Source organism: Lissotriton helveticus, chromosome 7, assembly GCF_964261635.1.
Source record: "Lissotriton helveticus chromosome 7, aLisHel1.1, whole genome shotgun sequence".
Taxonomy (NCBI): Eukaryota; Metazoa; Chordata; class Amphibia; order Caudata; family Salamandridae; genus Lissotriton; species Lissotriton helveticus.
The window spans coordinates 1,922,428,920-1,922,501,008 of NC_136068.1; the positions used below are offsets into that span (position 1 = coordinate 1,922,428,920).

The window sequence follows — 72,089 nt, forward strand, 5'->3', positions numbered from 1 at the left end:
GGTTGTATGTTTGGGACCATCTCCCTTGTCTCCTGTCCCGATGGAGTGGGTTGCTTTCTTTTGGAGGTGCTGGGTGAAGATTGGGGAGGGTTACTGCCCAGTTCTCTCACCTCTGCCGCAGCATAGTTGTTGGGATGCTTGCGCTGCATGTGCCGAATCATGGTGTTATTGCCAAATGAATATTTCTTATTAGGGTTCCCCCTTGGAAGTTCAGAGCCACAGATTTGGCAAGTCACCTTTGGCGCATTCACTTTCTTCTTGCCCTCTGGGATGGAAAAAAACTCCCATACAATGTGCTGCTTTGGTCTATATGGGGTATTGTCTTCTGGCAGGAATGTCCTACTCCCCTCCTCCTCCTCCTCCTTCACCTCCTCCTCTTCTTCTTCTTGACCACCAATGTGATGTTGTGGTGGTCCTCTTGGTGGTGGTGGTGGTGGTGGTGGTGGTGGTGGTGGTGGTGCAGATGCTCCATCTGCTGCTGCTACTGTAGCCATTTTAAAGTACAAAATATTAGTCACAGATCTCCAAACAGGTCTTCCTCAGTCAAAGGACAAAGTCTGAATAAGGAAAAAAGGTGGGGGCTTTCATGATTTGGAAAAAAATATGTCCTGGACCAATGAAAAGTGTTATTTTCAGGTCACATGACCCGGGCTTTCATCATTTGGAAACCAAAACTGTTCTGCACCAATAAAAAGTGTTATTTTCAGGTCACATGACCCGACGTGCTTACGCTACGCGCCCCCGGGGCACGTCGCGTAAGTGTGTCGGATGCTTACGTTGCGCGATCGTATGCGCTCGAGTGCTTCCGGGTGCGCTTACGCCGTGCGTATCAAGCGGACGCGGCTACGCGATACGTCACGATGATGTTTGGGCGTGCCCCGGGGCGCGTCCCGGGGCGCTTACGTAGCGCGTTCGTATGCGCGTGGGTGCTTCCGGGCGCGCTTACACCGTACGTATCACGCGGCTACGCGATACGTCACGAGGATGTTTTCGTTCGCGGCAATAGCGGTAACGGGACGCTCCCCGGTATGCTCCCCGGGGCGTGCCAGAAAATTGCGCTGACCGGAGCGCTCCACGGCAAAAACATTTTTTTTTAAATTTTATGTGAAGAGTGAGTATATGTATGAGTGACTATATAGAACTGTTGGTGAATGAGTGCATGAGTATATAGATGGTGGAATAATTGAATTGGTTGTTGTAACTGGTATGGCTATCTCCATTTTTTTGAAAATGTTAGTTTTTATTTTTGAATATGTGTCTCAAGGGTTACATTTCAGTGAAAGGAGGTCTGTCACTCTGTCACAAGGATGGTGTCATCAGTGATGTCATGAGTGATGTCACTGACCATGTCATGAGTGATGTAATATGTGACGTCATCAGCAGTGCATTGCACGCGCAAGTTATAGTGAGTCCAACTAACTATAACGTGGGAATTTCAATGGTTTTATGGGAGTAAAATTTCCATCTGACTATAACTGGTGTGAAACCTATAGTTTTTTCAGTGAATATATATACATATAGAGTGAAAACAAATGCTTGTATACAGAGGAATATGCTGTAAATTTCTGTTTGCGTATGGTGCTTATGTGGGGAACAGCCAAATCTTGAGTAGTTTTCTGAAGATAAGGTGGTTGTCGGTGGATCTTATGTTGGGGGGTAAAGAGTTCCATAGCTTGGCTGCTTGAACCGAGAAGGATGCGCCACCCATGGTTTTTTTCTTGTATGGCGGGATTTTTAGACCAGATGCTCCTTTAGAGCGGAGGTTCCTTTGTTGAATGTGTTTGGTGATTTTATTCCTGATGAAGAGTTGTCCCATTCCATGTATTGCTTTGTGGGTGATATAAAGCAGCTTGAACGTGGATCTTCTGGCAAGCGGTAACCAATGCAGGGCTTCCAAGGCAGGGGAGATGTGGTCTCGTGGTTTGATATGCAAGAGTAGTCTAGCAGCCGAGTTCTGAATCCGTCGTAGTCTTTTCATGGTCGTTAAAGGTGATCCTTGGTAGAGGCTATTGGCGTAAACGAGTTTGGACAGAACAAGGGAGATGGTAGCTTGGACCATGTGTGGAAATCGAAAAAGGAGGGAAAATTCGTAGTAGCAAAGCTTGATCTTGCTAGTTTATCTACTTGGGCATTTATCGACAGCTTGGAGTCCATGGTCAATCCAAGGTTTTTTACTTCCTTTGATACTTTAGGCAGTGATCCCAGTTCATTAGGCCATGCGGCAAGTGGGTTGTAATGTTTCCAATCGCCACACATGAGTATTTTAGTTTTTGAAGCATTGAATTTGAGATGGCTCCAGGTCATCCACTAATCCACGGATCTGAGACAACTGAAAATTGGTGATTTTCCAATGTCTTTGGCGCATTCCAGTTGAAGGAGTATTTGCGTGTCATCTGCATAGTTGTAGCACGTGAGGTGAAATTTATTGATCAGGACTGGTAAAGACTTCATGTAGATGTTGAGAAGCATGGGCGAGATGATAGCACCTTGAGGGACCCCTGCTGTTGTGTAGTACGGTTTGGACGAGAAAGGTGGGGTATGGATGACATTAGTTCTGTTTCGAAGGTAGGACGCGATCCAGTGTAGAGCAGTTCCCTCTATGCCGGCTTCATAGAGTCTTTGTTTCAGAGTGTCATGGTCACCCGTGTCAAAGGCAGCTGAGAGGTTCAAGAGGAGTGGCACAGCAACCCCGTTGCCACAAGCATTCACATAACATTTATGCGAACACTGATATTGACATGGCAGACATGCAGATAAATAGTCAAGGACTCATTTATGAGGCCCCTTGCGTCATCGGAACTTCACTTTTTGTGACGTTCTGTGGCGCAGAAGCCTACGTGATATTTATCAGGCAGCACTAAGCCACTATTTTTGGCTTAATGCAGCCTGATAAATACCTGTCCCTGTAACGCAGTGTTCTGCGTTAAAGGGACATGCAATGGGTGTTGCTGGCAGAGTTCCCAGCCAAATAAATGGCCTTTTGACACTGCCCCAGAGTTACAAGAAATAGTAAATCTGAGGCAGTGCCAAAAGTTCACGCCTCCCCAGGGGAGGCGTAAGGGAGATGCAACGGGGAGAAATATCTTTATTTCTCCTCGTTTTTCCTTTTTCTATGTGTGCCGCATTCTGCAGCACACATAGAAAGAGGAAAAACCTCTTGTGATTATTTTTGTGCAGAAAGGTTTTCCTTCCTGTACAAAAATAATCCTCCCGGCAACGCAGGCGCCCTTGCACCATTGTGCAACCATTGTGCAAAGGTGCCTGCGTTGGCACAGGCAGCCCATTGTGCGCGGGCGCAGGGGAAAAAGACAGGAGTGCGGCGTATCTTATAGATACGGCGCATTCCTGCCCTTTTCTTTTGCCGTGGGGAAGTGCAGATGGAAGGCCTGCTGCGCTGCCCTACGGCAAAACCTCATAAATGAGGCCCTAAATACATATAGCAAAGACACACCCACATCCATTCACACAGGAAACAATATAGATGGAGCCATTCATGTGCACAGATCAGCAAGCAAACCGACCCTCAGCCCTACCTGCACCCACCCACCCACAGACCCCCTCACGCGACCCTCACAGACCAAGAGACCTGTGTTACCTTCCAAGACCATCACATAGCGCCCAATGTGAGAGAAGAGGGACCAAGAGAGAGGGATTGATGATTGAAACCTGTCAATTGAATGATCCTTCCCACAATGCAGCAGCAGTGATGAGGCATCCTTACATGTGTGTTGGCAAAGATAAAGCATGAGGAATGATCCAGGTAGGGCGTTGCCTGAGGCGCTGCTATGCAGTGTGTGGGTGTGTCTTTTTTTAAAAATACCTTCTTGTGTTGGGTTTGCATTTTTGTGCTCAGTGGGGGATCAGATGCCTTTTCATTTCTTTAAAAATATCCCTTTGGAACATTCCAGACGGATCCTGGAGGAGGAAGGTACAGCTGAACAGATTTTATTAGACCTCAGTGCGGCTTTCGACACTGTGTCCCATTCCATCCTCCTGCAAAGGCTAACGTCACTGGATCCCCAGGGTACCGCTCTAGCCAGGATGTCTTCGTTCCTTGGAGACCGCTCATTTCAGGTCCTCTCAGGCAGTTGCCAGATCAGAATCGGGGGCGCTCGCTTGTGGCGTTCCCCAGGGTTCGGCGTTAAGCCTGATGCTCCGTAACATTTATGTACGCCCCCTCACGAAGACAAAATTAAAAATTAGATTTATGAAGCTCCGTAAGACCACCTTGTGTGTCCCTGCATGGCCTCATAAATCTCAAGTAATGTAACGCGGAGCAAATCACTCCGTTGCATTATCCTGCGCCCGGGAGGCGTTTCAATAGGGGTTGCGTCGGTGTTCCCATGCAATATCCATGGATTTTGACACATTCCCAGATTTACGAGAACAGGTAAACCCGGGAATGTTCCATCTGTTACGCAACCGATGCTCCTGTAAAGCGCTCTGATACCTTCGGGTCAAGTTTGCGCTATATAAAACTCTGAAAGAAAAAAAACGCAGGCACCCAGGCACCGCGGTGCAAGGGTGCCTCGGTTGGAGCTAGGAAGCCCATGGTGCACCAGTGCAGTGGAAAGGACAGGAATGCTCCGAATTGCATTAAATACAGCACATTCCTGCCCTTTTTCAGTGACGCAACGCAGAAAGGTGACCCGCTGCGTTGTGCCTCTTTTACTTAAATTTGGCCCACAGGGTCCAACAGTGCACAGGTCGGCCTACGTAGAGGTAGATGAACAGAGGCACGGGTGTGTGGATTCAGGCCTCTCTTCTCTCAAACCTTTACACCCTTCGATAACAACATCACATTTCAGGGACGAGAATACGGGAGGTCAAAGTCCAATCAGCCCTTGGCTTCTCCTTAGAGAAAAATCCATTCGGAGTGTGAAGCAATACTTTACTCTCCAAGACCATTGACTCCTTTCCCTCAGTGGAGTGATCCCTGGGAGTAAAGATGCAGTGTGCCCATTCGAACATTGGCATCTTTACTAAAATCAAAGTTATTTTTAATACTGAGCTACATGCAGATTAATTTTTGCCAGATTCTACTATCTACACCAGACACTTTGCCCCCAGACTTGGCTGTCCCTTTACAAATTATTACTGTCAAGAGCAGTGTTTGTTTGAAATACATGATGACAACAACTGCGTAAACTGTGTATTGATTTCTTAGATTAAAACCTGGGACAAAAAATACAGGGGCAGATTTACAAGCCGTTTTCGACACATTTACGCAGCCTTTGCGTCACTTCTGCGATGAAGCAGCGGCATAAACCGTGCGCCATGTTGCGCTGTATTTACAATGTGAAGCATCTAGGGAGATGCGTCACGTTGTAAACCCCTGCGCCACATGAAACCTGCGTCAGGTTTCATGTGGGTGTTCCAGAGCAGGGTGGTCGTTCCGGCGCTGGAACGCCTCCTAAAAGTGGCTCTACAAGATTTCACTCAGTCACTTTTACGGCCATGCTGCGTCAAAACCCTGCGCCTGCCTGAAGCAGGTGTAAGGATTGACGCAGCATGTTAGGCATATGGCGCCCATGGCATTGCTGGAGCCGCTTCGCGCTTGCGACGCGACTCCAGCAAAGCGTCGCATTTCTGCCGGGGGATGCGACACACATTTGTCCATCCGTGCGCCACGTCGCGCCGCATTGTAAATGGGCAGGTGGGCAGATGCATCGCAACTCCTCTGGCGCATCCCTGCTGATTGGCAGAGATGCGCCAGACCTTGTAAATCTGCTCCACAGTACTTTACCTCGCTAGGCGTTTAAAAACTACCCCCCCCCCCCCCCATTGTCTCTACCCCCAGCCAGGAGGAGAGACAGGCCTCTCCATTTATGCAGCCAGGACATTGGATGCGTCCAATGTAGGAAAGAGCTGAAGACAGGTCTTTGAGGAACACTCCATCAGGGTGGAGTGACAGTGAAGGTCTGCTCAAAGATCCCGGCTACACTTCCAATCACTTGTTGTGATCCTCTACATTGGTCCTCTGTCCTTGGGTCAGGATGGACATGTCTGAGGGAGTATTTCCGTCAGAAGTAGATCACTGTCAGAAACACATCACTACTGTGGCGGTCGATTGAAAAAAGGGCAGAGGTCTGCTGCAGGGCGGGCGGATCTGAGAAGCCCCCCTTCCAATGTCTCTAGGGTTTAGAGGACAGCCTAAGTTGTTTCATGATAAGGTAGAGCATTAACTGTGCACTGGAGTGCAGTAGAACTCAAAGAATGCAAACTGAAGTAATATAAGCAGGCTGGTGTGAAAGAGTGAGACCCCCTCCCCTGTTGTGGCACACAGCATCATAGCGCTGCATGCATCTCACATAGAAGAGGGAGTGCAGCGCTTTAGGACCGGTGTCTGCCTGCTACACAAGAGGCAGGTAAGGTGTCTATTTATAAAACCGCTTTTAAGGCCACCACAAGTTTGGTTTACCATTCTGTAGAAAATGTAACACTTCTGTCCATTTCCCAGTCTCTGGGATTGTAGTAGCTCTAAAATCATTTAAAATAGTGGTTTCCACGGCAGGTTTTCTATTTCATAACAGTGCAAATTACATGTTGCACCTACGAAGCCTAGACTATGATTTAGGGTTCAGCAGTACTGGGAAATCCTGTGTTTTCTGGACCAAATATGAATGACCACAATCGATGCACTGAATTCCCTTCACAATAATATCTATGGAGGAGGAAATGGCCCCAGCTGCAGCCCCCCACCCCCAGTGCAGCACCCCCTGCAGACATTGGATAATTTCCATTTCCACCTGAAGCTCTGATATCAGCCTCAGACGGATGAAGGGCTGAATCAGTCACGCACACCCCTGGCATGCCAGCACACACACAGCTGTCTGACCTACTTTGGAAAGGTATTTTGGTGCCAGAAACAGCAAACACTTGTCCCCTGGTGTGGGTGGTGCCTGGAAATAACAGCTGTATCCGGTGTCCCCCCCAGAGGCTGGTCACCGCCCTCCTTCACTGTCCCAGGAAGGGATAAATGACTCTACAGGGGACGTGAACAGTTCAGCAGTGGCCCCAGGACATGGCCCGACAGACACAATGTCCTGGACAGACAGACTTCCTAGGAGACTGAGATCAGAGCCAGCCCGCCACCCCTCCCCCAGCTCCAGGTAAAAGGGAAAGTTTACACAGCATTGTCTGCTGCTGTGATGATAATATTACAACATGTCTGTAATGATAATATTACAACGTGCTTCTTTCAGGGAGGTGTCTGATATTACACCTTTGCATAAGGACGAGCCCTTCTCTCAGAAGAAACCCGCCTCCCCCTTCCTTTCTGTATTCAGAGACTGCTGTGAGTTCCAGGCTCTTTCTCTTGAACCCTGTCTCCTCGTTATCGATCGGGCAGATATGTTTCGGCTCACACGATCCATATCTGCACGTTCCCCTGGGGAGGCGTAGCATTCACATGCATTACCAGATTTTACGATTCCTCATAAATATGGAGATGTGTCTTGTTCCATGGGTGTTGCGTGGGAACACCCATGGAACGCCCCTTTCACGCAAAGTGCTGGGTGTAAAGGGCCCGTATTTACAAGGACAGGAAAAGCCACGCAGGGTGGCTTTTCCTGTCCTTGTAAATAGGTTGCAGTAAAATACGCCACCAGTATGTCACAAAAAGTGGGATGTATGACATTACAACGCATGCTTTTACCACGCATGCCTTTACATCACAGTTTTGCTGTTACAACGCATAGCGTTTAGGGGTGCTGGATAGTGAATAGTTTAATTTACTATTCCAACTCCAGTCCCCGTGGATAGTAGGGAAGGTGTTGGATAGTAAATTAAATCTATTCCCTATCCTAGAGCGCCCCCCAGCGCTATGCGTTGTAATGACATGCGTTGTAATAGTTGCGTCGTAAAGGTACTGCGTGGTAAAAGTTGCGTTGTAAAGGAGGTTTCCCCAAAAAGTGACGTACTGATGGCGCAAGAGGCTTGTAAATCTGCCCCTTGGTACATTACTTCACAAGGTGTCAAAAACTCCCCCTCCCCCTGCACCCTCCATTGTCTGACAAGCTCATTAACTACTTCTCCCTGCCCCACAGCCAGGCCACAAAGAAACTGGAGAGGAAGAAGTGCAGGAAGAAACACAGGAAGAGAGACAGGCCTCTCCCTTTCTGTAGACAGGACATTGGATGGCGTCCACTATAGGAAAGATCTGAAGACATGTCTTTAAGGAACACTACATCACAGTGGAGTAACAGTGAAGGTCTGCTCAAAGATCCCGGCTACCCTTCCAATCAGGTCTCGAGTCGGGGTACCACGAGGGTGGACGGCGTCTCCCCCACTTATTTTACTGGTAGCTTGATAACTGGAGCAAATGGAGACACACATTCACTCTTTCAAGTCAAGTCAAGTCAAGTTAGAATTTGTGTAGCGCACTACTCACCCAGAGGGTCTCAAGGCGCTTGAGGGAGGGGGGGGAGCGTTACTTATCGAATATCCAAGTTTTGAGTTGTTTTCTGAAGGAGAGGTGGTTCTGTGTAAGGCGGAGGTGGGTGGGGAGAGAGTTCCAGGTCTTGGCCGCTAAGTAGGAGAAGGATCTTCCTCCCATGGTGGATCTTTGGATGCGTGGAATCGCGGCGAGGGCTTGATTGGACGATCGTAGTTGGCGGGTGGGGGTGTAGAAGGTCAGGCGTGTGTTGAGGTATTTGGGTCCTAGGTCGTAGAGGGCTTTGTGTGAGTGGGTGAGTAGACGGAACGTTATTCTCTTGTTGACGGGGAGCCAGTGGAGGTCTCTCAGGTGACCGGATATGTGAGCTTGGCGGGGGATGTCTAGGATAAGTCTGGCTGAGGCGTTCTGAATGCGTTGGAGTTTTTTCTGTAATTTGGCTGTTGTTCCGGCGTAAAGGGTGTTTCCGTAGTCCAGTCGGCTTGTGACAAGTGCTTGGGTGACCGTCTTTCTTGTTTCGGTGGGGATCCAGCGGAAGATTTTTTTGAGCATACGTAGGATGTTAAAGCATGATGATGAGATGGCGTTGACTTGTCTGGTCATCGAGAGGGAGGAGTCCAGGATGAAGCCCCGGTTACGTGCGTGGTCCGTTGGTTTGGGTGCGATGCCCAGGGCCGGTGGCCACCATGAGTCGTCCCAAGCGGAGGGGGATGATCCTAAGATGAGGACTTCCGTTTTGTCTGAATTCAGTTTTAAACGGCTGTTCTTCATCCACTCGGCTACTTCTTGCATCCCTTCGTGTAGGTTGGTTTTGGCGGTGTTTGGGTCTTTGGTGAGGGAGAGGATCAGCTGGGTGTCATCTGCGTAGGAGATGATGTTGAGGTTGTGTTGGCGCGCGATGGATGCGAGGGGGCTCATGTATACGTTGAAGAGGGTGGGACTGAGTGAAGATCCTTCTGGTACGCCGCAGATGACTTCAGTGGCCTCTGATCTGAAAGAGGGGAGGCGGACTTTCTGGGTTCTTCCGGCGAGGAACGAGATGATCCAGTCCAGTGCTTTTCCTTGTATCCCGACGTTGCTGAGGCGTTGTATCAGGGTGCTATGGCAGACTGTGTCGAAGGCTGCGGAGAGGTCCAGTAGGATGAGGGCAGCTGTTTCTCCGTTGTCAAGTAGTGTTCGAATGTCGTCTGTGGCTGCGATGAGGGCGGTCTCGTGCTGTGTTTGGCTCGGAAGCCGGACTGTGATGGGTCGAGGGAGCCGTTAGATTCAAGGAAGGCCGCGAGCTGATTGTTGACGGTTTTCTCAATGGCTTTGGCAGGGAATGGGAGGAGCGAAATGGGGCGGTAGTTCTTAAGTTTGGTGGGGTTTGCTGTGGGTTTCTTCAGGAGAGCGCTGAGTTCGGCATGTTTCCAGCTTTCCGGGAAGGTAGCAGTGTTGAGGGAGCAGTTGATGACATCCCAGGGATGGGGTGCGATGATGGCGTCTGCTTTGTTGAAGATGTGGTGGGGACATGGGTCGGTTGGCGATCCGGAGTGGATGGAGTTCATCAAGCGGATGGTGTCTTCAGTGCTGATTGGGTTCCAGGCGCAAAGGATGTCGGAGGGGGGCTTTGGTTTGGAGGTGAGGGGGGTGGACTGGTCACCAAAGCTGTTATGTATGTCAGCGATAAGCATGGGCAGATTTTGCCAATTGGCAATCCACGAAATTGCGTATTTACGGATTCGCAATCCGCAAAATCCGCGAACTCTCGCGAATTTTGCGGATTCCTTTTTTTTGTGTTGGCAAGTGTTTCTGCCATTTCGCAAGGGTTTTTTACCAGTTCGCAAACGAGAACTTACTTGTCGGGTAGCAACGGTCGCGACCATGTTGTTTCTACGTCCGGTTCATCACAGCACCCTCTGTTTCCCCACTGCCACCCTCTGTTTCCCCACTGCCACCCTCTGGCTCACCCATGCCACCCTCTAGTTCATCACTGTAGATTATGGGGGGAAAAGCACACCTGCCCTGCCTCAACTGACATGAATGAATTAGGGGCTGATTAATGTGTCACTGAATTTGAACTTCCAGGCTGGCACCTGCTTCCTTATCTGTAATTGCTTTCTGTTGCAGTGTAATTTTTTTAACAGGACCTTTGTTGTATACTTGTAGCTATTCTCTGAGCCTGCTGTGAGGGTCAGAGCAGGGTCATAGAATAGTTGCAAGTAGGCAACTGAACTCTGAAGGGGCCCCTCAGGAAGCACTACAGGGAATGGTTACTAATGATAAGATTGAACTTTTGCACCTGCTGAGTGCTTTCAGTTTTGCAAAAATCCAAATATCCAGCAGCATCCACAAAAAGTAATCCTTCCAGGCACTACAGGGAATGGTGACTAATGATAAGATTGAACTTTTGCACCTGCTGAGTGCTTTCAGTTTTGAAAAAATCCAAATATCCAGCAGCATCAACAAAAGTAATCCTTCCAGGTCAAGATCCAAATCAAAGTGACCAGCACATGAAGAAAGCACTGGGAGGAGCCTGCTGGACACGAACAGGAAGTTGGAGACTGTGGGGCACTTCCTTCCTCCCCCCCCCCCCCCCCCCAAAATGGACTCCTTGCAAAAAAAAAGTGCAGGCAAATGTCAACCTGAGGAGTTATTCTGATAAAAATCATAATTTTCAAGGTTTATGCTGCCTGCTGGTGGATTTCTTGTGCGAAATTGCAAATTTTGCAATCTCGCAATTGCTACCTTGCTTGGTTAGATGGTTTTTCAAGGGTGCTAATTCATCTGCGCAGTGAGTGATCCATTGTGTGAGATTGATGGCTGCTTGATTTGGGTTCAATGATTTGGCGGGAGGGTTTTGGTAAAGCGATGTGAAGAGCTGGTCGGTGGTAATTTTGTTCCAGTTTCTGCGGGGGATTGGTTGTGGGTGGTGGTCGTGTTTTTTTTGGTAGTTGAAGTGAACGCAGCTGTGGTCCGTCCAATGGAGTCCTTTGGCGTGATTGAAGGAGATGTACTTGCTGGATGAGAAGATTGGGTCGAGCGTGTGTGCGGCGTAGTGGGTGGGGGTGTTTACCAGTTGTTTGAGTCCGAGATTGGCAAGGTTGTCCAGAAGGGTGGTGGTGTTGCAGTCGTTGTTCTTTTCCAGGTGGAAGTTGAGGTCTCCTAGTAGAATGTAGTCCTCGGAGGGGAGGGCGTGTGAGCTGATGAAGTCTGCGATGTCTTCGCTGAATTGTGTGCGGGGTCCTGGGGGTCTGTAGATGAGGGTGCCTCTGAGTGTGGTCTTAGGGTCGGTGTGAATCTGGAAGTGAAGGTGTTTGGCCGTTTCGAGGTTGTCGTCAGAACTGGTCGTGATGCAGATGGTGTTTTTATGGACGATGGCGATGCCTCCTCCTGTTTGGTTGGTGCGGTCCTTTCGAATGATCTTGTAGCCGTCCGGTATGGCTATGGCGATGTCGGGCGCTGATGAGGCGTTCATCCAGGTTTCTATGAGAAAGGCGATGTCCGGCGATGTGGTGTCTAGTAAGTTCCATAGTTCAGTGGCGTGTTTGTGGACCGAGCGGGTGTTGAGCAGGATGCACTTCAGGAGGTTAGTGTCGGAGTTCTGTTTGGCGTTTGTGGATTTGATGTGGGTCCTGGTGCAGTCTAGCTTGCAGGAGTGGTAGGTGAAGGGTCCATGGGTGTGTCCTGGGGCGGCTTGGTAGCAGACTGGGAGACGTCCTGTGTTAATTGCAGAGAGGGTTGCGGCGTCGTACGTTATGCGGGTGGAGTGGATTGTATGGGGACCAGGGGGTCTGTTGCTGGGTGCGGTCCGGGCGCGGATGGGCGTAGACGGGCTTACCTTTGGCGCGCCTTCGGCGTGCATAGGGCGCGTCCGCTGCGCGTGGACGCTGCGCGCAAATGCATCTGTCATAAGTGGAGAGTGGAGGGGGGTGGAGCGAGGATGGAGCAGCTTGGAGGCGGGAGTGGGGTGGAGAGACGGGCTAGGAGGCACAACAACAAGATGGCAGCAAAAACAAAAGTGAAACAGGACGAGATTGGGGCACAGTCTGGGATGTCGCTAAGATATGGGCAGAGGCACCGGCACAATCAGGCACAAATGATTATAAAAGCAGTGCGAGCAATGCAATATAGCGCTACGATATCAGTCAGCCACAAACAATAATACAAGCAATGAGGGCAATGCATTATAGCGCTACGATACCAGTCAGCCACAAATGATTATACAGGCAATGAGGGCAATGCGCAAATTGGTTAATGGCAGCAATGAGCACAATAGCGCTACGAAACCAAGAGACCAGGGAGCGTGTGGGGAGCGACCGCTTCTGAACGAGTCAGGACGGTCACAGCGCTGAGACAAACGGGACGATCCTTAGCTATCTGTGGGAGGGAGGAGCAGCTGGGAGGCGGGAGCGGGGTGGAGAGACGGGCTAGGACGAGATCTCGCCCCAGAGAGGCCAAAGAGTGAATGTGTGGCTCCATTTGTTAAGGGGTGAACAAGGAGAGGCAACGAATCTGATGGTGCAAGCTACCTTTCGTGACGTCAACTCCTGTTGTGATGTCAGCTTCCCCCCACTTCTGTTTTCAGGACTTGTGCCCTGCTTCCAATCACTTGTTGTGATCCTCAACATTGGTCCTCTGCCCTTGGGTCAGGATGGCCATGTCTGAGGGAGTATTTCCATCAGAAGTAGATCACTATCAGAAACTGGCAGTACTGTGGCGGTCGACTGAAAATAGGGCAGAGGTCTGCTGCAGGGCGGGCGGATCTGAGAAGTCCGCCCTCTCAAAGTCTCTTTGATTTGACATGCCGTTCTGTACAAAATGTAAGATTTCTGTCCATTTCCCAGTCTCTGGAATGTAGTAACTCTGAAATCTGTTTAAAGAGTGCTTACCACGGCAGGTTTACTATTTCATAACACTGTAAATTGCATGTTGTACCTACCAAGCCTAGAGTATGATTTAGGGTTCGGTAGTAATGGGAAATCCTCGGTTTTCTGGACCAAATTTGAATGACCTTAATCGATACACTGAATTTCCTACACAATAATATCAATGGAGGAGGAAATGGCCCCCAGCTGCAGGCCCCCCACCCCCGATGCAGCACCCCTGCAGAAATTGGATGAATTTCCATTTCCACCTGAAGCTCTGGATATCAGCCTCAGACGGATGAAGGGCTGAATCAGTCACACACACCCCTGGCATTCCAGCACACATACAGCTGTCTGACCTGCTCTGAAAAGGTATTATGGTGCCAGAAACAGCAAACACTTGTCTCCTAGTGTGGGTGGTGCCTGGAAATAACAGCTGTATCCGGTGTCCCCCCCAGAGGCTGGCCACCGCCTTCCATCACTGTCCCAGGAAGGGACAAAGGGCTCTGCAGGGGACGTGTACAGTTCAGCAGTGGACCCAGGACATGGCCCACAGGCACAATGTCCTGGACAGACAGGCTTCCTAGGAGGCTGAAATCAGAGCCAGGCCCCCACCCCCCACCCCCTCCAGGCATTCCTCTGCCTGGAGGGCTAATGTGATCCTTAAAGCGATTAATAAAGGGAACGTTTACACAGCATTGTCTGCTGCTGTAATGGTAATATTACAACAGGTTTGTAATGGTAATATTACAGGGAGGTGTCTGATATAACACCTTTTCATAAGGACGAGCACTTCTCTCAGAAGAAACATGCCTTCCCCTTCCTTTCTGTATTCAGAGACTGCTGGAAGTTCCAGGCTCTTTCACTTGAAACCCTCTCTCCTCGTTATCGATCAGGCAGATATGTTTCGGCTCCCATGATTCATATCTGCACGTCCCCAGGCCCTTCTTCTGCGGTCACTGTGACGCGGCAAGGGAACCATGGACTCAAATGGAAGCCAATATGTTGGGCCTCCACCCCTGGAAGGGTTGTGAAAAAACAGTCAGTAATGAGAGTAAAGCAGGCCCTTCACAGCCCCAGGTGTTGGTGCCACTGCACCTGCTGCACTATTGACATCCATGTGCCTGTGATGGAGCGAGGTGGCAAACACAAAATTGTGTGTACCCCTCTTGAAGTCAATCCCCTAGATGCATCATTGTTGCCGTTTGCGATTCCTAAATTGCGAAAATTAAGGAATCGCAATTTAGAAATCGCAAACGGCAATGCATGAACAATTCGCATTTTTTTTTGCGAATCGGTATTTTTCCTTAATTGCGATTCACAATTTGCGAATCGCAATTAAGGAAAAACCTTCCCATTGATTCCTATGGGCCAAAAGGCCCATAGGAATGAATGGGAAGGCAATCACATTTTGCGAATTTCAAATTGCGATTCCCAAAATGTGAATGCAATTTCAAGGGTTCAGGGGGGGTCCAAAGAACCCCTCCCTGCACCCCTGAAATGTAACTTTAAATGGAATTTACACACACACATGCCCAAAGGGCATGTGTGTGTGTAAATTTAAACTTCCAAAAATGCAATTTGTGCATATTTGATAGTTTTAGGTAAATTAGCATGAAGTTCAATTTCATGCTATTTTACCCCTTCCAAACTGCAAATTCGCAATTTAAAAATAATCATGCATTGCATTTAAGAAATCTCTAATTGCGATTTCTTAAATGCAATCGCAATTTTAGAAATCGATACGTGGTTGCGATTCCTAAAATTGCGAAATGCATGATGCATTCCAAATTAGTCAATTGCATTCGCAAACGGCCGAAAAATGCGATTCGCACCGTTTGCGAATGCAATTCTGTTTGATGCATCTAGGCAAATGTCCCATAACGATAACATTTACTAAAGGTTTTTTGTGAAATTAATCAACCATAGAATAAGATGCACACATTTTATTATACACGGGAGTACTAATTTTGCTTGCAAGTTACCATATAATTAATTAATATGTGTTGTTATTGTGTTGTGAACTAATGCGCAGCTTAAATATAAACAAACGCAGACTGACTTTTTTGTATACGTTTTTGTGCTAAGAAGTGGTCGATTATGTAAGTATAAACGCATTTGTGCGGATTATTTGCTAGGTAACAACTAATGGGGAAACATTAGTATGGTGGGAGGTAAACAAAATGGTTTTAATTCAATAATTAATATGAATTTCTGTTTGTTTATTATGATAGTTCCAAAAGTGGCCCTTGAGGCCTAAATAAAAATGGACGCTCGGGTAAACAGTGAACAAGAGCTGGACAGCGCAGGCGTGCCAAAACCTGCAAGTCAGAGTGAATTGCCTGTGCTCGAGGAGGTTCAAGGCTGCCTTGGCCCGGAACCTAGGATGGGTGCCAGACATGGACGCTTGAATGTTGAGATCGTGAGAATCGGAGGCTATGTTTCAACTAAAAGAAATAGCTAAGCTATGGACTGTCCTAAAACAAAGACCCTTTATTTTTCTGCTGAACCATCTAGAAAATGATGTTGTAATGGTGAGATGATGCTCACCCACCCCGAATTTGTCCAATCAGAGTTTGAATAAGTAGTGATAGTTACTTTTTAGATAGATTAAGTTAGAAAATTAAGGTATAAAAACCCCTGGTTTTGTGTAGAAGGGGTCGCTTTTCTGATTTCTACTGGAAGTGCTGCCCAACTGATGACCGATTCCTGGATGTAAGACTCTAATGATTTTTACTTGTTTGCTTTGCAGGATTAAAGGATAAGATGAGGGTTTTAGTTAGGGATGTTAGGAGAGAATAAATTTGAACTATCTGTTCTTTGCTAAACTTTAACTGTTTTCTAAAATAAACGATTTTTCCTGAGCTCTAAATAAAATGATCATTTTGAAATAAAGTATAAGATTTTTACTGAATAAAGAATTAACTAATGCATAAATGTCAGACATAATAAAGTTTTGCTGTTAATAAAATTGGGAAAATGGAATTTTCAAAGCTGGTCTTGTGATTTTCCTAAGCCTAATTTTCTTTTTAGCAGATCCATTGCCATTATGGTGGCGTGTCTGAATAATTAAATGATTAAATAGAACCATGGTAAAATGTAATAATTTGTAGGTGTAAATAATAAATAGTTAAATAGGTTTAGACGCTCCACCAAATGTTACAGCATTTCTCCATTGCGATTCACCAAAGCCTTGAAACTAAGTGTTAGAGAATAGAGTAAATGCGCAGTGTTATGGGCCCCACTGATGCATGATTTGTGTGTTTTAAAGGTTTCAGGGAAAGTGTGAGTATTGATTAGGAATGATTTGTGAAGGCACGCTGTAGCACCTGCGGCAGCGGCCTGTCCTCTCTCTCAGCTGGGCCAGGGTGCAAGGCTCTGACACGGGGCTGCGCCTTCTGCACAGCTGCAGACCTGTCCAGCTAACCCCCCCCACACACACACGCACAAAGCCTCTGGATTCCTGATTGCTGCCTGTTGTATATCATCCTTCCTTAGTGTTGATGACCAAATAGAATGTAGATTGATCTGTATATCGAATTATCTAGGTGTTCTATGTTCTAGCTTGTAGTCAGTAGTACCGTTGTAGCTGCTGGACAAGACAGACCTGTTTCCTGCCTCTAATAGAGACGTCTACATCACATATTGTATATTGTGGTATTTATACTACACTGCCCTTCACCCCTTAGATCTGGGGGTTCAGTACCGGCCTGGAGCCTGTTTCAGTGGCAGTGATCGTAGCCAATCCAAACCAAAGTTTCTTTATTTCGGTCGTTTAGACCATAAAAGATTCATACAAACAATTACTTATAATGCAAATTAAAAACACCATTTAAAAATTGCATTGCATTTCTATAATACAGTGATAATAAGTGCAATATATCAACACCATTTAAAAAATGCATTACATCTTCTAAAATACAGTGGTAAGAAACTTCAATCATATAGCAAGAAGTAAAAATGAATTGGAAATCAATTGCATGCCCTAAAAAGTAAGGTATAGGGTTAAAAAGGGATGATTCTGTTGGGGAGAGAAACATTCACAAATACACCAATTATGCAGACAATAATTTCTTCCTTAACTGCCATGTAGCCATAATAAATTTGGCCACTGCAAATACAATATGAGGCAAGGTGCTTGTTTTTAGAATTCTATATACAGTTAAATAGGATCTAGATCCCAGATTCCTGCATATAGGCATCAGCCAGTATTTCCTAGGTTTAGTATATGCTGGGCAGAAGAAAAAAAGATGAGTTTCCTCCTCATCATGCATATTACATCCAGGACAAACTCTGTCCCCCCCCTTAAGCCATTTACATGTGAAGGTTTTTAGGGGCAAAGTGCCTAACCTCCACTGTATGAACAATTTCCTCGCCAGGATGGGGAATATGATGTCCATAAAATCCTCAAATTCATACGAATTCTTAAATTCCAAAAAACGAGCAGTCAGGGTGCCGTTGGTGGTAGCAGACGTGAGAAAGGCTAGACTAGATTCCTTGTGAATTCGCACCAGATTTTTACGAGAGATGGTATGACATCCATTCTCCGGGTCCTCCCATAGGTCCTGCAATTTCAACCTATACAGTTCCTTTTTAACAAAAGCCAACCATGGGATTCTATCACGTTTATTAAGACTCAACAGATGAGTGAGATCCTGCCTGTAGTGGGCGAGTTCGCTGGTAGTCCATAGCCTGTGCCAGAATCTTAATGGCCTGGACTCCAGTTCTATGGCTATAGAAGGTAGACCCACATCCAGTCTTAGGGGAAGCAGGGGTGTACCACGAGGGAGTACGAGAAGACGTCTTAGAAAATTATTCTCCACATTAGCCAGTTCACGCCCCGCTCTGTACCCCCAAAGCTCGCTGCCATAAGATGCAGCTGCCTTGGCTTGAGTTTTATAAAGCTCTAATGCCGGGCTTATGGGTTTAAAAGTCGAAGTGTTCACAACCTGATCGTAGCCCCCACCTTGCATCGGAGACAGGCCCCGGGAGGGCAGGCAGGGGTAGAAGCTTCTGAGCTGGGGCGGGGGCAGTTGTAAGTGGGAAACCAACTCCAACAAGAAGACACCGAAAACACAGGAGGAGCGCGAAGGTCTTAACCAGATTCAGTCCAAAAGGTAAAAATAGAATGATAAAAGGACACAGAAATAAGAATGCAGGAATCAACATTCAAGAAAAAAAACAAAATCATTCGATAGTTGAATCAACCTCGGTGCACTGTACGCCAGCTGCAAGTGCGAGCCGCCCAGTGAACACTGGCCAGCAGTGGACACGGTCGGGATGGACGTGCCAGTTTAGCTCTGTCTAGGTTTTCACTTTGACACTTTGGAGTGTTTCTGGTTGAAACATATTTCCAGCCGGGAAAACTTGAAAGCTGTCTAAAGTCAGGACTGCAGGATGTCCAGTTTGTTGTTAAAAATGGCGCCTCTAACAAGCATAAAGTTACATTATGCATGTTAGGGACCCCACAAAGACCCTCCTACCATGGAAAAACACTGGTAGCTGTCGTAATACAATGGGAGTACAGAACAAAAGTTTTGATTCCGCAGCCTGGCACACGCTATCTACTGCCCAAGGTCATCTGGCTTATCCTCCCTATTAGGCAGGTGGGAGAAGGCCTCTGTGTAACAAAAAAGGCATGGGTTAATGAGCAAGATTCAGCATTGGAGAAACAAAACTTACCAAGGACCATTTCTCGTAAATGATCAAGCAACGGTTTCAAAAAGAATACAAAATGGCGTTTCTTAGAGGTAAAATGGTGGCACAGATGTCAACCTAACTAACATAACATCTGCACTTATCAGTTGTGTATGCATACAGCAAGAATATATAATGAGTTAGCTACATAAATGCTAACATAATATCAACGTAAAATACGAGTAATATGGCAATAATACATTTCAATTCTAACAGATCCTCCTTTTAGCATTTATAAGCTAATACAGACACCTTTAGTCTTTACAATTCTAAAAATAGAGAAAATGTACAAATACAGGTAATAACATGTCAGAAACTAATGTATAAATGTATATATGGATGGCAAAACTTATGGAAGAAAATGACACTAAACATTAGCAGTACACGTAACATCAGGAACAGAACCCGCAATAGAAGTAGTTGAACTAAAAAAACCCTCATCGATTTGCATAATCATATCAAACTCCTTTTGAAGCATTATTGTTGCATTAGTATCATGAACTGAGATCCTTTTGGGAGAGAGATAAGTAGCACAGTACGATCAGCATAAGGGAAGACATTGAATCAAAACACATCTGCAAATTAAAAGAACAATGAAATATATTGCCTTTTCTAGAATCAAACCCCAACCACCAAATAAAGACCAGCTCCAGTTACCGCTCTCTATTCCTCGAACATTTTCCAAAATGTTTAAAATAAGTTGAGTGATATTTCTTACCATATTCATGATACCAACCACACACTGCTCTCCTAATATTGTGCATTCACCACCACTCCTAGCTAAAATAAAATTGACTGCATCTCTCGTTTGCTCAGAGTATATGCGCATACTTTCTAACTGGGTGATGATGTCAAGCTGCCATTGTAGAATTAGGCAGAATCTGCAGTTTGCACCCAAAGTACCCTCTAGCTCGTTCACCCCAGGTGCCACCAAATGGGATAGCCACATTCCTCTAGTTCACAATGTTTGGTCACCTCATAGACATCCAAAATATCATGGACCCAATGTAAAGCTCTCATATGAAGCTCCCTACAAGCCTCCTATGGAAAGGTTTATGCTATACCACATACCACCGCAAGAATAATCACTAGCAGATCCAATACATCTGACTTTGCACAGGTATTGGCTTTTTCCAATGCTTGCTTCCATTTGCTATAGCTTAGTATTAGTTTACCGTTTCATAGAAAACAGCAGGATGGCATCTTGGACTCATAAACTATTGATAAAGTGTAACAGAAAGCATTCTAAAATGCTTCTCTGTGTACCTGCATGCATGCTTATTCACGGGCGGCCATTTTGGAATGCTTTTTCAAGAACTTTATTCTGTTCACCTGTGAGCTGTCATGATTGAACATGCGCATGCAGGGTGGCCATCTTGGATTGCCTTTATAGCCCATTTTAAAAAGTGCGGCGCTAGCAGGCCTGCCCAGAATGTAGCACACTGAAGCGGGAGTGTGCAGTATTGCTGCAGTGATCTTATCAACAATGTCACAGAAGATGTCATCAATTATGTAATAGGCGGGGTAATTAGCTATGCATGGCAAGGGTGCGAGTTATAGTTACCTTCGGTCACGAGCTGAACTGACTGTCATATGAGTTTTGAAAATTTCAAGAAGAGCTGTCAAACGATGCCAAAGTTATCGGCAAAACAAAAAACGTTTTTCCTATGGAAACTACATCCTAACTATAAATACCTACTGGCGACCACCAGTACGTAATATATACGTATATATATATTTCCCCGTTATAAATGTTTATTTCAGTGCCTGGAAATCTATATGTTTTTGAGAATTTTTGGAAACCGCCATATCTAAAACTGGAGAACCTTATTTTGTGCTGAAGCGCTAGACTACATACAGGAAGGATGCTGTCGCTTAACAGAGGTGCAACGTGCAGGGGTGGGCAGAGAAATATTCCAAAGAGGGTAGGTTGTTCTAGTGTAAAAAGGGATGGAATAGTCAATAGTGGGTTTTAGTGGGTTAAATGTGGACAGCAAGTGAAGCAGGAGGTGCCAATATGGGTGAGATCAGGTCTGTCACATTAATGCAGTCTTTTCCACATTAGAGTGGTGTGTGGTTTTATATGTTCTGCCCACTAGTAGGGTGCCTGTGTGGAACGGGGGACACACAGACCACACATTAGAGTGGTGTGTGGTTTTATATGTTCTGCCCACCAATAGGGTGCCGGTGTGGAACGGGGGACACACAGACCTCCCCAATGGTGTTCTTAGCAGATGAGAGGACACTTCAGCTAGACTCGTGCTCAGCAGTGACGCAACTATCTACCAGCGTCTTTCTAGGGCTGGGTAAGGGGTGGAGCCAAGTAGAGGGCGGATGCACCGCACAGATACACGTGCAGGTACCGCGCATGGAGGTGCCGCGCATGGTTATTGATCTTGCAGTGGTCAATACGGAACGTAAACCATTGCATTGACCTATCTCAGTTAAGACTGGACTTATTTTACCTACAATGAAGAGAGCAAAACATAATAAGCATTGGCAAATGCAACAGGTCTGGGTTTAGTGTGCTAGGGCATGCAACATTAGCACATTGGAGTGAGACACAGGGGAAAGAGGCAGGAGAAGCAGACGGAGACGGCTATCATTGGAAAGTAGCCCCTAATGCAGTTCAATGCAATCACAGGAGAGGAGGTTAAAGGTTACACCCAGCAGCCAATAACATTAGAAGAGAGATGAATCCTCGAATGGTCTGAGCCAAGACTTCTTCACAGCATTTGATAAAGTAAATCGCTCTTTGCTGTGGAGTAAGCTTTTAAATTTGGGTATGCCGGTTACCCTTTTAGAGTTAGTTTGCACCCTTCATACTGATACTTGGTGTAGAGTGCTATTGGGTGTGGATAGGGGTTTATCGCAAGCTATCCCTTCCCCAGATGGGCTAAAACAAGGGTGCCTGCGTGCCCTCCTTCTTTTCTCCCTATATATGTCAGACCTCCCTGATTATTCAGCGCAAAGTGAGGGTATTGCCCCGATAGTTGGGGGAAAGCCTATTGTGTGCCAACTTTATGAAGACTACATAATAATGTTTGATCTAACCCCCAAGGGTCTAAATAGCCACCTGCAGGAACTCCAAAAATTTGCTGAGACACATTACTTAAAGATCACCATATCTAAAAATAAAATTATGTGTATACATGGGTGGAAGAAGCTGAAATATGGAAATGTTGTATGGTCTTTGGATGGTCACAAATTGTAAATTGTAAAATCGTATCCTCTTTTGGGGAAGGTATTGTACAGAAAGTTAAGTGACAAAGCTCATATAGATAATAATATGTCTGAAACCACTTCCCAGGCTACATGTCTGAGCTCCCTCTATAGGGACACTGGGAGGAGAGATGTTTCACCTCAATTGGAAATTAATTGGAAGATACGGCACTGAATTGATTCATGAACCAAAATGGGGGTTTTAAACACAACGGAAGGTCAAACTCATAAAACATGGCCTCAGTTAACTCTTGTTGTGGCCACTTTAAGGCAAGAATTTGGGTAGAGAAGCACTTCAGTGCAAGGTCTCTCTCGCTGGGGTAGTGCGTTGGGCCATGGGCCTAGCAAAGAGCAACTATGGTGCACTTAGGGTCTGACTACGAAAAAAAAAATGTAGATGGTCTAAAAGAAAATTCACTAATTTATAAAAACTTCATGATTGCGACGGATCTGCTGCAACCTGGCTTGTCTTTGATTTTCACTCTGACGCCACACCAATTAAAAGCATCTTTAAAATAGGCCACCTGGTCTTTGAGCTTTCGCATGGACAGGGAGGCCTGTATCTTAAAGAATGGATGCCATCCATCATTGAACCTTTTATAACTAATAGATGTCTGACCATGATGGGTTATTTGAATTTCCATTTGGAAGAGAACAAACACAAAGAATCTCTTACACCAATTGAAGCCCTATCGAGTGTGGGAATGACCAAGTTGGTATTTGCTCCTACACATAAGGCAGGTCACACCCAGACGGTATATTTTCTAATGATACTAGGCTGTCCTATCAACGAGTTACCCCACCTTAGCTGGTCTGACCATAGCTCAGACGCTTTTCCTTTTACATCCCCATCCTCAATTAGAAGTAGTCAGCCTCTTAAGACCAAGACCAGGTTAAGAAATTGTAGGGGGGTGTGGGCTGAAGGCTTGTCCAACACCCTGGAATACCCCGTGAAATCTCGGAGGATGTAAATAAAGGGTGGAGGCATTTGCAGACTGGTTGGAGTTGGTAACCAATAAGCTAGCACCACTGAGGTAAGTCATGCAAAAGAGATTCTCTCCCAGTAGCCCCCTTGTATCAACAGAACCAAAATGATGAAGTAAGCCTGTCGCCGACAATAGCATATCTGGAGGAAAAATCAGGTAGAACAAGAAAAGGTTATCTACAGGAACCGAATTCGGAACTTCAAACCATCTCTGATTGAGGAGAAATCCAAATATTGCTCTAAAAAAATTGAGAATGCCACCTCTGCCAAAGAATTCTTTAGGGTGGTCCAACAGATCTCCACCCTTTTGGCTGCTGGAGAGCCCGAAGGTTCACAACAGTTCTGCTAACTTATTTCAATCTAAAATTGTTAATATCGATAATGGCTTTGAAGAAACCCCTCTAACTCACATACTCAGCCGACCTAGGCTTCCGGCCTTCCCATCTCTTACCCCTAAGATGGTGGAACAATACCTCTTTAACACTAAATAGGGGTCACCCCTCGAATCCTGTCCACCAGCAATTCTTTAAACGGCATCCAGCACTCTAGCTCAACCTCTTTCCAATTTGATGAATAAAGCAATTCTCTGTAGGTCTTACCCCTGGAGATGGAAGGAGGCAGTGATTAGGCCCCTCTAAAGAAAACCAACTTAGATAGTAAGGACTGTAAAAACGATCCCCCTATCTCGCTGCTCCCTTGTCCAGCCAAAATTCGAGAGAAACATCTTAATATCCACCTGATGGAATTTGCAGAACAGCACGGCTGGCTGGAGAACTCTCACTTCGGATTCAGGAAACACCATGGAACTAAAACTGAGAAGATTTCAGACTGTATTAGGCACTTATGGTGAAGGACAGGGCGTGGCATTGATACTCCTTGATCTATCAGCAGCGTTTGATACCATCTCAACTTTGTGGTTGATTGAGCGTCTCCAAGACCTGGGTATCACACATCAAACTCTAGCCCTTCTGTCAAGCGAGCTAAAGAACGATGATGGATTCAACCCACATCTGTGACCCGTCCATCATCTCTTTGTGTTAGCTTTATTCACCCTAGGTGGCAGGGTATGCCCAGACGTGGGTCCCGTACTCACTGCACCACTGGATTCAAGCTAGCCTGGCTTATGAGGGGTGTTACCCCCAAACTCTTCCCAGGATGCTTGTTTCCGGTTGCAGGAAGGCCTGGCCTGGCAGTTCGGGCTGGACTGTTCCCATGAGACACAGGGTCAAGACTGATTTGCATATAGCTGTATCTGAACTTTGGTGTCAAAGTGAACTAAATAACGATGATGGATTCAACCCAGATCTGGGATACGGGGTGAGTGTCTGAAAGGTTTCAGCGCTCCTTCCATCATCTCCTTTTTGCTTTATTTTCTATGATTGTCATATCTCTTGTTGGGGTGAAATATTTTACTATGTGTATTTCATTGTAAATTAGAATGTTATCTCCTTTATGTATGCAATTTTATGTGGACCTCTTCGGAGTCCCGTAATCATAAATAAAATAAACTTGAAACATGACGACTGAACCCAGACATGGTTGTCAAACTCAAGCCAATGGCTAAAAGAGGCTGTTTTAAGACAGCGAATGGTTGACTGGGGCCTTTCCCAAAGCCCAATCCATGTTGATGGTCAGCGACTTGTCTTGTTACCAGCTGTGCTGTCAAAAATGACCCCTCATAATGGATGCACCTTTAAAATTGCTTTTCTCATTTACGTTTGGCAGCATTGGAGGTGGTTGGTGCACGAAGGCACTCTGCAATTCATCTCCTCAGCCAGCCCACGGTCATGGGGTTACTTCCAGTTCATCTTTTGAGGATGAAACATTTCTCCTAATAGGCACCATCAGCTGGCATTGTTGAACTGAAAAGATGTAATAGGATATCTGGACCTGCCCTGTACCAGCAAGGAGATGAGGTGATGGCTTTGGGGTGGGAGCTCAATTCTCAGTACCTGGCACAGGTGTGCCACGTGCCCGGCCCGCACATCTCGTTCTATAAACGATGTTCTGGCCCTAGCCACCCCTCCCTTCCTCATACCTTTTACATCCATTATCACATTGTTCTGTTCCTCAGACACAAAAGTCAGAGCCTGTGAAAGAAACACCTCAAGCCATTGTGTACTTGTAGAACTTGAAGTCCTGGTCACTTCACAAAGGTTCTCGGGTTCCCCCAGGCGTGTTTCTTTCTCTGACTCACACCACCTCTCCTCTCAGGTTGTCCTGGTGGGGCAGGTTTACATCACTTATCAGCCAAGAAGACAAGGCACAGAGTCCAGGGCGAGGACCGAGGCCTATTGTAAAGCCTGAAGGTTTGTTGTAAGAGACAGAAGATGTTCTGTAACCGGAGCACCCTTCCATGGAGCTGGGGCTTGGAGTTACCGTACCCCGTGGGGTGTAAGGGGAGAGGTAAAGGGGCAGGGGTGGTAGAGGGTGGCTGGCCATAAATAGGATCAGCCACTGGACACTGCAGGTATATGGATCTGAGCTCCTTCTTCACAGGCCAGAAGACCAGAGATCCCTCCACCATGCAGAAGATTCTAGTCCTATCCCTGGTGGTCCTGGTGGTCGGTCTGGCTCACGGCCACCCCTGGGAGCACGAGGAGGAGCAGAGTGAGCAACCCAGTGGAGGTGAGTGCATGAATTTACTCCAGCCCCAGTAAGGAACCCAGTGGAGGGGAGTGCATGAATTTACTACTCCAGCCCCAGTGAGGAACCCAATGGAGGGGAGTGCATGAATTTACTCCAGCCCCAGTAAGGAACCCAGTGGAGGTGAGTGCATGAATTTACTCCAGCCCCAGTAAGGAACCCAGTGGAGGGGAGTGCATGAATTTACTCCAGTGCTAGTGAAGAACCCAGTAGAAAAATTTACTCCAGCCCCAGTGAGGAACCCAGTGGGGATGAGTGCATCAATTTACTCCAGCCTCCGTGAGGAACCCAGTGGAAGTGAGTGCATGAATTTACTACAGCGCTAGTGAAGAACCCAATGGAGGTGAGTAAATGAATTTACTCCAGCGCTAGTGAGGAACCCAGTGGAGAAATTTACTTTTGACCCAGTGAGGAACCCAGTAGGAGTGAGTACATGCATTTGCCCCAGCATTTGATGCTGGGAAGGTGGCCCCAGAGCACAGGCCCAGCCGAGCTCTTCATAGAGTTCATGGTGCAGGGCTCGACAGCGGTCACAGAAATGGCCACGATGAATGATGTGATAGTGAGGGACCACAACACGCAAATCATGACACAAAACTTAAAAGAAGTTATAAGACAAGTAGTGACAAAATGGTGACTGTAAAGGAGGCAGCCACTGGGATGCATGATTTGACCGGAGGAACAATAATGGTGACGACAATGAGTGACACAATGGTAGCTGTAAAGGATGCCGCCATTATGGTTCATGGTTTGACTGGAGGAACAATATTGTTGATGACAATCAAAATGATGACTGTTAAGGAGGAAGCCAATGGGATGCATGGTTTGACAGCAGTCACAAGAGTGCTCTTGAAAATGAGTGACACAATTATGACTTTAGAGGAGTCAGCCATTGTGATGCATGGTTTGACAGCAGTCACAAGAATGGTCACAACTAGGGGTGGGCGGAAATTGCTTGTTTCGCCCGTTCGCGATTCTTTTTTCGTGAACGCTGTTTGCATGCTCGGGGAGAAATATCTGAAAGCGCGAACAAGCAAAAAATTCAGAGAAGCTGCGAATCGCGGAATGTTTGGGCAATTTTGCGTTCTCCGTGGAAGGCAAAATTGCCCAAATTCCGCGAGCAGAACGAAATTTACCGCCTAGGCCTGTCACAACAATGAGTGACACAATGGTGCCTGTAAACGAGGCAGCCATTGTGATGCATGGCATGATAAAAGCCACAAATGTAGTCACAACTAATGGTAACTGTAAAGGAAGCAGACATTGTAATGCATGGCATGACAAAAGCCACAATTGTAGTAACAATAAATGGTGACTGTAAAGGAGGCAGACATTGTGATGCAGGTTTTCACAGATGCCATGTGAGTTGCCACAACAATAAATGACACAATGATAACTGTAAAGGAGCCAGAAATTGTGATGCACAGATGGCCAGCAGTCACAACAGGGGTGATGATAATGAGTGATAAAATGGTGACTGTAAAGGAGACTGACATTGTGATGCACAGTTTGCCAGCAGTCACAAGAATATTCACAACAAAAAATGACACTATGGTGATTGTAAAGGAGGCACCCATTGTGGTGCATGGCATGACAAAAGTCACAAGAATGGTCACGACAAAGAGTGAGTTAATGGTAACTGAGACGAAGGCGGACATTGGAATAAAAGATTTGACAGAAGCCACGAGAGTGGTCACAACAATGAATGACACAATGATGACTGTAAAGGAGACTGACATTGTGATGCACAGTTTGCCAGCAGTCACAAGATTGTGACGATTTTGATGCAGGGTTTGTCAGCAGTCGCAAGCGTGGTCACAACTATGAGTGACACAATTGCGACTGTAAATGAGTCAGATATTGTGATGCAGGGTTTGCCAGCAGTCGCAAGAATGGTCATGACAAAGAGTGAGACGATAGTGATTGTGAAGGAGGCATTGTGTTGCTGGGTGTGACAACAGTCACAATAGCGGTGATCACAATGAGTGATAGAATGGTTACTGTGAAGAAGGCACACCTGATGCGGGGCTTGATGTGGCATTGGCAGAAGTGGCAGGCACACTCAATGTGGCATTGGCAGTGGTGGCAGGCACACTCAATGTGGAATTGGCAGTGGTGGCAGGCACACTCAATGTGGAATTGGCAGTGGTGGCAGGCCCACTCATTGTAGCATTGGCAGTGGTGGCAGGCACACTCAATGTGGCATTGGCAGTGGTGGCAGGCACACTCATTGTGGCATTGGCAGTGGTGGCAGGCACACTCAATGTGGCATTGGCAGTGGTGGCAGGCACACTCAATGTGGCATTGGCAGTGGTGGCAGGCACACTCATTGTGGCATTGGCAGTGGTGGCTGGCGCACTCAATGTGGCATTGGCAGTGGTGGCAGGCACACTCATTGTGGCATTGGCAGTGGTGGCAGGCACACTCAATGTGGAATTGGCAGTGGTGGCAGGCACACTCAATGTGGATTTGGCAGTGGTGCCAGGCACACTCAATGTGGAATTTTTAGTGGTGGCAGGCACACTCAATGTGGAATTGGCAGTGGTGGCAGGCACACTCATTGTGGAATAGGCCTTGGTGGCAGGCACACTCAATGTATTATGGCCAGAGTTGTAGAAACACTCTATGTGGAATGGAGGTGTGTAGCACATTGTGATGCACTAACTTTGATCAATGTTAAGTCCACACTTAGGAAGTGATTGAGGCCATGGAGGTTGGCCTGCCAGGGTGGTGGAAGCCATGGCCTCCCGCAGACTCAAAACTGAGCGTGGGAACTGCAAGTTTGAGGGGTGCAGATGACCACTGATTTGAAGCAGTCATTCCTCTCACCAAACTCTGAATGTGGCTCATAAGAGTCTTCTCCAGAACACAGATTGCCCATGAGAGCCCAGGAGGCCTTGTATGGAGAGTCCTGGTTCTAAGGCAGAGGTCTTTAATCTGTGTGCCGAGACCCCCAAGGAGCTGTGGAGTCATGGGAAGGGGCCGCGCTCTTTATTTTGCAAAAAGACAATGCGATACGGCTAGAGTGTTATTCAGGGACTCTTCAGTGCTGTGAAATGTAAGACTCATCGAGTCCACACTGACACCTCCTGTTATCAAGGTCCTTGTGCCGTTTCATCTCCAGCGCAGCTGGTTCCTGTTCTGGACTTGCCATTGCGGTCCAGCCTATTTTTCTTGCACTAAATTGTGCTTGAACGCACAGTTAACATCTGCTATTTACCTCGCTTGGTTCTGCCCTCCGGCGAACCCGCGACTTAAGTAACTCAACGCTTATTCTCTAGACTGCTTGCCCTTGTGCACACCGCAAATCTTTCTCAGGCATGTAATAGTATGTCCTGATGATGATCCCAGTACTGTTTGTATGGGATTGAAATGTCGTTGACTCATTGTACACCTCAAACACAACTCAATTTGCTATTTATGTGAACTGTGTTGCGGTTAAATTTTTGCCTGTTTTATCTTCTGCATAGCATACAAGCTTTTTGTCCTGCCTGAGCCTTTGTTTTTGTTTTTGTGTTATATGTATTGCGTTGGACGAAGGATTGTGTCCCACTTTATTTGTGCCTCGAATTGAAATATTATTAAAATAACCCTGTCCGTCTGGACAACCTTAATATAGTAGTAATTTATTCCCTCTCTCATGTATTCTCCCTGTCAGGGACAACTGTGCTTATAACTTACCAATACCCAAGGTCCCTGACCACAGCAATTGGGTTCCCTTGTTTTGTTAAAAATGTGAAATGTAAGGCAGGCAAACAGCTAAACACACCAACTTAATCTGCAATTCCTTTACATTTGCAGATTAACTAGTTGTGCACATTTGCATTTCTTTCAGGCCAGCAACACACTGGTAGAAAGGTGCATTTAGCTGTCTGCCTGTCTTAGATTTCCCGGCACAGAAGTGTGCTGCGCATTTAATTGATCGAATCACTTGAAGCTTTTTGAATGGAAGTGCATAGAGTTAAGTGAGCTGTGAGGTGCTTGCTTCTGATTGTCATTGTATTACACAGCGCTTACTAGCCCTGAGAAGGTTTTGAAGGGACAGTTATGTAAACAAAATTGCATTACATAGGGTCTGGGTATTACTAAAATGTATGGGCCTTATTTACAATGAAATGGTGTAGGGCAGCACCGCAAGTATTTTTGCTTCACTGCCCTACGCCAATTCAAAAGGGCAGGAATGGACTGTATTTATAAGATACAGCGCATTCCTGTCCTTTCTACCGGCGCATAATTTGCTGCCTTGCACCCTGGTGCACGGGTGTCTGCGTTGTTGGCAGGATTGTTTTAGTGCAGGAAGTCACACCTTCCTGCATGATTGTTTTTGTGCAGGAAGGCACACCTACCAGGCTCTAGAAATGTTTGTCACGAGGTGGTCCTAACACCTAAAGAATTTGACAGGGAGGTCTCGGCATCAAAAAGTTTGAAGACCACTGTTCTAGGGTGTTTCCATCACTCTTATTTCTAAATTAGCTTTTCTTATGCTTTGTGCTGACTCGGCCCCATGATTTATTGTCTCCTGTGCCCGGCTCAATCCCACCTTTAGAGAGAGATGCTCGCTTCTCTCTTCCTGAAGCAACAATGGCTAGTCCTTAGATCAGAGTTCTTCAATCTGTGGGGCGCGCCGCCCCCAGGGGGGCGCGACACTATCTCAGGAGGGGCACGCACTCCGAAGATCGAGGGGGAGGGAGGGGAAACAGATAAGGCACGGACGTGTGCTTTTGTGATGTAGAGAGCTAACAGCCTTCCCAGGAAGGGGTTAATTGGTAGAGCTGGGCTGCTTGAGCTGCAGTGGGAGGCAGGAAGTCTCCTCTGCTAAAAATGAAAGCAAACTAACAGACAGTCCTGTTCCTTTGTGTTCGATTTCACAGCAGAGGAGATTCCTTGCCTCCCACTGCAGCTGAAGCATTTCAGATCTACCAGTTTAACCCTGTACTGTGAGGAAGCTCTTTGCAGAAAGGAGACAAAGTTTCTTTTAAATGTGCCCAGGCAGGCGCTGCAACGCCCACAGGGCTTCAAGTTACCAAAAGAAAAATGCCAGCCATCCCTGTGTTTTTTAAACAGCCTGCAAATTGCTTGTCTTTACACCAAATATGCTTACAAATAAATAAGTATGTATACATTTGTAATGTGACTTTTCTGTCTTTTTTCCATTTTATATTTTATTATCAGTCATGGCCATTCAGGGAGCCCTAAAACACAATTAAAAGTGCTACTATTTATATTTGCTGTTCAAAGTATGCACAGACAAGTGCTGACAATACAGCTTTAGGTGACTAATTATTTTTGTACCAACTGGGCCATCAAAATAATGAGCTGGCAACCCTAACTAAAAAACTGGAAGTTTGTTGGAAGATCAGCACATTTATTTCTTCCACCTTGATCCCTGGTTAATGCCATAATAGCAATAATTTAACATATTTGAAATCCTACACTTCCATCAAAAACCTGTTGAGTTACTTCAAGTGTCTGGGAATGCACCCTGCATTCAGACAACTCATTCCTCATTGTCGCTTTTCACTTTCACGCTCACCCTGCACTCACAGTGATCACCATGCACTCACACCATTCACCCTCTCACCCTGCACTCACAGCGATCACAATGCACTTACACTGATCACCATGCATTCACACCATTCACCCTGCACTCACAGCGATCACAGTGCACTCACAGCGATCACCATGCACTCACAGCGATCACCATGCACTCACACCATTCACCCTGCACTTACAGCGATCACAATGCCCTCACACTGATCACCATGCACTCACACCATTCACCCGCTCACCCTGCACTCACAGTGATCACTCTGCACTCACAATGATCACAATGCACACACAATGATCACCATGCACTGACTCTGATCAGCATGCACTCACACCATTCACACGCTCACTCTGAACTCACAGTGATCACTCACAGTGCACTTGTGCTGTTCACCCTGTACCTCACCCTGCAATCACACAAGCACACTACTCACTCTGGACTAATGAAATACTTCACTCACATGTCACCCTTACTGCTCAATGTGCGCATTCCTTCAAAAAGGACCATCACTAACCATACATTCATTTGTCCCACTCTGCACTTACATCCGCACCTAAATTCATATGGTCACCTAACTCACCCTGCAATCACTCCTCTTACCCTAGTCTCACACTGTCGCATCGCTCAACGTGCACTCACATGGGTACTTCTGACACGCGCACAGAGCAGAGGTTTAATGTGCCTACTACAAAGAACGTGTACCATGCAGATCAAAGAGTGTGGGTAAACTATGAGTAGCGCTATAAAAAAAAAGAAATGTTTGCCACAAAGGTGCTATAGAGAGATGGGGTGCATTGTTGGCGAGTGGTAGTGTGGAAATTCATTGAGAAGGGGGCAATGGAGGAGGGGCACCAAAACAGACTGTTGCACTATGTGCGACCAGTGCTAGGGCCAGCCCTGGATGGGAGTGTTAGCCCCTCCCAAAGTTCGGGTCTTGTTGCGCCCCTGTACACAAGTATGGGCATGTCGTGCCCTATCAAGGTTTTCGTCCTAAATTACAAAATGACATATTCACATGCACTGCAATCCAGCCTTTTATTGGTTCCCTTAATAGAGGCAGCCCTGATGGCATGGAATAATTCCTAAACAGATTCTTGTAAATACTGTTTTGTTTAATTTCTTTTTAATGTGATTGATGTGAGAGAGTCTATTACTATTTGCAGAGAAATGTTTTTGTTTCATGCAATTTTAGATCAAAACAGGTCCATACATTTATGTTGGTGGTGTTATTATTAATCTAGGTCATGTGTAAAACAAAGCATCCTAGTAAAAAGAATGTGCGCGCATTTTCTCTTGGAAAATTGTGTTTTGAGCTGTGTAATAAGCCTCTGTCATTTCACCACACCCATTCACAAACCTGCAGTTTACTAAGCACTCTTTTTGTGTTAAACATTATTTGCCGAATATGGCCCGTGATATGCACGTGGCAGTCGATTATGTAGTGTACCAGATTCCAGAAATTTCTGTCAGGTGGTAGGGGGGCCCAACATCTTAAAAAATTCAGCTGGGGGGGCTCAACCTACAAAAGTTTGAAGACCTCTGCCTTAGATCAATGCAGTTTGCCCTCCCCTTTTGGGTTGCATTGACAGTAAATAATCAACTCTCTCTGTCTTTACATGTAGACTGGTGGAACGAAGTGGATGAAAAAAGCAAGGAGAGACCCGGGCAGTGCCCCGCGGAGAGTGTCACAGTCGATGTCCAGAGCACCCAGTCCCCGTCAGCTCCTCCTTGTGTGAATGGGACCAATGGGACCGCGCCAAACTGCACCAGTGGGGGGTCTCTCCCTACACCATCGCCTGACTGCACCAATGGAACCAATGGGACCGCGCCAAACTGCACCAGCGGGGGGACTCTCCCTACACCATTGCCTGACTGTACCAATGGGACCGCGCCAAACTGCACCAGCGGGGGGACTCTCCCTACACCATCGCCTGACTGCACCAATGGAACCAATGGGACCGCGCCAAACTGCACCAGTGGGGGGACTCTCCCTACACCATCGCCTGACTGCACCAATGGAACCAATGGGACCGCGCCAAACTGCACGAGCGGGGGGACTCTCCCTACACCATTGCCTGACTGTCCCAATGGAACCAATGGGACTGCACCAAACTGCACCAGCCCTGGGACCCTGCCCACCTCTGCACCGGAGTGTGCCGTGGTCACCGCACAGAGCTGCAGCGAGGACTCAGTATGTCCCAAATCTCAGAAGTGCTGCCAAACCAGCTGTGGCAGGCGATGCCTGGACCCGATCCCTGGTGAGCTCTTTTCTACATATCCGTGTGAATTTGCGGTGGCACTTGGGGCACATGTCTGCTCTCTCCCTTTGTGATGGTTTTTCCATCTTTCTCTTCCTTCATATTTCCTCTTATTGTGTTTTTCGCTCTCTTGATAACAGTAAAAATCCAATGAGGAAAAATAGGTGGCGTTCACCAACAGTAAGTACCAGTGGGCCCCACCAGCTACCACCAGCTCAAATTAAGGACTGCTGAGTGAGATTTGCAGGGGGTGTTCTGTACTTTGGTGATAGACTGAAGCAAAACATAGCTATACCTTTGTCACCCTGTAAATGCAGCTCTTGTTTACTCTGTGCTTATTTGTGTGCTTGCACCCTTTCTCAAACTAGTGACTTTGGGGATGGGAAGCTATGACAGTGGATCGAATGTCACATTCAGCTCACCGTCATACCTATCTCATGTGGGAGACCTGTAACCTCCGGATGTTCTTAGACCGTTCTAAAGTATCTCTGGGAGGGGTCATTTGGGGTTCAGTAGTGTGGGAGACCTGCTGTAAACTCAGCAGGACTCCAGCCCCACCAAAACTGCGGTTCCTCAATCAATCAGTCAATCAAATCAAATCAAATCAAAAATAACTTTATTATTTTTTTTTTTTTTAAAACCATAAAAGTTCATAGAAATACATTTTTATACATTGATATCAGTCAATCAATAAACATTTCTAAAGTGCGGAAAATGTCCTGTGACGGTGTGGTATCCTCCGCCCCGGGGGATCCTTTCATTGCACCACCTACCCCTTCGACGATGTGCGCTTGGGCTGCGCCGCTGTGACAGTCATTAGAATGTCACAGCGGCCAACGTTCTAAGGCGAGCTCCCTGCGCGGAGCACTGACGGAGCGGTTGGCGATCACAGCTGTGGCTGGGGTCCTTTGTTTGTAACTCTCAGAATAAACCTACTTTGTTCTCTCACAACGAGTCTCCTTGTATTCCTACCTTAAGTGTGACTGCGGTACAAAAGAGGGTGGTGATGGACGGAGCATCCGAACCAATCAAACACTCACACCCAGTCAAAAGATCTGGGTTGAATCCATCACCGTTCTTTAGCCCACTCTGCCACCCCAGTTCAGACATGGCTATATGCAAATCAGTCTGACCCTGTGCCTCATGGGAACAGTCCAGCCCGAACTGCCAAGCCATGCCTTCCCTGGACCGGAAACAAGCTTCCGAGGACCGGTTTCTGGCATTACAGCCGTCTTCAGCCCGGCTTGCTTGAATCCAGTGGCAAAGTGAGCAAGGGACTCACGTCTGAGCATACCCTGCCACACTTATGGCGGCCAAAAGCGGTACAAAAGAGGGTGGTGATGGACGGAGCATCCGAACCAATCAAACACTCACACCCAGTCAAAAGATCTGGGTTGAATCCATCACCGTTCTTTAGCCCACTCTGCCACCCCAGTTCAGACATGGCTATATGCAAATCAGTCTGACCCTGTGCCTCATGGGAACAGTCCAGCCCGAACTGCCAAGCCATGCCTTCCCTGGACCGGAAACAAGCTTCCGAGGAAAGGTTTCTGGCATTACAGCCGTCTTCAGCCCGGCTTGCTTGAATCCAGTGGCAAAGTGAGCAAGGGACTCACGTCTGAGCATACCCTGCCACACTTATGGCGGCCAAAAGCAGTACAAAAGAGGGTGGTGATGGACGGTGCATCGGAACCAATCAAACACTCATACCCAGTCAAAAGATCTGGGTTGAATGCATCACCGTTCTTTAGCCCACTCTGCCACCCCAGTTCAGACATGGCTATATGCAAATCAGTCTGACCCTGTGCCTCATGGGAACAGTCCAGCCCGAATTGCCAAGCCATGCCTTCCCTGGACCGGAAACAAGCTTAAGTGTGACTCCAGCTTGTTACACTGGCGACGATCGGCGGGATGGAGAAGAACTAATTAGAAGGAACTCAACACGTTCAGAATAATTGAAGAAGAGCGATTGTAAAGAATCGTGAGTAATTAAAGAGCCAGCGCAAGTTAAAAGTTAAGGGAAATCTACGTGATAAAGGAGAATTAAGTGCACAGTTGTCATTTTGGGAACACTTCAACAAAGTGAGTTTTGTGACTTACGTTGCTGTTTAGTACCGTCTTTTCTCAGCCTGAAAGGGTCTGTTATAGCAGCTGGAAGTCGAGGGGTTGCGTGTATTGCCACACTTGGAGTGATTTCTCACAGACACCCCGAAAGTCTGTTGAGTGGGGGTTTGGCAGTGATGATCCAGCAGAGATAGCGCAACTGTGAGGCAGCATCGCCTTCACTTTGAAAGAACTGCCGGGGGTGGGGGCGAAGCCGACGCAGCGAGGATCACCTGCAGTGTCTTGGTAATAGGGCAAATGACAACTGCTAATCCTCAGGAATATAACACAGTGGAACAGCTAAGATTGGCAGTAAGGAGAATCGCAACCCTAACCCTGCTAATCTTCATCATTTCAGGCGAAGTGGCACGCACGACGAACAAGGAGAGAACATTGGGGCATATTACCAACAAATAGCGATATTTATCGCTAAATAGGCTTAGCAACGATTTTCTTATCGCTGAGCATCGCTGGAAGTTATCGCTGAGATAACGTGCTATTAGCAACATTTATCTTCAAAGTAATACATTTTCCGGCGATAGCGGCGAAATGCGTGAATATCGCTGAGAACACAGCGATATTCACGCATTAGCGACGAAATGCTCTGAGCCATGTTATCCACCTCCCATTGGATAACATGGCGAAGGACTAGTCTGGGCAGGTGTTAGTATTTGGAGGTTTTTGCGCTTAGCGCGAATATTTCCATCGCTACGCCTGCCTTGCTAATAGGCGATAGCGATGTTAGCGACGGTTTTCAGTCGCTAACAGTTTGGGTACGCCCACTTTGCATGTCATTAGCGATAAATATCGCTGACATGCAAGCGGGCCTCAAACCGCTCGCTATCGCCTACAAGCTATCGCTAACAGCTGTTAGCGACAGCTTGCTAAAAGCGGCGAAAAATCCCTATCGCCACCCTTGAAAATATGCCCCATTAGTCTGAGGAGATTTGTGTTGGTGGGTGAGTTCGAGTGTAACTAAGTGCACCGCCAGTCACGCTGACGGGCACAGCTGTGACGCATAGGCGAGCTTCGTGCGCAGCGTTGGTCCACAGGAATTCTTATTTGTAGCCTGTCACGCAGATAGGCACAGCGTTTCCTCTCACCACGTTGGTAAACATAACATTTCTCCACAGTTATCGTCAGTGCAGTGAGGAAGAGAATAATGGGGGCCATGCTGGTGGTCAAGGTTGAAGCGTGCGACATCGTGAGTCACTGATTTTGAGCACAAAAAAAAAAAGAAAACCTGTATGGAGTTGAATCCTGGATTTTGGTTTAGCCACGGAAATGAAGAAGTATTGTGGACAGTGTACACTTCACGAGTGTTTTACGAAAGAAACTGTAGATTGAACAGAAAACGGTCTCTTAAAAGTCTGCTGCCACCTAGTGGTTAAAATTGTGCATTTTCCTTACTGATCATATTATGATTTTCACCTACTAGAGTATAATCTAGATAACACAGTGTTCTTATTTCTTGTGGTGGCTGATTAATTTCCTCTTACTAAGAAAAAAAAGGTTTAGCTTGTGAAAAAGGGAGTGGAGGCTCGGAAGTATAGGAAGCTGTGTGATGGTGAGCTGATATTTCTCTTACTTTGACTCTTTTGTGCTGTACTCAATATTCACAAATAATCTCCATAATATCTTAGAGTCAACATGCAGAGCAAGTGGAAGAAAGTCTTTCAAAATTATGCAGTGGTTTGTGGACCTAACTTGGGGTTGGAAAGGAAAGTGGCACTTCTCCTGCATTATCTAGGAGCGGAGGGGCAAGAAATTTTGGAACACCTGCCTGAGTTAAATGCAGATGATGCAAGAGGATTGAATGAATACGAAATCAGCCTGAAAAAATTAGATATCCATTTCTTGCCAAAGATCAGCACGATAATGGAATGTTACCATTTTGGGACGAGAGGGCAGAAGGAAGGAGAAACGGTAGAAGAGTTTGTGTCAGAGTTAAGGAAGTTGGCAGCAATATGCAAGTTTGGGTGCGCATGTGAAGAGAGGATATGTGATCAATTCCTGTTAAAGTGTAAAATTAAACGTATACGTGAAGAGTTGTGGTTGAAGGATGACCCAACCCTGGGGGATGTGCTCATTGTGGCTAAACAAATAGAACACATGATGGAATGTGTGAGTGAGATAAAAGAAGACTGTGAGGTTAAAGCAAAGGTGAGCAAAATATCAACAGATAGTGAGGATGTACTAGCAGTCACGGCACAGAGGAAAGAACTAAAGGAGAATAAAAGCAGTTGGAACTTCAAGGGAAGTTGTTACAGATGTGGTAAAGAGTGTCCAGCATTGAAGTCCATATGTAATAAGTGTGGGAGGAGGGTCATTTTAGACAATGTTGTAGAAGTAACCCTAATTACAGAAAACCTTTCAAGGGCGATACCATCCGCGCATGTGATGAAATCGTGTTGCAAGTTGAGAGCGAATCTGTCAACAACCCCAAAGATGTCATAGCTGTATAGGAGACGAAAATTGAAGCAATGTTTGACTCATGTTCTAAACTGACCATTATATCTGCAGATGAGTTTGAGAGAATCTCTAAGGGTAAATTGAAATTGCAGAGAATGGATGTGAGACCGGGAGGCTATGGGGGCAACCCATACAAATGAAGGGCTACTTCTGGGGCACAGTAGGCTACAAAGACTGGTTGACAATTGCTAAGATATATGTGTCTAGAAAAGGAGATAACATCCTGGGGTGGCAAGCACAGAAAGAACTGGGGGTATACCTCAATCCCAACAAGAAACCCCAGATACTGGTACAAGAAGTGAGCAGAACACTAGAATGGATAGAGGAAGAATTCAAAGATGTGTTTACGGACAAACTGGGATGCATAAATCACTACGCACACAGAATAAAGTTGAGAGAGGGTTGCAAGCCTGTCTCAACCAAGGTCAGGAATCTTCCTATTGCCATACAGGAAGCAGTGAGAAAGGAACTTGAAAAATTATGTGAGTTGGGAGTAATCGAACCGGAGGAGGCCACTCAGTGGTTAGCTCCCATAGTAGTAGCCAGGAAGGGGGATGGTTCTGTACGCTTATGTATTGATTTGAGGGCTCTGAACAAACAATTTATAGTTGACAAGTACCCTATACCTAACATTACACAGATGGTAAGCAGGTTAGCGGGGGCGAACGTTTTCTCTACACTTGATCTGACATCGGCATACTACCAGGTCAGGCTCCACCCCGATTCACAAGAGCTTACAGCATTTATCATGCCTATGAGGGCCTATAAATTCAAGAGGATGCCGTTTGGTCTAGTATCTGCTGCCGCAGTGTTCCAGAGGATAATGAGCAATCTCCTAAATGGCATCCCTGGGGTGATGTGTTATCAGGATGATGTGCTGGTGTTTGGGGAAGATGCGACACAGCATGAACTAACACTCAGACAAGTCCTGAAAAGGTTCCAAGAACAGGGGCTCACCGTGAAGCGAGAAAAGTGCAAGATTGGGTGTGCAGAGTTGGAGTTCCTGGGACACAAAGTCACGACGGACAGCATCCGCCCCAAGACAGATCTGCAAAACACCATCATCAAACTCACAGCACCAAAAAGTAAGGACGAAATCAAATCTTTGTTGGGAATGGTAGAGTTTTACAACAAGTTTGTGCAGAACTTCGCCAGGCGCACGTATGCCATTCGTAACCTACTAAAAAAGGGAGTGACGTTCAAGTGGAGTTTGGAGTGTCAAAAGGAGTTTGAAGACACCAAGAAGGCGTTATCTGAAGCACCCAACCTCAAATCCTTCGTTCCGGGCAGGAAGACCGTGCTGACCACCGATGCCAGTGCCAAAGGCTCAGGGCAGTCTTGACGCAAATAGCTGACGATGGGGAGGAGACGATAGCATTCTCATCACGCTTACTATGCAAGGCAGAGTCTAACTACTCTGTGATCGAGAGAGATGCTTTGGCGGCTCATTGGGCAATCAGAATATTCAGAGACTTTGTATGGGGAGCAAAATTTCACCTGAGGCAGACCATAAACCCTTAGTCGAAGTCTTCAGCAAGAAGGGCCTCGACTCCATATCTAGCAGGATCAGATGGTGGGTGATAGGTCTGCAGGAATACACGTTTGACGTGGAATATGTACAGGGGGTGAGGAACTTCGCAGCTGACTGTCTCTCTCGCTTGGTGAGTGAACATCACAATGAAGTTCACGAAGAAGAGGGTGACGATGTCTCTGAAAAGGAAATGCAGACGGAGAATTTGTGCGTCGTTACCCACGGTGCCATTGAAGAGGAGAGGTGGGAGGAAGCTTTAAGTGCCGATGCACTCCTGCAGATGGTTTGTGAAAAAACCAAGAGCGGCTGGATAAACCAAGACAAGAAGGAAGAAACTCTAAAGCCATACTAGATGGAGAGGGATGAACTATCTTTTACCGACAATGGTCTGTTCAGAGGCAGGCGGCTAGTCCCCCTCGAAGTGTTGAGAGAAAGCTTGGTGAACCTAGCCCATGAGGGACATATGGGAGTCATCAAGACAAAACAAAGGTTGCGGCTGGACAACTGGTGGCCAGGGATGGATTTGGAAATCGAGAGAAGGGTAAGAGATTGTGTGCCCATGCGCTACCAGCGACAAAGTCCTAAAACAACACACCTCCCATGCACTGTAGGCCCCTGCCTGTGGGACCGTGGGTGGATGTGGCTCTGGACATTGTAGGTCCTCTGACAGGAGAACATCGCACACAATATATATTGGTACTGATAGATCTCTACTCCAGGTGGCCCGAAGTGAAGTTTGTGTCAGAAATCACGACCAGGGTAGTCATAGACTTCTTGGTAGAAGTGTTCATCAGGGAAGGATTGCCGAGCAGTCTATTGACAGACAATGGGGTACAGCTCTGCTCGAAGGAAATTAGAGAATTCCTAGAATTCAAGGAGCACCTTCCTGCACAAAAACAATCCTGGGAGAGATGTTCCTTTTTCCATATGTGCTGCAGAAGGGACCCGTAACTACGCATAGCTAGCAAGTTTACTTGGTCTATGCATGATGCACTGTTCCAACTCAGGTTTTTTCCATTTAATTCTGCGACTTGTAGTCCTGTTTTATAATGCAAAAAACAAGACTACAAGTCCCAGAATTCAAAGATAAAACATTGAATGAGCAGCATATCACGCATGGACCTGGGATCCTTGACAGGGCTGTATGCCCCATAATGCATACATTGTATGTTTGTAAACATGGTTTTGTTCCATTGGGCGCCACACTTGGCTCACTTTACATCCATTACTGATATGTCTTGCTGCTTGCAGTAGGTGTCGCTGCTCCACCTGTGCCAGCGGTGGTTACTTCTTGTGTGTGCAGGTAGACTTATTGCATCCTTTGCTCTTGTCCCCAGGCAGCTTCTGCATAAAGCACGAGGACTGTGCCTTGGACGCCAAACTCTGCTGCCGGGGCGTCTGCGCCTATGTGTGCCGCCACAGACCCCTGACCGACTTGTTCAAGTACCTTCTCCGCCGCTAACTGGTAAGAAATCAACAGATTAAAACTGCTGGCTATTGACTTCCTGTCCCTGGCAGAGGCTGGGGAGGAAGTGACGTGGGTATTGATCACGCAGAAGAGTCCAATAACATGGCTGAGAGTGGAAAAGTGAAACTATTGAAAGGAAGGGATATGACATCAAGTTAGGAAGATATAGAAATAAGAACATACATGCAGAGCTTTAAGTGGGCCGGGTCCCACCGGTGCTGAGCACCGGCATTTTTTTTTTAAGGGGGCCCAAAACGGGTCTCTATCGGGCTCTGTTTTGTGGCAGAATGGACTAAAGAACGGTGATGGATCAAACCCAGATCTTTTGACTGGGTGTGAGTGTTTGATTAGTTCAGATGCTCCGTCCATCACCGCCCCCTTTTGTACTGTTTTGTGCCCTGGCACAGGCAGTCCTGACTGCAGTGACAGCAGACACATCGATGTGCGCGTGGTGAGTGTTGTAGGGGAAGGGAAATACTTTAAAGAGTCATTTTCTCTCTGGATTTCTCTTCTCTTTTTGAATCTCAGGAGCAGCAACATTGTTGTAGTGTCACCGGGGCTTTAAGTGGAAGAGTTTTCAATATTATAGACAAGCCATAGTTGCTGCTTATTTATCTTATTCAACTAGCAACCATTGACAAAGCCAATAGTCCTCACTTGTAGATATGATGTGACTTGTTGTATCAAATATCTGGACGCAATGAAAAAAACAGCAAAAAACAAGTCGGGTGGCACACTGTGCTAAACACAGATTTTTAGCTTATGTGTTTTTAAGCCACGCCCTTAATTATATTGACCATGCCCCTTTGAGAGACCCCCCAGTTTTTTCATCCCACTTAAAGCCCTGCATACGTGTCTGTATGTGCTTTTGACATGTATGACAAACCTTGTCGAGAAATGGTTCTCAAATCCATTTTCTTTGCCTCCCTGTAGTAAATACGCTGCCACTTCGGTTTATTCTCCCTCCTCTTTATTTTCCTTCTCTTGTTTCATCCCAGTGACCCCCAGCATAAAGATCATCTCAACAGTTTTTCCAGAACTACCTCAACACCCCTTTCCATTGACCCAGTCCACACACAACATTCTGTAAACTCAAGAATCACCCCCCTCCCCTTATATGTTTGGACTTCTCTCCTCTTTCATCTCTGTTTATGGACCAGTTCATCGTAGACATTAAGCCAGACTTTAATGAGAAGTTTTATTTAGTTATTAACTCTTCCAAGCCTGGAAATGTTTTCATTTTTTTTAACTGTAATGCACAAAACATTAACTTGAGGTTTCGGTCAGATGATCTTTTGCCAAAGGACACGGGATGTATGACGTTACCACGCGATCAAAATGATCGCGGTACATCATAACGCAGCTTTTACAACGCAAGTCGTTACCACGACTTGCGCTGTAGGGTGCTGGACTTAGGAATAGTATGATTTACTATTCCAACTCCAGCCTACGTACAGTAGGGAAGGTGTTGGAATAGTAAATCACACTATTTCTTAGTTTAGAGCGCCATCCAGTGCAAGTCGTGGTAACGACTTGCGTTGTAAAAGTTGCGTTGTGAATGTATTGCGGTGTTTTGACCTCGTAGTAAAGGTTGTTTCCCAAGGACATGTGTCAGAGTTGGGCTCATCAGCGTTGACTGTCCTCAGGCGCGCATGGACCCACCTCAAATGTCTGCCTTGGGGTCCGGCCAATAGGTTTGACCTTCTAAATGGTCACTTCACTTCTGGGAGATATTACACGAATGAATTTTACAACTCTTCTGCAGCCTTGTCTGATCAGGTCTCCAATGTCTAACACCACCTGGCTCTTTCCTCTTGTTACTGCTGCAGCTCAGAATGGTAGGTGATGTGTTTGTGAAGGGGAAATTTAATTCCTGTAAAAATGGATAATATAAACAATCCTCAGGGCGTTCAGATCCTAGGACAAGCTGATATTTCATTGAATGCTGCAGATCCTATTCTAGGTCAGCCTGATAACTCTCTGAGCCCTGCGGATCTTTCATTTCTGGAAAAATATGGCATTTTAGCTAATGTTGATGGTCATGTTACAAAAAACGATAATACAGCTGACATGGGTGTATGGAAAAGTTTGCTTAATAACATGAATGTTATAACAGGTGCACTTGACTTCCACTCAAATAAACTTGAAATTCTGGTTGATTTGTTAAATACTTTAGCAGTCTATGTGGCCGGTATTGATTTGAAATTACAAAACTGAGAGGTTGGGTGGGTAAGGCCCAGGCTGAGGTTAATGACCAATTGATAAGATGTACCTGTTCTCATATGTTGGACAAAATGTCTGAGCTCTCCGAAATTTAAGGCTCTCTTGTGAAAGAAGTTAAAAAAACAGCAGGCTAATCAGTTTTGGATAAAAAACTTGGTTTGTACAAAGGAAGGGGATGATAGCGTATATTTTGAAAATAAGAAGCTGCAGGATGTTGAGGCAAACGTGGGTTGTGATAACCCGGGTCTGCAAAAGGAGGTAGATGGGGAGGCTGCGGTCAGTAAGTGTCTAGATGTATATGTAGAGGATGGCCAGGTCTCCAATGGACCTAAGAAAGTCAAGCCACTATCCACAGCCAAACCTCTGTGTATATGCCCAGGGGAAGATATAAATGATTGTCCTCCGTTATCTAAACGTTCAAGGGAAAGGCTGCAGAAAGAGTGGCATAAGGCCAGAAGTGCAGTTGCGTTAGCAGCTATAGCAGCAAAGTCTAGGGATTATTACCCTATATTTACACCAGCTGTTAAGAAATGCCCAATGCAGGTCAACGTTGTAGCAGGTGGGGATTCTTCTATAGCACTGCCATTCCACATGAGGGATAACGATCAGGGACCTATAAATGGTAATAATATTGATGTTCTCAAACCAAATGATATAATAAAATCGGATTTGGTAGAAGTCAATAAGGAATGTGTGATAAAATTGGATAATGAACCCCAGGGGTTAGGACCTTTGCCCAAAGATCATGTTGGTGATACATGGAATTGGTCAAGTTTGTTAGAAATGCTAGAACCTATTATTGCCCAGAGTCAACCCCCACTACAAATATTTCATAAATCTATTTTATCTAAAAAAAATTAACTCAGGTTTATTAAGCCCCTTGTGTGGCAGACAGGACTATGGTTGTATAAACGGGGACACCAAATTAGTAATGCACCCATTGTATGAATCCCAGGGATCCCAGGATAGCCTCAACCGTGGTTTACTATTGAAAATCATTTCAACTATCCCTGATTTAGCATTTATTAAATCCTCTGATTTGGTATCAGTACAATTTAGACAGATTCAGTCCAATACTCCTCGGGAGCCCACTATTACAACTTGGTCCTCGAGTGATATTGTTACTAAGATTTTGGGATCCAGGTTGAATTTTATGGACTGTGGAATCAAGGTCCAGATCTGGGCCAGTGTACTGTATCCCCCGATCTTGGAGGTACTGGCCCTTAAGATGGATGTGGGTTGTAAAATTATTGAAAGCAATAAGTCAAATCCAGTGCTTAGAGGAGCAGTGGTTCCAACAAATAACCAATCTTGCAGCTCTGGTTTGTTAATTACCAATCCCCAGTCAGGGGGGCGTCTTTGCGAGTGGTTACCCAAAAACAATGTGCAAATGGAGGACTGGTCTTGGTTGCCAGCATCATTGGCAAAGGTGCCCCGTGGTGACAGTAATTGAACAACCGGAGCTACTGAAGATAATATGAATGAAATACGTATATGCTCCTGGAATGTCCATGGTCTGCATCATTTATTGTCTGATCCAGATACAATATCATTTTTAAATTTATTTGCATTTTTATTATTCCAATAAACATGGTGTGAACAAATAACTCCTTTGTCCGGATTTAATGAATATAGTATTCCGGCAGTAAAAACCAATAAATTACGCCGTGCAAAATGTGGACTGCCGTGCTATATCGCGGCTAATTTAAATCTAGTTGTGGAAGTGGTAGACTTTAATTTGGGCTGGTTCCAATGCCTTGTGGTAAATACCTCTGAGTTAAGGTTAGTTTTTCTTAATGTGTACCTGAGTGCTAGTAAAAATAAGTCTGCACAGCTGTATATCCTTCGGGATGTCCTGAGTGTATTAATACTCCAATACCCAGATGCTGGCTTAATAGTATCAGGTGATTTTAATTTGCAATTATTTCGGTATTCAGAATCTAGCTATAAATCAGGAGGTTTAGCTAAGGATTGCTGTGACATTATGTCTGAGGCTGAAACCAGCCAGTTAAAAGAAAAATCTAGATCTAATCCCACATTTAAGAACTCTAAGCAAGGTTCAATCATTGATTATTCATTTATTTCAGACAATTTGAGATTACATTTGTCTGAATATAAGGTAATCGGCCGGCCAGAAAGTGACCACAACTCCCAGGATGTAAAATTGAATTTTTTGGTAGAATGTCTTCTAAAATCTAAGGATCTTCCCAACACGGCATGATCTGCATATAACCTGAGGAGGCTGGTATGGAATTTAGCCAAAAAGGAGGACATTATGCAAACAGCTGAGGCATTGATTAAGGAAAGTGATCAAGGTATCCAGGGTGACATGAATATGATTAATAAATGGAATTTTATCACAGAGTCTATCGTGGGGAAATTTTCAACTTGAAAGATTAGGAAAATTAACACCAATCTGAATATACATAACATTTGGTTTTCCCCCAAATTATTAAAGTTAAAGAAAGTACTCAATAGAGCTGTCCGTGAGGCATACACCCGTAGATTTTGTTAGACCTTCCCAGTATATAAAGAAAACCTGAAGGAACTTAAGGAGACCTACAAACAAGAAATATGGAAAGCAAAACTTAAATATCAAAATGGGCTATGGAATAGCTTATTATCCGCCACCAAGCAAAGTAATGCAAAACATTTTTGGGTGGTTATTTATAACCTCGAAAGGGGAGGCTATAGGGCTGTTTCTGTAAATATACCTGAACCCGGTTGGGTAATGTTTATAACCAATTTGTATGGTGTATCGGTTCGGGTGGGAAAACACCTAGACAGGTCGGCCTTAGGTGAGGTAAATATTATATCAATAAAAAATGCGGGGAATGGAGAGTGTCTCGATTTGAACTAGGTGTGAGCGGAAATTGCGTAATCGCGTTACGCAAATATCCACGATACGGTAAAAAATCTCAGCGAACATGCGGAATTGCTTGTTTGCGATGCATTTTTACTGCTCGCAATCGTTGTTTGTGTGCTCAGGGGAAATATCTCGCGAACACGCATTTTGAGAACGCGAACAAGCAAAAAATTTTGCAAAGTCACAGAATGCAGAATTTTGGGCAATTTAGCGTTCTCTGTGGAACGCAAAATTACCCAAATTCCGTGAGCGGAACGGAATTTACCGCCCAGGCCTAATTTGAACTCTAATGATCATGTTATTGATTCTAGTCCTGATCCAAATTTTGATTTAGAAATACCAAGCTGTATTCAAGTTTTGACCCTGTTACGTGGGCTGTGAGCAAATAGTACCCCGGGACCTAATGGGCTACTGAATGCCCTGTTTCGTGTTAATAGTGATCTGTTGGCAGGCACTTTGCATAATTTATTTAGGGAAGTTTTGACATTGGGGGTTGTTCCGGAGTCATGGCAAGGTAGCATAGTGCAACCAATTTATAAAAGCGGCCCGGTGTCTAACCCCGCTAATTATCGACTAATCTTGTTGACCGATGTCGATGCAAAGGTGTTTGCTTCTTGTCTCCTAATAGAATTGGAAGACTGGGCTATGAAGGGGAGTATTATCCCACCTAATCAAACTGGTTTCCAGAAAGGTCAATCCACTATCACTAATTTGTTGGCTCTAACCTTACTTGCAGAGAGGGCTGTCTTGAATAAACAAAATGTATATATATTGCTTTTATTGATCTTAAGGCAGCCTTCGACTCTGTGCCTCGAAATTTATTATGGAAAAAATTGTCAGGTCTGGGAATCTCAAAGAAATTGTTGAAAGCTATTATACTTCTGTATCCCAACACTTGGGTTCAAGTTAAGATTGGGGAGGGCAATTCCTTATCAAGGATGATTAGAACATATAATGGCCTGAAGCAGGGCTGTGTTCTTGCCCCCTGCTTATTTAATTTATTTTTATCAGATCTTTCTAAGCATTTGGATGTTGTTAATGGGCATGTTCCTAGGATGGCTGGGGGGTGCAAATTAGCTACCTCCAGTATGCTGATGATACGATTCTTGTGTGCCATACCCCCATCGGCCTACAAGGACTTATTACTGCCTTTGATGATGTTATACAGCAGAATGGCCTCGAACTGAATGTTAAAGAAAGTAAAGTGATGAAAATTGTTGTAGTCAAACAGAAGTTTAATCCCTGGAAGGCCAGAGCAGGTACAATTGATATTGTTAAGACATATAGATACTTAGGGGTGATATTTCACAATCACATGTCTTTTAAATTTCACCTTAAAGATCTAAGGGCCAAGGCTGTGACATTGATCCATGCTTTTAAATGTTTAAAGAAATCACTGAACTGTCAATCATATGAGTTTATTCTTAAAGTAATCAAAGCCAAGTTACAACCTACCCTCATTTATGGTTCCCCGATTACTAGAGGGAAAGATGTGAAGGTGCTTGACTAACTGATTGTTAAGGTTTTTAAAGCTACTTTGGAATTGCCAGGTCAGTGTGTCAAGCAGCAATTAGAGTGGAATTCGGTCTCCAAAGACGGTGCCTGGTATCAAAAGGACCTTTCCTAAAATGTATGGCTGCATTGTCAACATCAGACCCTGCATCTTTAGGGAATATCTGTTGGCAAGAAATTGATAAATCTGCTTAAACGGCTAAATGGAGAGCTTATATTTTAACTTCCCTACGAGATATCGGACTGCAAATTGAACTGCCAGCTTTAAAAAAGCCCAACTATAAATTAATTTTAAAAAAGCATATTAAAGTTGTATCATTTAAATTGGATAAAATTGCATTAGCTGAGAAAAACTATGCACGGAACGTGATCAATTCATACCAATCCCCGCATGTTCACCCATATTTAAATGTTTTCTTTTCTGTAAAGTTTAAAAAAATGTTTTTAAGGCTACGTATGGGTATAAACCCAACAAAGGGGGGCACTCGATCTTGGATCAAACAGTGGCCGGATTCTAATTGTAGATTTTGCGGATGGCCACAGGAAGCTCTTGTACATATAATATGTGTCTGCCCGAAGCTGATTAATCATAGACGTTTCGTTTTGAGACCTTATTTTCTGATGAGTGGCGTGAGAACTGCCCGACAGGCATTAATCATGTAATTGTCTGGTGAATCGGTTCCATTACTATGTCAACTGGCAAAAATGTGAATGGCAGTTGAAAAATGTCTAATAAAGGGCAGATCCCCTCTATTTTTATGGCCTTGGTGCTATTAGTTTTAACGGCTTATACATTTTATTGCTTAATAATTTTTGTTGCGATGGTACCAATTTGAAATGTAACAACAGCTGGGTTATCATCGCAGCAAATTGATGCACTTTTTTCACATTAGCACTTTGAAAGGTAGGGGAAATTAATGTTTATTGGTCAGAATATTTCTCTGTTATATTCATAGAAATAGTATGTAAAGCACACCGTCACTTTAAAATGTATAATGTGCAATAATATTCTGTAATTAACGATGCAAGGTGGCTAGGTTTGGGCTTATCGATAAGATTTTAAATTGTAATTATGGGACAGTTTTTTGTATTATGTGATGAGAAGATCTTTTGATTTAAATGTTAATGTGTATTTCTTGGAGACATCAGATGTTGTGATTGCAATGATTTAAATTAATCAAGCAATAAAGATTATATTATTAATGACTCATGGAGAAGCGCCCTGTGTGTCCTTGAAATGCTCACACCACATACTTTGAACGAGGTCCGTGAGATCCCAACCTTTACCCCTCTAAGACCTTCCATCTCTGCTCTGACGTATGTAGCAGAAATGGGAAGTATTGGGCTCTTAGGAGTGGGACCGACGTCACATTTTCAGGATAACCGTGCAAAATGTATTTGCACACAATGTACCTGATGGGAATAACTTGTATGGACAGTGGCAATGCTGAAAACCTGTAAGGGTCCCTGCCTTGTGGGCCCTCCTGAATGTTGGAGTAGTGGAGATAAAAAAAAAACAAATGGAGTATTACAAGGCAACACAAAGATGTCCGTATAAGATCCTTATAGGGTGCTGCAGTCCGCCACGATGAACTGTGGGGTTCTTGAAGAAGGGGATGGATAGAAGACATTTGAGCCTGCTGCTGATTAACTGACTCTTGGTGTCTTCATGTGGCCTCATTTGTTTATCTTTTTCTCTGCAGAAAGAGGGTAAAACCCTGCCCTAGGAAAGGCTCAGGAAGGCAGAGGAGACCTCAGAAGACCAACCACACTTGAGCTGAAACAAACCTCAAAGCAATCAATATCACATCAATGCAGAGGACGTCTGCGGTCCATGGAATGACCGCCCTCTTGCCAGACACACTATCAGTGCTTCCGATCTCACCATTCCTGCCAGAATCTGTGACTGCTACGTGTTAGTCCATCACCAGTTCACATCTGAGATGGGGAGTAGACACCGCCAGGACATCAGACCCTAGAAAGCCTAAACAAAGGACAATGTCATTTAAGGACATCAGAGACCAACAATGTGCCTTTAAAATGAAATGTGGTCTCCAACTCCAAATACAAGAACCCTGGAAGGAAGCAGCAGTGAAGTGACCAGCGCCAACCTCAAAGTACGAGATGGAGCTGTGAACTAGATTATATATGGGTGAATATCCAGCTGTTGTGAAATTTGCTCATATTTCAGGAATGGCTCCAGGTTGTGGAACCCAAGGATGCCCATTGTGTCTCTAGCAGTAAAGTCTTCAGTTAACTCTTGTAACCTTGTAGTAACTAATCTTAATAAAGTACAAAAGGTTCCAGCAGCACCCTCTCTGCATCTTTTTAGTTTGAACTTTGAAGTCCTCGAGTATATACTTTGTATATACTTCTTTACAGGTTTACAGTCTGTCCACTGGTTTTCATTTGTTTCTTTCAAAGACCTTCCCACGGAGCAGGGACCAAGTAGTGTTTCTTTACGCTTTGTTTGTTAGGGGGACTATTCTTTCCTTCTTGCCTGCTTGTGTGACACTGTGGGGGCGTGTTCAGCTTCAGGGCTGTATTTTATTGCATCCTCACCCCTGCCCTTGTTGCTGCCGTGCTTCAGTTTTCACCATGGCGGTCACACTCCTAACTCATCTACATGGGATATGGGCATCAAATTTCAGCACAACGCCTGCTTTCACAGGGTGGTGGGAGCCACCATCTTTTCCCACATCCAACAGATTAATCCGATACTTGCCGCCTACTTCTGGCCTACACACAGCCTCATCCCATTTCTACAACCTCCCGTTCCTTGCATCCCCTAAAGGCTGGTTTGATAGATGCTCAGTGACCTTTTGTCCAAAACCCCTACGACAGTACTATGAGATAGAAACCCGTTACTCATGACAGTGCCCTGGGTACGAGATCGAAGGCCTCTTATAAACTAGCAAACAGCGGCAGAACTCAGGCACCCCAGTGCAGTTAACCAATCATTTACGAGGAAACACTTTATTAGCAGTGGGACAGGAGTAAGGAAATGTGTTTAGAGACGTAAACTATCGCCTAAGGACTGGCAGGGCAGTTATGACTGTTTATTTGTTGTTAGATTCCCAGACTGTACCATCGCTTCGGATTGGTTGGAGTAACGCTTGCCAGTTCCCCAGTGGCTATGGTGTCTGGGAGAGCTGGCATGCCCTAGCAAAGAACTGCTTTCTGTACTCGCACCTTGTTAGTGGGCGGGTCAGATGCTACAATGGGGTCCCTGCCTGTTCCTCTCAGTGAGCTGGTGCAGCAGACACAGCGGGAACATTCTGGAGGGTCTTGTGAATGGGCTTCCCTGCTGGTCACTGGACGCTTTCCCAAGGCCATGCCTAGCTACATTGCAGCTTGGCCCCACAGCAACCTTAGTTCAGCGGCTCTGTCGTGTAGTTCCTATAGCACCCATGCAGGACCAGATCGTTTGGATAACATAAACTGTAGGATTGGTGGCAGACTAACTCTGAGCAAAGGTTAGCCTGTTTGCATATATGCTAGCTCACAATGCCACTAGTGTCTCCTCTTATCGGGGAGAGATTAGTTTCTGGCAGCCTTAGAACATGACAAACTTGATCCCTCAAGATTGTGGAAACAATGTACTACTGTTCACTCAGTCACTTGTGCACATTTAGTTTATCTCAGAGATACACAGAATAAACAGTCTGGGCGTTTCAATAAAAGGTTTATTGTACAGTTGTTATTCTCATGTAGAAAATATGACCTTTAACAACCATTAGACAGTAGCAGAGATGTATGATTAGCAGTACTATGAATATAAAAGGATAGTACAGTTCTACCATTGCGCAATTAGCATGAATAAATACATGAATATAAAATGCATGATAAGTGCGCGTACTCCTACGATGCCTATCTAGTGGTACCTAAGTGTACCTAGCATATGAGCAGGTGTAAAAGTCAAGAATCCCTCTAGGATTTAGTCGAACCCCATTATCTGAAGCATGAGAAATTTCGGGCCCCTCTTGGTCTCGAGTTTAACACCCCGCAAGGGATGTTCCGACCACTGTCAGCTGGAGCATCTGCATGCAGGAGCCTTAGCGTCTCTGGTCAGTGTGTCGGCCTGGAAGTCTCGGTTCCCTCTCACAACTGCTAACAAGAGGTCCTGTATTTATACAGAAAAGTATATAGAGTCCATTTGTCCCTTGTTCTTGTGTTCACCAATGTTGGGTATGAGGATGACTTGTGTGATGAACCTTGTGCGTAGATATTAGGAAGGTGGTGTATAGCCCCTGCCTGGTTTCCAAGTAGCCTTATGAATATTTATTCATACTGTGTTATCTAAAGATGAAGTCATAGAACACTATTGTTCGGGTAAACCCTCCTTCTGCGCCCAGGACTAGAACTAGGTAAAAGGTTCAGTCCAAAAAAGGCACTATGGGCCAGATGTAGGTAATTCTATTTTACCGACTCATAAATACCGAATTTTACCGATTCGGTATTTATGAATCGGTAAAATAGAAGGTGGGAGATGTAGGTAAAATCGGTATTTGAAATACCGATTCTGTAAAAATCGGTATTTACCGATTCTGTAATTACAGAATCGGTATTTCCCATTGATTCCTATGGGCTTTGAAGCCCATAGGAATCAATGGGAAATACCGATTCGGTAATTACCGAATCGGTAAATACCGATTTTTGCAAGGGTGCAGGGGGTGTCACTTTGGCACCCTCTAGCACCCCCAATACTGTCATGTGTGCCATGTGGCAGACAGACATGCCCAAGGGCATGTCTGTCTGTCACATTGCACAGGTGTGCATGCACACATGTGCATGCACACCTGGATTCGGTATTTTACCACCCAATTGGATTGGGTGGTAAAATACTGAATCTGTAATGGCTTTGGGACTCACCTACATATGGAAGATTCCGAATCGGTAAAAATACCGATTCGGTATTTTACCGATTCGGTAAATTTACCGACTCAGTAAATTTACCGAATCGGTAAATGTAGCCCCCTACATACCGAAAACCCATTTACCGGTCGGTAACGGCCGAAATAGGCCGTTACCGGTCGGTAAATGGCTCCTACATCTGGCCCTAAATCCTTAAAAGGCTTGTTACTGTTTAATGTAGGGGAGGTGATGTAGGTGAAGGGGTATGATGTTACCTGGGCCTATATTAGGTTACCTATATGAAACATAACAGCTCCAGCCCCGAATCCAGGCCACAGGCTGTCAAGCTCCTCCAGCGTGTACAGCACTCTTCTGCCACTTAAGGCCTGCCTTATGGTTCAAGTCACCGCCTCCCACTCAAAGGGCCAGGCTCCTGCCTCGGCCTCACACCCTTTACCTTGCTGCCTTCCACGTCATCTTCGCACCCGCCACAGCTCGGTCAATGCTCTTGTTTAATCCTGCTTAGAACACATGCACATTTAGGCCGGAACTATTCGGGTCCTGCCACTGTTACTACTGGTTGCTCCATTTACCTTCTGATGTTTGTAAACTCGCAGCTTGGGTGCTGCATGGGTAAAAACGTGTAAGGCCCCAAAGGCTAGACCTATTGGCTATGTCACTGCTTGTTGTTACTGGCCATGTACTTGGCTTTCTTTACTTACAAGCTAAAAAATCAGGGGAGATGTCTACCCCAACCTCAGCTAGAGGTGCAGAGCCACGGTCCTCCATAATAGCAGGAAGTCTGCCTAGATACGTAGCTGTCTGAAACACCAAAATAAGACCGATATTAAAAAGGGAAGGGCGAACAGAATGGACAACTTTGGGACTCAAAACACACGACCACAATTGCCCTGATGGGATTGTTCCCATAGGCATCCGTGCCTCAGTGCACCCACACGAGAGCTCAGACATGAGGGGGCTGGGTACTTCGTATTATTGGAACTGGGGTTCCATTTTACCAAACCTACTAAGTGTTATAATTGACTAACATTTTAACAAATGTCACAATTTCATCTTTTGTATTTTGCAAAGGTTTTCTTTTAAATCATGCAACAAATAAATATTATTATTACTTACAAGCTAATGGAAAGTCATTTGCCCCCACCCCCGCTCCCCCTTCCCACACACTCACTGTCTCGGTCGTCACCCCGAATAGGGGGGTATATGGAGACCTTCAGGGGCGCTGCTCCAAGAGACCCCGGAAGACTCTCTGGTCCATCAAAGACAGAGAGCAGCAACAATCTGATACTGAATATTAGTTTATCTAGCGCACGGACGTCCTCTGGACGGACATCCAGGCGCTTCAGCAATCACAAGACAATAGAACGAACCACAAACTCGCTGCCAACCATCAGGAGGCGCGAACCGCTTGGCGTGCACGCACGATCAGCGCAGCCACGTTCTGACATCACTACGTTGACAGGATAGAACTGGACGCCAACACCGCTTGGCGTGCACGCACGATCAGCGCAGCCTCGTTCTGACGTCACTACGTTGACAGGACAGAACTGGACGCCAACGCTGCTGGGGGTGCATTTAATCCAGGCCCTCGGTAGTTTTTCTTTGAGAGTTGCGTTCAAGTTAGGGTGACCAGGCGTCCTGGATTTGCCCGGACAGTCCTGGGTTTCCACCAGCTGTCCCGGCAGGATTCGGCAAATGTTCTCAGGGATCCTAGTCTATCGTCCACCGGGCCCTTGTAGCCAGTTTATTAGGATGTATGTCATCACAACGCATGCTTTTACTACGCATGCCTTTACAACGCAGGATTTACAACGCAAGTCGTTACAACGACTTGCGTTGGGGGGTGCTGGATAGTGGAATAGTTTAATTTACTATTCCAACTCCAGTCCCCATGGATAGTAGGGAAGGTTTTGGATACTAAATTAAACTATTCCCTATCCTACAGTGCCCTCCAGCGCAAGTCATTGTAATGACTTGCGTTGTAAATCATGTGCTGTAATGGTAGTGCGTCGTAAAAGTTGCGTTGTTATGGATGTTTCCCGTTTATTAAATCCTTAACCGATGCAGCTGCCAGATTGGCAAGTACTTCTCCCAATTTGACAGTATTAGGAGACCTGAACTTACACTTTGAAACACCTCTTAAAGCTGAGGCAGAAAGCCTGACACATGATTTACTGGCCATAAAAATACTACAAAAAGTGCCCAGCCCTACTCACGAGAAGGGCCATATTCTTGACCCAGTCTTGTTAAATGATACACAGCTCAGCTCAGGAAGCCCCGTTCCAGTCTCATGGTCGGATCATTTTCTAATCCCAATAACCTGAAAAACCCCACAGCAGATCGAAAGGAAACAACCCTGCAAGAAATGGGCACGTCCCTGGGCAAAACTCTCGCTAGAGGCCTGGACAGAGGCTTTGACAAATACAAAACCAGGGAAGGAAGTTAACACAGTAATAGCATCAGAGAACTATAATCAATGGATTAGGACTTCATTGGATGCTACTGCCCCATATAAATGGACTCAGGCTGAGCAGCAAGAAAAACAGACGCCATGGTACTCACCTAATTTAAGAGAACTTTAAAAAAAATGCAAGAAATTAGAGAGAGCATGGCGGAAAGATTATAATGATGGGAAAAAACAAAAGTATAGAGAAGCTATTAAAACATATCAATTAGAGATAAAAAAAACTCAAGCCCGTTTTTATAAGGCGAAAATAACAGCAGCAGCAAACACACCTAGGGAAATTTTGCAAATTACAAAATCACTCACTAGGTGCATGGAACCGGACCCGCCGTTAGCATCAGCCCAGACTGGGTGCGAGGAACTAGCGGAATTTTTTAACAAAAAAATCTTAGATATCTATAACTTGTTCCCCCATAACACAAGCGTAAATAATGGAGAGCAGGAAGTAGATTCCACACATATCATGACTCCACGTCTAGAAAACTTTACTACCCTGGACCTGACTACATTGTCACAAATCTTTGCACAGGTCAAAACGGGCTCCCTGTTAGACCCAGCGCCACTGTCAAAGCTCCGCAAAGTAGAAGAAATTATCCTACCAGCTTTTCTAGAGGTACTAAATTCCTCGTTATCTAGCGGGTTGGTACCCTGTCATTGGAAACATGCCATGGTAAGGGCCCTCCTAAAAAAAAAAAAAAAACTGGACCCAGAGATTTGGAGAAACTACCGGCCTGTCTCTTTGCTCCCGGGGAACAGCAAAATTCTTGAGAAATATGTAAACAAACTTCTATCAGAATTTCTAGAGAATCTCGCCCTGATACATACCAGTGAGACAGGATTCAGACCTAAGCATGGAACAGAGACAGCGCTGTTAGCTGTTGTGGAAGAATCCAGGAACATTCTTGACTAGGGAGGGACTGTAGCAGTGATATTACTCGACCTGAGCTCCACATTCGACACTGTCAATTACAACATCTTGTCTGACAGGCTCAGAAGGTAGGGAGTATCGGGCAAAGTCCTAACCTGGATTCAATCCTTTTTGCAAAAGAGAACATTCCAGGTATTTGAGGGGAATTGCATCTAAAAAAACTGACTTACGGAGTCCCCCAGGGCTCATCTCTGAGCCCTACCCTATTTAATGTATATCCTAAACCCCTGGCAGAGGTGGTTATTCCTTACGGGATCCAAATGATCACCTATGCAGATGACACGCAACTGGTGGTAGCGCTAAAGCAGCCACAGAGTACACCGATCAACCTTGAAGAGTGTACGGAAGCGGTGGCAGCCTGGATGAATCAGTCTTGCCTCAAACTTAACGGAGACAAGACTGAGTTGATGATCTTGAACAACCATCCAGGTTTCCCAAGGGACCAAATAGGACTAAACTGGCCTAAATGCCTGGGACCAGCTCCAGCCCCTAAGGAGCATATAAAAAGTTTAGGCGTCTGGTTAGAAAAATCCCTCAACTTCAAGAGCCAGGCAATCAAGGTGGCAGCAGGCTGCTTTGGAGTTATTAGAATGCTACGAAAAGTCCTACCTCTACTTCTGAGCCAAGCTTGAAGGGTTATTGTACAGGCACTGGTGCTCTCACGATTAGATTATGGGAACGCCCTTTACTTAGGAACCACAGAGGCAACTGTGCAGCCAGGCAGCCTCACCACACCCCTTACCACCATCCGGTGAAGCCTACACTGAGGAAACTTCACTGGTTGCCAATTGCGGAATGGATTAAGTTTAAAGCTCTGAGCATAGCATACAATACCCTCTGGGAGACAGGCCCCAAGATAAATCCGCCTCTCATAAAATTCTATTAGCCATCAAGATGTCTCTGGTCAGCGAACCAGTTTCGGGTGTCAATCCCTAAAATATAGAGAGCACGATCAAGGGGTCGTATGTTCTCTTTCACGCAGCTAAATTTTGGAGCTCCCTCCCGGAGCAGCTGTGCGCAACTGTGTGGCGCCGTGACTAGGGCACTGACTCCGGAATCTGGGGATCACGGTTCGATCCCAGGCACCAGCAGCAGATTAGTCCAGCACCATGTGACTCTGGGCAATAGCCTGCTTAATCTTCCCGACGGCCCACAGCGCCTAGAGACCCTTAAGGGTGATTGTGCGCTTTACAAATGTGGATTATTATTATTATAAGGTCGTTCCTCATGCGGTGACTTACTTGTGTTTAATTTAGCACGGGATGCCTAAGGGTAGCCAGGCGCTCTACAAATGCTACATAATAATAATAATTGTCCGTTTTTGGGGGGGGGGGGGGTCGACAACCAAGTGAGAAGCACTTAATGGTTGTTCTAAAGTTGTACTAGTTAGAAGCTATTATAAGTAAGCAATTTAATTAACAGGTATGATGCTGGTTTTTAGAAATGACATTGGATTTATTTCCTTAGGGCTTCTATGGTCCTATGTTGATGGGAGTGGTCATTCTGCTCAGCACCTTTGATGTAAATTTGCAGTCCTTCTATTTTTGTAAAATGTCCCGGTTCTTGGTTGTCAAGATCTGGTCACCCTAGTTTAAGAGGCTTCCATATGGAGAAGGTTCTGGAGCTGTCCAGAAGAGCAGGCGGCTGCAGACTGAAAGCCAGGACTATGGCCTTGTGAGCAGGGCTCGAGTCGGGGGTACACGTAGGTACACGGCGTTCCCCCACTCTTTTCACAGGGTGGACTCCGTCCCCCAGCCAAGAAGTTGGGCTCCAGAGAAATATGCTGAACTTGTTTCAGACACCGGGACACGTTCAGCAGCGCCTGCACATTGCCTGCTTTGCATTCCCAGCAGCAACATGCAGGCAGCAAAGGAAACTTTTTTCTCCTCCAGCTGGGCCGAAGTTAAGGGGCCATCCGGCCTCCTTTTGCTTGTATATGCTGACTGGGGGCCGCCTGGAACCTTACATTTAAATATAAATGCCGCAGAGGGAAACAAAGGCACACAGCCTGCCTTCTCTTCACAGGTACGTAAGAGAGGCAGCTTTTGCATTTGTTCTGTCCCTGTATATCAATGCAGACACTGTAAGACTGTCGGGTGAGTTAGTCTGTCCCAATATTTACACAAATATTTTCAATAGCACTATTTTATTTCTTTTATAGTGCTACGCCGTGACGTCATGAGGCCATTTGCATATTGTCTTACTTGGTCAGTCCCCTCACTTCTTTTTGTAGGACTTGTGCCCTGCTTGTGAGGCTTTAGCTCATGACCAGGCAGGAGTGGAGTGGAGTTCAGGAGCTGAGCAGGCACACGCTTCTTGAGGATGCTTTGGTTCAAGGAGCCCCAGGTATCTCTCATTCATGAATCATTCTATTCTGGTGTTTTTGTAAAGAGCATAGCTACCCAACCAGGCCTCCCAGCGCAGACGTCAACAGGCCAGCCGGTTCACTTGATGTATCAGGGATACAACCAGGGATTGGAAAAGATGCATTTTAGGGATTTTCTGAAAGTTGCTTACGCCTGATTGAATCTTACGATGGCGGGGAGGGCGTTCCACAATTTAGGGATGAGGTAAGCAAAGGAGCGACCACCGCGTCCATCTCAGTTGACTCTGGGACCATCAGACCATGGAGACCTCCTGGGAGCGGGGATCATCTCCCAGGCCCTCTTGCAGGGGTGTCCTGGTTGAAGCCCCCAGCTCTGCACCTCACTGTGTGTTGGTGAAGACCAAGCCTTCCTTCGGATTGGTGCTACCCAGCAGTGGGACAGTAGCCATCAGTACACAGGTGGATCGTCAGGGTCCCATTTTTGTGTCAGTGGGGGAAGGGCGGTCCCTCCTCGCGAGTCGGTGCGGAAGGACTTCGTATAGGAGAGAACGACAAGGGAGGGCTGGGGCTCTGGGGGTGTGGTGTCATCATGGCAACAGGAATCGCAGATTTCCTTGGTGATCTAGTACATGACCAGAACAAGGCCCGGTTCGGGGGCGGGGCGGGTGGACCAGTGCCCTACCAAGGCCCACTCACAAATAGTAAAACAGATTTTGCTTTTTTTCTTAGTGATGCATTTGGGTCTTAGACTCGCCTTCACGGTTGAACTTTCAACAAAAACACCGGTGCCCTGGGCTAGTTGAAGTGCCTGGGGAGAGGTCAGTGGGGATGGTTCACACTATATCTAAAGGGACCAGGGTGCCCCCATCACAGCACTTAAGAGCCAACAGATGGAAGAACCAATGTGAGAGGAGTTTGCCATCTTAAGGACAACAATTAAAACGGGGGAGTAAAGATTTATATCTCAATAGTAGTTGTTTTATTTTCCGCCTTTATTAAAGTTATTCTCGACTTGTGACAGTATATAAAACAAGCATTGGCATAGCCAATAGGTCTCACCTTTGGGACATATTGAGGGGCAGATTTACAAGGAACTGACGCACCTGCATGGATGCGTCAGTTTCCTTGCGTCGCCTTCAGGTGTCCTTGCGCCACCATGGATGTGCTGAATTTACAATACAGTGCACCATAGCGCAAAGAATTACAGATGCGCCACAAATTCTGACGCATCTGTTGGAGGAAAAGTGACTCATTGCTGGAGTTTTTTATAAAAGTGACGCAACTCTAGCAATGCGCCAGAAAACATAGGTAGGTCCCATGTAAAATGCTCTGCGTCAATCCTTACGCCTGGTCTGAGCAGGCATAGGGATTTTGACGCAGTGAAATCTTGTACATTTCACTGTGACAGTTCTATGTGGCTTTTTGCATGGGAACACCCACCCAGCATACATTATACCTGGCGCAGGTATAATGTGACACACAAGTTACTTACTTGTGTGATGATATATCTATAAGAGACATTAGTTAGTGATAGATTCCTTACCTTCGAATATCCCCAGGCGTCAGACTGGATCCGGAAAGTGTTTCAGCTTAGCAGTACCTCTGCGCGCCAGTAGGTGGTGTCCTGCGGCTCCGCGTCCGTCACTGCCTTTGTAAGCGCCGAGATGACATCACGGAGAGTACTTAGGCGCCAGCCATGCACGCTGACGTCAGTTCTGTACACAACTATTCCTCGCCGAAACGCAGAGCCATGCAAGAAACTGACAAGTAGTGCATAAAACTAGGTCACTGAAAGGGATGACCTTAACCCTAGTAAACAGTTCGCAGAACGGGGAGGAAGGGTGGGCGGTAAGGAATCTATCACTAACTAATGTCTCTTACAGATATATCGTTACACAAGTAGTAACTTGTACATCTGAAAGAGACACGTTAGTGATGGATTCCTTACCTTAGAATAGATACCCTAGCAATACTAACCCCGGTGGTGGGTCTGCGAACAGGATTACACCAGAAAGTCATGGAGCACAGAGCGGCCGAAGAAGACGTCTCTCCGGACATGACTGTCAAGGCCGTAATGCTTGGTAAACGTGTGCAGCGTGGCCCACGTGGGTGCCTGACAAATATCCTGCAAGGGGACACTGCGTCCCAAGGCAGTAGTGGCTACAGTTGCCCTGATCGAATGGGCACGCAGCCCCACAGGAGGCTCATTCTTGGCCAAGGAGTAACACGCTTTGATGCACAAAATGACCCACCGGGAGATGGTCCATTTGTGCACAGCCTGACCGTTTTTTGGCGCCCACGTAGCCAACAAAGATCTGATCATCCACCCGGAACTGCTGTGTACGCTGCAGATAGAATGCGAGTGCACGTTTCGGGTCCAGACGTTGGAGCCTCTCCTCTTCCCTGGAAGGATGCGGAGGCAGAAAGAAGACGGGCAAAGTGATGGTCTGCCCGATGTGGAAGGGCGTGAAAACCTTTGGCAAGAAAGAAGGATGGGTCCCCAGAACCACCTTGTCCGGATGAACAGAAAGGAAAGGAGGTTTGGAAGAAAGAGCCTGGAGCTCACTCACTCTATTGGCAGAGGTGATAGCTACCAGGAAAGCCGTCTTGAGAGTAAGAAGACGTAAAGGGCAGTTATGAAGGGGCTCAAAGGGAGCACACATCAGAAAAGTTAAGACAAGATTCAAGTCCCACTGAGCCATGATGAAGGGCACTGGTGGAAACGTGTGCGTAATGCCTTTGAGGAAACGGTTAACAACCGGGGACTTAAAAAGAGAAGGCTGATCTGGAAGCCTTAAAAAGGCAGAGATGGCCATAAGATAACCCATGATTGTGCCCAGAGCACAGCCCTGCTGGGTTAAAGATAGAAGGAACAGAAGGACCTCAGAAAGAGGTGCAGAAAGGGGATCCACAGCCTTCGCTGTGCACCATGCCACAAACTTGTTCCACCTGCAGGCGTACACCGTCTTGGTGGACGGACGCTTGGCTGCCAGAATGACATCACAGTCTTCGGGAGGAAGATCAAAAGGTGTCAACTGTTGCCGCTCAATCTGCACGCATGGAGGTGGAGACTGGACAGGTTCGGGTGAAGGACCGTCCCCTGCTGCTGCGACCGAAGATCCTCATGAAGAGACAGAGGGATGGGGGATCGATGCTCATATTGAGTATCTCGGGATACCACACTCTTCGAGCCCAGTCCGGGGCCACAAGAATAACTTGGGCCCGTTTGCGCCTGTTCTTCTTCAGCACTCTGGGCAGAAGTGTTATAGACGGAAAGGCGTCCAACAGACCCCAGATCCACTCGCGATGAAAAGCGTCTCCGAGCAAGCGCCGCCTTGGAAACTCCAACTTGCAGAACTGCTGACATTGCGCGTTCTCTTAGGTGGCGAATAGATCTAACCAAGGCTCTCCCCACTGCAGAAAGAGACCTTGTGCCACGTCCGAGTGCCGACGCCATTTGTGTTCCATCAAGCACCAGCGGCTTAGTTTGTCCGCCCAGGCGTTCAGAGAACCTGCCAGGTGTTGAACCACCAAGAAAATGCCTTGACGTTCCAGTCATGTCCGGAGGCACAGAGCCTCCTGACAAAGGGTCCAGGATAGTACCTCACCCTCCTTGTTGCAATACCACATGGCGGTGGTGTTGTCCGTGAACACCTGCACCACACATCCCTGGACAGAGGGAAGGAATGCCTTCAGTGCAAGTCGGATCACCCGCAGCTCCAGAAGGTTGATATGGAGCCAGGACTCTGCAGGAGACTAGAGGCCTCTGATCTCCGCCTCTCTCATGTGGCCTCCCCATCCCAGGAGGGATGCATCCATCACCACTGTGTGCTCCGGTTGGGGAAGGGAGAGGGATCTGCCACTGACCCAATCGCAGTTCGTGAGCCACTACTCCAACTATCGTGCAGCACCCTCCTAGATCTGGATGTGATCTGACAGGTTGCCCTGATGCTGCGCCCACTGGAACTTCAGGTCCCACTGCAGAGCCCGCATATGCTATCTGGCATGCATCACCAGCAGGATGCAGAAGGCCATCAGGCGCAGCAGCCGGAGGGTCATCCTGAACGAAACCCAGGATAGAGGCTGAAAGATCGGAGTCATAGCCTGAATATCCCAGACTCCCTGCTCGGGAGGATAAACCCGAAACAGCTTTGAATCCAGAACCGCTCAGAGGAAAGGGAGCTTCTGAGCGGGACTCAGGTGCGACTTCGGCACATTGACGGAGAACCCCAGCAAATGCAGGTGGTCTGCCGTATTCTGGAAATGGGCGACGACTGCCTGGCGCGAGCCCGCCTTCAACAGCCAGTCATCAAGGTAGGGGAAGACTGACACCCCGGACCCGCACAGAGGAGCTGAGACCACCGCCATCACCTTTGTGACCACCCGAGCGGCACTGGTAAGGCCGAAGGGGAGCATGGCAAACTGAAATTGCTCGTGGCCCACCGTGAATTGCAGGTAACACCGGTGGGCCATCAGGACGGGAATATGAAAATATGCATCCCGCAAGTCCAACTCCACCATCCAGTCTTGGAGAACCGCAGCCTTAAGACCCGGCAGCGCAGGGTATGCCTGAAATCCCCTGGATTCACCTGCCTTGTCAGAAACAGAGACACGGACTCTTCGTCTGGCGTAGAAGATAGTATTTATTAGCTGCAGCTAGTACAGTGGTCTTAGAAGTCGTTGGTAAAACGAGGTTCAAAAGAGAGTGCCATTTAACTCCTTGGCGCACAGGTTTATATACGGTACAATATATTGCAAAATGCAATCACACAAGAACATGAGACATAGGCAAACGTTATAAATAATGCTTTAAGTCTAAAGCAACTCAAGTTTCCCGGTTATGTTTGTCACTCGACCCCTTGAGTAAATTACAAGTGAATCCACAGAATTCAATTTACAAGTAGAGAAAACACAGCTGCATGTTGTAGAAGGACAGTCGTGAAACAGGAGAATGCATGAGACATGTAGCGAAAGACAGCAGATAAGATAACCTGGAGGAAAGAATGGTGTGAACCAACAAATAGTCCGGACGGGGATTAATCAGCTCAGACAGGAATTAGTGTACTCGGCCAGACCCTGACACTTGTTAGTAAACACATGCAAGAAGCCACCTGACACGTAAATGCAGAAACGACAAAAACATCGCGTTCGCCGCGCTGCCTGAGTGAGGGCAACACAAAATGGCGGCGACTACAAAATTGAGGCTGAGCGCGAGCGAATTCGTAATTTACAGAACCTCAGTCTCCAGGGTCCAAGGCAGCCAGGACCTGAGCCAGAGTTAGCATCTTGAATTTCTCCTTCTGGAGGAAACGATTGACATCCCGGAGGTCCAAGATGGGGCGCAAGCCCCCCTTGTCCTTCTTGGGGACCAGAAAGTAGTGGGAATAACAACAACTCCCTACTTCCTGATCGGGAACGCACTCGATGGCCCCCTTGGCCAGGAGAGCCATGACTTCCTGACGGAGAAGAGCCAAATGATCCCCCGACATGCAGTGGAACTGAGGCGGCATGGCTGGAGGAGCGGACACAAAGGGGAGTGAGTAACCATGGCCGATAACCTGCAGCACCCACTTGTCCAATGTAATGTCGCGCCAGTGGTGGAGGTGGTGGTGGACCCTGCCACCCACTGGCGTGGGGTGCTCCCTGAAGCTCGGATTAGGAAGGTTTGGAGGCGGAAGCAGCAGGGGTGGAGGTGGACTGCCCCATTCGCTGGTTCCTAGACCCACCCCTTCGGAAATCACGTCGGCGGCCGCGCTGAGGCTGGTTCTGCACAGGCTTGTTGGAAGAGCGTGCTTGGGTGCCTCTGCCCTGGCCACGATAGGAACAAAACCCAGGAGTGGCAGGGTTCTTAGAAGAAAGGCCGAAGGACTTGGCCGTGGCCCGCGAGTCTTTAAAGCGCTCCAGGGCATTGTCGGCTTTATCGCCAAAGAGGCGGGAGACATCAAATGGCATGTCCATGAGCGAGCTCTGGACATCAGGTGAGAACCCAGTTAAATGCAACCAGGCATGGCGCCGTAACGCCACAGTCGTGGAAATCGCCTTGCCCAAGGAATCGGCTGTTTCCAGACCACACCTGATGGCAAACTTTGCCACATCCTTGCCCTCCGCAATCGCCTGGGAAAGAATCGCCTGGACCTCCTCAGAGCACTGAGGCAGGACCTCCACCACCGAATCACACCCCACGTGGGTGTAACAGCCCAACAAGCAGGCGGTATTTACTGATCGCAACCCCAAGCTAGCCGAGGAGAACAACCGCATGCCATATTGGTCCAGCTTCTTAGAGTCATTAACTGGTGGAGCCGTGGGAAAGGCACTCTGCGATGTTGAGGCCTAAATGACCAGGCTCTCAGGCATGGGATGAGTGGTCAAGAAGGCCTGGTCACCGGGCGCCGGGTGATGTCGCCTAGCGACGTTCTTATCCACTGGAGCCCCTGAGGCCAGCCGCAACCAAGTGCCCCAAAGGACTTCGGTAAGGGCCTCATTGAAGTGCAGCAGCGGCTCTGACAATGTAGATGCTGCCTGGAGCACCTCTGTAAGGAGGTTGGTCTTAAGGGTCACCATAGGGAGGTCGGGGTGGAGAGCCTCCACAGCTCGACGCAGCACCATAGTGTAGGAAGCCCCCTCCTTCATAGTATGTGGGGGGGATGCAAACCCCGAGTCAGAGGACACATCAAGCTCACCCGCATCGTGGAGGTCATCCACCCAATCCTGCTCGAAGTCACACTGCCGTGCAAAGGGGTCCTCGGAACCGTCCCAATCCTCATCCAGCTCTGGAGTAGAAGGAGCCGGCCGTGGCAGCAGGGACGGAGCCGGAGAGGGGGCAAGCGGCGCCAGAAGCCGTGCTGGCTGGGGCTGCATTCCAATGCGGATCCCAGGTCGGAACGAAATGGTCCGAGAACCGGGGAAGAGGCGGGATAAAGGGCACCCAGTGCGGCGCCTGTGGCGGAGCAAGGGGCGGTGCTGGGGCCGGAGTCAAGGGCAGCGCCGGGGCCAGAGCCAACGGAGCTGCACCTTGTGGTGCCGGGGCTGGAGCCGAGGGCGCTGGATCCAGTGGCGCCGAGGCTGGTGGCAGAGACACTGCTCCAACAGGATATGGATACGGGGCCGCTGGGCCCGTAGGCGCGCCGGCGGGAGCCTGAGGCCTAAATAGGCGGTCCATGGCAGCAAGAAAATCTTGCAACTGTTCGGGAGTCTCTGACGGACCCGGGAATAGCGGGTAGGCCGTGGGATTCCCAGGCTCCGGAGGAGCCACAGGGGCGGAGCTCCTGTCCCCCACGTCCGCCTCCATGGAGCGACGGGGGAACGTCAGAGAGCGAACACGCTTCTTCGACTTCTTCTTATGGCGTCGCTTACAGATTCTAAAGGTGAAGACTTTGAGTCTGAGGAGCGACGGCTCCGGTCCCGCGAATGGTCCCGCGAAATGCCCCCAGACCCAGAGCGCCGGTGAGAGGAGTGCAAGACCTCCAGCAACGTCCGGCGCCTCTCCCGTAATGCTTTTGGGGCATTGGCACAGCAGTCCCGACAATCCCGGGAGTCATGATCATTTTCCAGGCAGTAGAGGCAGACATCATGGGGGTCCGCCACTGACATATTACGGTGGCACGACCCACAAGACTTAAAGCCGGGCATCCCTACGTGCACCAGGAGACAAGAGAGGGAGACAAAAAGTCTCAAAAAGTGGTCAAAAAGTGACCGAGGTACATGCTCAATCCGGATCTGCCCTTTCGGCGTGGAAAGAAAGAACTGCCCTCAGCACACATGGGTGACTCTCCGTGACATCCTCTCGGTGCCTACGACACCAGTGACGTACGCGGAGCCGCAGGACGCCACCAACTGGCATGCTGAGGTACTGCTAAGCAGAAAAACTTTACGGATCCAGTCTGACACCTGGGGATATTCTAAGGTAAGGAATCTATCACTAACGTGTCTCTTTCAGATTCAGGGCTTTACAACGTGACCAAGGTGTGTCATGTTGTAAATGGGCCGCAACAATTACGCCCCCGCTGCATCACAAAAGTGACACCACGGCGGCGCAACAGTGATGCAAGGGGCATGTAGATCTGCCCCATAGTGTTTAGCCATGCAGCACCTTATCCTGGGTACACCAAAATCTACTGTTACTTCATGTGTGGTGAAGGACCACACACACCCAAGTTTGGGCTTTCGTGCTAGTTGATGAACACTGGAAGTGCAATTCATGACCAAAAAGGGCAAGTGTGCAACCTAAAAGAAATTAAATGATGAATACAAATAATATTTATGAACTAATGCCTTTACTAACTGCACCGGCAGGAGTGACGTGATGCATGTTACTTGATTATTTTTGCAGCTTCTGTTTGAAATGTGCAAGTAAATGAGGGATGAATTCGTCATTTTTTTATAGTCTCAACAAGTTTACTGTCATTTTGCATTGTGGTTAATAGTCGTCATTAACCAGGGTTTACAATGTGCAGTGCCTAGACGGGGCCTAAAGGCGCTCTTTTCAAAGTATAGTGTACCATTGAGTACTTAATTAATAAATCAGACTACCTAATGCATCCCAAAACCTAAAATAATTCAATGAAAATGGTCTGATAATCTTCAGCTACCTCCGGAGAAAGCCTGGAGCACGTGATGAGCTTGTGGCGCACTCGAAAACCGCGTCCCTACATTACATAAAAAGTGTACTAAAAAGTCATGCAATTTTTGAGCTATATTAATTTGAAAACACAACCCATCTTTCCCTTAATGTCAGGTGTTCCACATTATTATGCTAGTTTCACAGACCTATACTTCATTTTTCCTTTGAAGTGCTTGCTTTTTCTAAAGGGTGGAAGAGGTGGAAAAGCAACATGAGTACTGGGGTAAAGCAATTCAAGGGTGTGGGTGGGAGCTGAACTATAAAGGGGTAAAAGAAGGATGCAGGTGGGGATAAAACAGCACGGATGAGCGGGGTGAAGCACTATGGCGACAGACAGCAACACAGAGTGCACAGGGAGAGAAGTACACGAAGGAGACAGCTTGAAAACACCCTTGAAGTACTCAATAGAAGAAAAAAAACAGCCAATTAAAAAGAAGGTAAAGTAGAATGCACCACAGGAGGGACAAACACAAGACTGACAAGCTGGGACATTATTATTATTAATAATCCATTCTTGATAGAGCGCAAGGCTACCCTTAGCCATTCCAGCGCTAGATGCAACCGCAAGAAGTTGATGGTTTTACTGCAAGTTCTGGAAGAGCCATGTTTTTAGTTGCTTCCTGAATGTAAAATGGTGGGTTGTTGATCTAATTGGGAGTGTGTTCCATAAAATGGATGCGTTGTATGAAAACATCCGACCTCCTGAACGTGTTCTGAGGATTCTCTGAACCTTCGCCTGAAATAGGTTGGCTGATCTCAGGCTGCGAGAAGGTCGGTGAAAGGACATTAGAGAGGGGTCAATCTTTGGACCTGTACCCTAGAGGGTCTTTTGTGAAATGCAGAGTGATTTGAACTTTATCCGTTCAGCCATGGGTAGCCAGTATATTGCTTTCAGTGCTGGTTTCGCCGAATGTTTTCTAGGGATATTGTGTAGCAGCCTGGCTGCGCAATTCTGCACCACCTGAAGTTTCCTTGTTGTGGCATTCGGGGTGCTCAGGTATAGTGAGTTACAATAGTCCAACCGCAGGAGTACTAATGCCTGTACCATAGTTCTGCGTGCTGTTTCCGGGAGCCAAGGCAGTATTTTCCTCAGTTGTCTTAGGATTCCAAAGCATATAGCCGCTACTTTTATTGCTTGGTGGTCAAGTTTGAGTGACCTGTCCAGCCAGATTCCTAGGCTTTTTATCCTTTCTTTTGGTATTGGGGCTGGACCCAAGCAGTTTGGCCAGTTCACGTCTGAGGGCCTATTTGTGATATTGCCACGGTTCATTAGCTCAGTCTTGTCCCCTTTAAGCTTAAGGTATGATTGGTCCATCCAGGTGGTCACCTTTCCTAGGCAAGCTTCAAGGTCGACTACGCTCTTCTTAGGCTGGTTGAGGGCTACCACCTGCTGGGTGTCGTCCGCATGGGTCACTATCAGGACCCCATATGGGAGGACTAATTCCGCCAGAGGTCTCAAGCACACATTAAAAGGGGTGGGGCTCAGCGATGAACCCTGTGGAACCCCGCAAGTTAGTCGGATCTTTCTTGAGGTATACCTGCCTTCAAATACCTGAAATGATCTATCTGTTAAAAGGAACTTGAGCCAGGAAAGAGCATTGCCTGCCACTTCCACCTCCTTAAGTCTATCCAGTAGAAAGTCATGATTTACTGTGTCAAATGCGGCACTTAGATCAAGCAGGATTATTACCACTGTGCCCCCCATATCAAGTGAGGAGTTTGGATAGCATGTTCTATTTCAGAGACGGTCTAAAGTTTAAAACAGACAAGGAAGCGAACGAAGATCGTGTGCGCCATCACCACCTTCATTCAATAACGCAAATGCAATGTTCTAGGTTTTTCAATATTGTAAATATTTTGGGTTTGGAAAGTGAGCTGAGACCGGTCAAGACAAAGTTGAGCCTTCGGCCTCAAAAACGCAAGCTTACGCCCTAACACAAATGTTCAGGCACCGATGAAGCTCAGAGTCAGGGTGAACAGAGGTCGTTGATTTCGTGGGACATTCCTGTTTTTTTCTTGCATCATCGTTCTCAGCAGATTTCACTTTATTCTGCACGTCCCGTTTTTAGAGAGTCGACTGAACACAGATGGAGACCAACTGTGTTGCGATACAGGACTATTACGCAGAGGCATTTTAGACCAATCACTTCAATTAACAGAGAATATACTCTATGTAAAAGACAAGTTTATGTTATCCCCCTTACTGCTTTGCTGGCTGTTTAAAATATTGGTGAGCGCCGTCCTAAATCGTTGTGACCTTCGGTAGATGTTATCGTCTAACTTTTATGTGCGGGCAATGTTCCGTTTTATGTTTTTTTTAAAATCATTTTTTCTTCAGTTTTATATAGTGTGAAGTCGACCCGAAGGTATTGAGCGCTTCACACGAGCACCAGATGTTGAGCTAATGACAAAACACAAACCTGGTTACCCAGGTCCAAAGTCGGCAGCTATGGCCGTTAAGCCGCATCCCTTGGTCATCTTAGTTGCAGACAGTACACCTACAAGAATTACTTATTGATCGGAAAAAGGGCAATACGCGTTCAGTACATTAATGTATTCTTGGGGATGGGAGGAGGAGACCAGAATGGACCCACGGTGCATTTCGAGCAGCGATTGCACGTCTTCAATACTTTTCACCGAATTAGAAATACGGGTGGGATAAGTCAAAGAGCACACTAGTGTGCGGCTAAAAATTGTTTCTATACTATGAATGCCATGGTGAAGCAAAACGCATTAAGTAAACAAAATACGTGCAAACATACCTAAGCAAAGGTGTGAATAATCTACAGGCTCCTAGCTTCATGGAACCACGGGCTTTCTCTAAAGACAACAAGCGTGCGTGCCTCGCGCTCAAAGGAGGCAGCAGGGGGAGGGGAGAGAGGAGGGGGCCTGCTCCTGTTTCCCTTGGGGGAGCGAGCAGGAACCATATGTTTGTAATTAACACATGGTTTGAAAGCTCATTCCCGCAAGGGAATCGCCAGACGTTCACGCGTTGCCATTGGAAGCAATGCAACGCATGCACGTTTTTGCCCGCAAGGCTGTGCCGATGGCTAAAGTTCTTTTTCCTATGTAGCGCATGCGCGCTGCATAGGCGACACCTAAAAAGGATAGACACAATGAAAGTTTACATTACGTTTATTGAAACTATTGTAATCGAATATATAGTACATGTGTTGTGATAAATAGGCCAATACAACTGAGCAAAGTAATCAACATTACTTGCAGGCTGCATACAATAAACAACCACACCATGGCAATTTTTCTACCTGTCTAGGCCTATCCTTACTGTGTAAGCAAAGGGGTATAATTATAATAGTGTTCTCTGGGATTAGCAACAGATGCAATACCTGCCGTGCGTTCATTCCAGGACAGGCCTCTGCCAGAATTCTCCTCTCTGCCCCGAAAGGGACAAGACACAGTTTATATGTTAAAAAGACTGTGTTGGAAAACTGCCGCTGGTCTACCGTGTTATCTCCAAAACATTAGGAGCTGTTGATAACTGGGTATTTATTTTATTTTATTTTTACCATTTATTAAGCGCACTGTTACCGGGCAGGTGTCCTGGCGCTGAAATGATGTGCTTTCTCCATGCGATGTTAGTCCCTATAGATTGAAAAGCCATGTTTTAATGTTCTTCCTAAATGTCATTAGGTCAGTGCTTTGTTTTAGGGGGAGGGGCATTTTATTCCAGATACCAGCTGCTCCGGAGATAAAACTGCGACCTCCCCATCGAACTTTCCTAATGCGATCAGTCTTGACAAGCCATTTGTTGGATGATCTTAAATGTCGACCTGGCTTGTACAGCTGGAAGTGTTGCTGAAGGAAAGACGGACCTAGTCCATTCACTGCCTTGAACACTATGCACAGTGCTTTGAACATCATACGTTTCCGTACTGGGAGCCAGTGCAATTTGCTCAGTTCCCCAGAGACGGAGGCAAACTTGGGTAGACCCGTAATTAAGCGAACAGCAGCATTTTGCAGCGTCTGTAGCTTATTCAGGATCCCTTGCTGTGCTTGTAAATACAGACTGTTGCAGTAGTCGAGGCGTGACAGCACTAATGCTGTCACGACAGTTTTCCTACTGCTAATGGAGAGAAAGGGGAGAATTTTCCTTATTGTTTTTATTATCCAGTGGACTGAGGATGAAAGGGCATTGACTTGTGCCTTAAAAGTAAGTTGTTTGTCAATGAGTATCCCTAGATTTTTTACTGTCGTGGCAGGTATGGGAAGATCTCCCATTTCTTGAGGCCACCAGTTGGGTACACCAGGTTGCTATGTATTCCAGGCAAGCTTGTACAAACTGTGCAGACTGACTTCCAAGAACAATCACTGAATAACAAACAACATATACAACATATTGCTAAAACAATGTCACAAAACCAAATATGTTATCTGTGGCTGTGAAACGCAAAGGCAGCCTAAATACCTAATATGCTAAACTAAGGGAGAACCAAAGTGGGTCAAGAAGGGACATCACTGCAGTCTTAAGCTCCAGGAGGGAGGATTAATAAGGAGGAGACAGCTTTTTTATGCAAAACTGTGGCTCCTTTACACATGTGGGTCAGAAGGAGATGAAACCACTAGCCCTTGGATTATGTCTTGGAAAATAATGTAAGTTTGATTGTGCAACATAGGTGCAACATTGAACTATCACCCCATAGAGATGGATGAATGAACTCTGAAGATTTCAGGCCTGTCTTGAATTAGGTGCAATATAGGCACAGCGTTCCAGCCATCACCTCTGGGAGACAGCAGAATAAATTGTACCGACCCTCAGGCCTGCAGTGAAGTAGGTGCACGGTAGGGTCAAATCTCCAACTATCACATCTGGGAGACAGCTGAATAAACTGTACAGACCTTCAGGCCTGCAGTGAAGTCGGTGCAAAGTAGGGTCAAAGCTCCCACTATCACATCTGGGAGACAGCTGAATAAACTGTACAGACCCTCATGCCTGTTGAGAAGTCGGTGCAAAGTAGGGTCAAAGCTCCCACTATCACATCTGGGAGACAGCTGAATAAACTGTACAGACCCTCATGCCTGTTGAGAAGTCGGTGCAAAGTAGGGTCAAAGCTCCCACTATCACATCTGGGAGACAGCTGAATA

The 72,089-nt window shown here is 46.5% G+C and overlaps 1 protein-coding gene across 1 annotated transcript; it reads left to right on the top strand.

Annotated features, from left to right (window-relative positions):
* Positions 1–25,634: 25,634 nt before the first annotated feature.
* On the top strand, positions 25,635–50,082 carry LOC144767878 (uncharacterized). Its single transcript, XM_078651232.1, has 4 exons — positions 25,635–25,774; positions 32,963–33,598; positions 41,042–41,169; positions 49,477–50,082. Exons 1-3 carry the CDS (start codon positions 25,672–25,674, stop codon positions 41,164–41,166), a joined length of 864 nt encoding a protein of 287 aa, XP_078507358.1. The 5' UTR covers positions 25,635–25,671; the 3' UTR covers positions 41,167–41,169; positions 49,477–50,082.
* The last annotated feature ends 22,007 nt before the right edge of the window (positions 50,083–72,089 follow it).

What these genes read in the sequence shown, in the direction of transcription:
- LOC144767878 (XM_078651232.1), top strand. Translation starts at nt 25,672, where the DNA reads ATGCAGAAGATTCTAGTCCTATCCCTGGTGGTCCTGGTGGTCGGTCTG. An exon ending in GAGTGAGCAACCCAGTGGAG is followed by an intron (nt 25,775 to 32,962) that starts GTGAGTGCATGA and finishes CTTTACATGTAG; the next exon opens with ACTGGTGGAACGAAGTGGAT. An exon ending in ATGCCTGGACCCGATCCCTG is followed by an intron (nt 33,599 to 41,041) that starts GTGAGCTCTTTT and finishes TCTTGTCCCCAG; the next exon opens with GCAGCTTCTGCATAAAGCAC.